The 72,089-nt window shown below is 36.3% G+C and overlaps 1 protein-coding gene and 1 long non-coding RNA gene across 17 annotated transcripts; both read right to left on the bottom strand.

The window, feature by feature from the left end:
• Positions 1-43,662: 43,662 nt before the first annotated feature.
• Positions 43,663-47,282, bottom strand: LOC131626064 (uncharacterized). Of its 16 annotated transcripts, none has more exons than XR_009291032.1 (8): positions 46,971-47,277; positions 46,111-46,178; positions 45,841-46,030; positions 45,377-45,508; positions 45,127-45,158; positions 44,856-44,951; positions 44,710-44,754; positions 43,666-44,595 (listed from the first exon to the last, which is right to left on the bottom strand). It is a non-coding gene; the product is annotated as an uncharacterized LOC131626064 (long non-coding RNA). The 16 variants fall into 16 exon arrangements; XR_009291033.1 differs by having other exon boundaries at positions 43,674-44,106; positions 46,971-47,276; XR_009291035.1 differs by having other exon boundaries at positions 43,666-44,754; positions 45,127-45,155; positions 46,971-47,276.
• Positions 47,283-51,737: 4,455 nt separating this feature from the next.
• Positions 51,738-59,987, bottom strand: LOC131626050 (uncharacterized). The gene is made up of 7 exons (XM_058896867.1): positions 59,903-59,987; positions 58,208-58,491; positions 57,832-58,114; positions 57,648-57,716; positions 57,530-57,554; positions 52,430-52,579; positions 51,738-51,852 (listed from the first exon to the last, which is right to left on the bottom strand). Exons 1-7 carry the CDS (start codon positions 59,985-59,987, stop codon positions 51,738-51,740), a joined length of 1,011 nt encoding a protein of 336 aa, XP_058752850.1.
• Between the last annotated feature and the right edge of the window lie 12,102 nt (positions 59,988-72,089).

Here is a 72,089-nt window from a genome sequence, read left to right as displayed (position 1 = left end):
TTCAACCTGAATGGAAGATAGATTATAAAAACAACTTTTTGGCAAGGAGAAGACGAGATTGAAGATTGGAGAAGACGAGATTAAAGGTTATGAACTTGTTGAAGAGATCTAAATCCAAGGTTATTACAGGAACAATCACACACTATACCCCTAGCATAATACTCATATTTGTCAAAAAGCCAATTTACTTTTCTGCTATTTTAATTATTGTTTAGTCACAATTTGCAAACACAACCCCAACATTAGTTTTTGTTTGATTAAACTACAATTTGAACTCAATATTACTACGCAGTCCTTGAGATCGACATTCGGGGAATTTCCCTATTATTACTACAAAGACAAAATAGTACACTTGCTATTTTACCTATCAAGTTTTTGGCTTCGTTGCCGGGGATTGCCATAATATAAGTGATTAATAAGTCAATTGAAATTTTGTTGCTCTGCAACTAAAATTCTTTTTTCTGCAATTTTTATTTTGATTTTATTTTTTTTAATCATTTGTGCTTCCAATGAATCATTGTCTAATCTTGTATGCGAGGTAAGGCCTCAGCAGAATTTCTTTTTGAAGCAGAACCAGAAAGATCGTTGCGAGCAAGACTTCGTGAAGTTAAGAAAAAAAGATTGGCATCAAAAGAAGATTCAACTATATTTTCAGAATCGGAGAAAGAAGAAATACAATCAATCCCAACCGAGAAGTCAGATTCAGAATCTGAAGCTATGGCAGAGGACCCACCACCTCCCCCAGAAAGACTTTTAGGTGATTATGGAAGGGCGAACGCACCACTTGGCCGAATGACAATCGTAAATCAACCGGTCAATGTGGCACACTTCCAACTACATCCCTTTACTATTCGCCAGTTGGAAAGCAAGCCCTTTTCAGGAAAAATCAACGAAGATGCAAATAAGCATCTACAGAGATTCCTCACCACAACAACATCATTGAAGATAGAAGGTCATTCCGAAGAAGCCAAGAGACTCGTGATGTTCCCTTTCACCTTATCCGAAGATGCGGAAGAGTGGTTTTACTCACTTCCAGCTGGAAGTATCACCACATGGCAACAGATGGAAACCGCCTTTCTTAACGAGTACTTCCCCGCATCAGTTTTCATTCGAAAAAGATATGATATTGTAAATTTCAAGCAGAAAGAAGGGGAATCGTTGGGAGATGCATATAAAAGGTTTAAGAGGTGTTTGGTTGCATGTCCTACTCATAATATGGACCCAACAGAGCAAATGTAGACTTTTGTGAATGGTTTACGAGTCAAGACAAAACAGCTCATAGACACTGCTGCCGGTGGCTCAACTAATTTCTCAACAGCCACTGGTATCAAAAGGATAATAGAAGCAATTACCGCTAATGAGCATATTGAGTTGTATGATCGCACAATGAACCAACCAAAAGGAAAAATTGATTTAAAGCTTGCAGATCAGGTTGTTAAAATGGAAGATCAGATTGCGGCTGAGGTAGAAAGAAGACTAAAGAAGATGAATATTGGAGAACAGAAAGTAGCACAGGTTGAGCCAATCACATCAGTTTTGTGTGAAATATGTGGTGGACCGCATTTTGCTATGCATTGTGTGGCAACGCAGGAACAGGTTGAACAGATTCATATGTTGAGGCAGAATAATCCATACGCCAACACATATAATCCAGGATGGAAAAATCATCCTAATTTTGCATGGAAGGACCAACAAGGAAACTCTCAAAAGCAAGGACCAACCCAATTTCAAGCTCCAGCTCAGTCACAACAATATAGACCTCCACAACAACAACCTCCATATCAGCAACAATTCCAACACCATCCACAACAGTTCCAAACTCAAGGTCAACAACAATTCCAACAACAGGTACCGAAGAAAGCAGATTGGGAGATCGCTATTGAAAAAATGGCAGCTCAAAATTCTCAATTCCAGGAAGAAACAAGGAGCAGTCTGAGGAACACAGACGCTTCAATCAAGAATTTCGAAATTCAAATGAGTCAGAAAGCACAACATCTCACTCTACAGGCACAAGGTACCCTTCCGAGCTCAATTGTGAAGAATCCTAAAAACCAAGAGAATATCAATGCAGTCACAACAAGAAGTCATAAAATACCAGAGTCTGAAGAAAAAAAGGAAATAGATGACAACTTGGTAATAGAGGTAGATCTAGAAATAAGAGAGAATATGAAAGAACCTGAAGTAACGGCATTACCGGGTAAGCCACTTGAAGAGAAAAATAAAAATGAGGCTAAACCGGTGATTAAATTACCATTCCCCTCTAGAATAGCCAAGAAGGATTCGAAAGCGAAGGATTTTGAGAAGTTTGCTGCAATGTTCAAAAAATTAGAGATTAACTTACCTTTCTTTGAAGCACTGGAGAATATACCTTTGTACAAGAAATTCATGAAAGAAGTGATTTCTAAAAAGAGACTAGTAGGAGTGGAGCCTGAAGTGGTAACTAAAAAGTGTGGTAGAGTCTCACCAGAAAGGAGGATCCCAATCAAGAAGAAAGACCTTGGAGCAGTGGCAATTACTTGCACTATCAATGACAGATCGTTCAAGAAGGTGTTAATTGATTCCGGTTCTAGTGTAAGTTTAATGCCATTGTCTATCTTCAAAAAGCTTGACATTGGAAAGATAAGCGAGAGTGAGACCAAATTGAAATTTTCCGATCACACCATTAAGCAGTCATATGGGATAGTTGAAGATGTATTGGTGGAGATCGGTGAGTTTATTTTTCCAGTTGATTTCCACATTATGGATATTCCCGAAGATGAAGAGACGCCTATCCTTCTTGGGCGGCCATTTTTGATTACTAGTCGATGCAGTCTGGATCTCGAGAAAGGGACACTAACAGTAAAATCATTTGATGAAGAACTAACAATGAAGGTCTTAGACGTCAAAAAGAAAGGTGCATGTGGAAATAATAAATCGTCGGTTGGTATGATTAGAAGTGAGGGAGAAAGAAAAAGTCCAAAACCCCTCCTAGAAAAAGTATCGAGCATAGTCTCTCACGTGGGCTCAGCTCAGGCATCTATCATAAGTTCTGCGTTCATTCAAGAAGTCAAAAAGAAGAAAAAAGAGGACAATCAAAGTGAGAAGATGAAAGTGGATAGTAACTTGAAGAGAAAAGCAACCCGGTTTGGAGAAGTGACAAGCAACCAGGTTTGGAGGAGGAAGTACCCTCCTTAATAAAGGGTAATGGACCGTCGAGCCATGCGACGTTAAACGAAGTGCTTCGTGGGAGGCAACCCACGGTTTTAATAATGCTGTTTACTTTTTGTTTTGTTTTTCAGAAAATAAAGAAAAGTGGGTATCTCTGGTGAAAGCTAGGAAGCGGCAGTTGGAGCCGCAGTACCCTCTGTGAGTTCACCCTCACTATCTCGAATTTAAACATTGAGGTCAATGTTTCGTTCAGGTGTGGGGGAGGTTCTATTTTATTTTATTGCTTTGCTTTGTGTTTTTGAATTCATAGTTTAGTTTGTTTGGTTTGTTTGTGTTACTTTTGTTTTACTTTTGCTTTTAAAAGTGTGTTTCGTTCAAGTTTGTATGGTGCAGTGCTGTCATGGTGTTACCAAGTGATTGATAGAAGTCGGAGGGGAGCGAACTAATAGCTAGTGGTTGAACAACACACCCCATACTTGATCTTCGCAGGCACCACGGAAGTTGACACAATCAAGAAGAGAAGGTAGGACGCAAAGCATCAACACTGAACCAAGAGAGTGGGATGGTATGTTGCAGTTGAAAGGAAACCACATGACACCAAGAGCACCTCGGAGCATGTAAGCTTAACCCACCCGGTGAGATTACAGAGCCAAATTCATAATATCACATGAGAGTTCAGTCAGGTATGACGTTATTCACTTTGATTTTGCGTATGTTCTCGTAACACAAGCACACTACGAAAACGCACACTGAGGCAAGTTTTTCTTTAGCCCCGAGCCTTTCTAGCCATCCTGTATGCATCATATCCATAGTCAACCCCCTTTGAGCTGTAATGTTTGTTTTGTTCATTGTTGTTATTCATGTTACCACCCACATATTCACCATTCATGTTATCGCTCGACATTAATGTTTTCCGCTTGAAAGACACGAAAGAATCTAAGTGTGGGGTAGTGAACCATTGAGAAAGGGGCAAGTGAAAAAAAAAGAGAGAAAGAAAAAAAAAGAGAGAGATGAATGTGGAACTTGTGAAAATCCAAAGAGAAAATTTGAAAAACAAAACAAAGGAAAAGTCCGTAACACTTGCCCGAAAGACTACATGAATGACTCTCAAAAGCTAAAAACAAGAGTCGAAGGTCTTAACCCCATCCTTATGATTCAAACCACTAAAAGTAGAAATGTGAACCCAACATGAATGTCGAGCACCAAAACCTTTTGTTATCCCGTTCCTTGTTTACCCCACCGAACCCAAGCCAAGTTACAGCCTGAAGACCTCATGAAGTGTGTGTAATCTGTGTGTGTAGTGATTCGAGAATGTATTCAAAGTTAAAAGTAATATGCATACCTTGGTACTATGAGTGTAAACACTTTAACCTGGAGAGATTTTGTGAGAATGTGAAAAAGCTTGCAGGTGAAAAAGTGCTCGGAAGTGATAAGGCGGTCGATAGATTGACGAAGGATGCCATAGACTCGATTGCTAAGTGAAGGTGTTTTGCGAATAACCTGATTGTGTTGTGGAGAAAAGAATCTCGTCGATGATCTTTGTTTCGTCTCGATACATCACTTGAGGACAAGCAATGAGATAAGTGTGGGGTTGTGATCGGTCACCATTTCTAGTAAGTTTTCGCACTTTTTTCCGACAAGAATTCATGGTTTTGGTAACACTAAGTGGCATTTGCATGTGTTTTAAAGTAAGTTTTCATATTTTCGTTTATGTGATATTGTTGCATATTAATGCTTTATGAGTGTTACAAAAAGTGTCGTTTTATGCGCTGGTTGTTAGTGTTGTTGGCCAGGTTGATGCATGTGAAAATAGGAACTTGTGGCGCGCACGAGTGGATGAAAAGAAGCCGGAAAAGCTGAATTCAGAGGTCAACACGGGCCCCCGTGTGGAGCAACACGGTCCGTGCTGAAATGTGGCTGGAAACGCAATTTTGGGTTCAAAACAGAGGTTCTACACGGGCAACCGTGTTCACAGACACGGTCCGTGTGGAAAGGTGCCTGGAAAGATGATTTTTGGCCAAGGAGCAGAAGAACAACACGGGCGCCCGTGTGCAGCAACACGGCCCGTGTTGATGAGCGCGTGCTGATTTTATTTTTATGTGTTCCTCACTCAAAGGGGATCATTAAGGGTATTTTTGGTATTTGGTTTCAACTTGAATGGAAGATAGATTATAAAAACAACTTTTTGGCAAGGAGAAGACGAGATTGAAGATTGGAGAAAACAAGGGTTTGGGAGAGAAGAAGTTCTTCATGAACGGAAGCGATTGAAGATCAACTTTCATCTCAATTCTTGTAATGTATCTATTTTATATTTTGTTTTCTTTGAACAATATGAGTAACTAAACCTTAATGCTAGGGGTGTCCCTGATTTGATTTTGTAATGATTTTGAATTCCTGAGTTCATCAATAGATTTGTTTTCTTATTCAATTTAATTGTACAAGGTTTTTATGCTTTCTTTGTCGAATCAACAAGATTGATTTACGGTTAACAACCAGCTGGACAGCGGTTGTTAAGGTTTTTGTACGATTAGACTATAGTAGATATCACCTAGGACTAGGGATACCCTATAGTTACCGGTTAACTCTTGATAACATAAAGGCTTGATTTCATCATAATTCTCTAAGGACTTAGGATTTAGGATGAATGTTCAAAGGTTTTCCCACTAAGGACTTAGGGGAAAATAATCTAAAGGGCGGTAATTAAAGGTTATGAACTTGTTGAAGAGATCTAAATCCAAGGTTATTACAGGAACAATCACACACTATACCCCTAGCATAATACTCATATTTGTCAAAAAGCCAATTTACTTTTCTGCTATTTTAATTATTGTTTAGTCACAATTTGCAAACACAACCCCAACATTAGTTTTTGTTTGATTAAACTACAATTTGAACTCAATATTATTACGCAGTCCTTGAGATCGACATTCGGGGAATTTCCCTATTATTACTACGAAGGCAAAATAGTACACTTGCTATTTTAAAACACATTGCATTTTTTTTAAAATTCACCCTTTTATATACCCACCTTCACTTTCATTTCATCTTTTTACTTTCTCTCTCTGCATTCGTTCCTCTCTCTCATTCATTGCATAAACCCTAGTTCGTAACTGAATCCCAGTATATCTCCATGAATCCTTCTTCAAGTTCCTCAAGTCAAGAAGAAATGTCTTCTGCTCATATTGTTTTTCGCAAGCATGGTTATGCTCCTTTGAAGACCTGTTCCATTCCTTCATCTGAAATGGAAGTTTTATGTGAATCTTCAGTAGATTTTGAAAATCTAAGATTACATGGTTTCAACATTGATGCTAAGACAATGGCACAAGGCTGGTCAAACTATCTTGATAGAATTGTTGGACCAATTTATCCTGCATTAGTGAAAGATTTCTGGGCTCATGCAACGGTTACCCCAACTGCAATCATCTCCTTCGTGTTAGGGCATGAAGTTGTTATAACTGAGAAGTTGATAAGGAAGTTGTACAATCTGGATGATGAAGAAGGAGGCACAGGTCCTCTTCCTGGAAGAGTTTGTTGGTTCACAGTTGAGAGACAAATATATAATATTACTGGTATTTCATCTCATCAAACTGGTTTGTTGAAGCCGTTCTACCAAGTTTGGGCTGAGATTATTCTAGGATCTCTCCATCATAGACGGAGATCATTTTCCTCAACATACATTAGTCCGGATCAGAAATTTGCTCTTTTCTGCATTGGAAGAGGAATTGAAGTTAACATCTCCAATATTCTTTTTCAGAATTTGAAGACTTATATTGAAGAGTCAAGAGATGAAGAACGCAAGAAGTATCCTAACATCACAAGAAATGCTATTCCTTTCGCCAGAATGATCTCAAACATTCTGATAGAAAGTGACTTGCTGGATTCCATGAGAACTATTGGAACGTCCAAGTTCTTTGGTGTCATTCAAGGGCATGTTATAAATGGTTCTGATCTACAAAGGTTGGAACTCATTGAGAAGGTAATTTCTGTTCCAGTAATATTTCCAGATATTCTGACCAGAAGGGTTCCGGTTGAAGGTTTCGCTTCCTTGTTTAAAGAAGAACTTAACAAGGCTGTTAAGCGGTATTTGGAAGCTTCTGTAAAAGCTCAATCTTCTGTTGATCTTGCTTGGATTCGAGGAAGAGTCCTTCCTTCTCTGGCTGAACTGCAGCAGAAGGAACAGAAGAAGAAAGAAGCAAGGCTGAAGAGAAAAGCTTTAGAAGAAGAAGCTAAGCAAGCTAAGAAGCAGAAGATTATTTTTGATCCTATCAAAGTAAACTCCAAGGAATATCAAGAAAAGCGCATCAGGGATTCTTTCCGTGCTGAAAGAACTGGCAATTTCTCCAGGCAAGTATACTCACCTCCTTCTTCTGAATCTCAAACTTCTATCCAACCTCCTCCTTCTGAACCTCAAAATCCCCTTATCATCCCAGATGTTATCCAACCACCTCCTTCTCCTGCTATTCTTAATCCACTACCTCTAAATGTCTGTCCCCCAACACCTTCTGATATTCCCTTTTTATCTACCCTCACCACAGAATCCCCACATTCTGATAATCCATCCTCATCAATCCTTCCCACAGATATCCCATCTTCATCAACCACAGAACCTACACCTTCTCTATCCCATCCCATACCTTCCAGAGAATCCAACCCATACTGCCTTCTTTACCCTGACTACAGATTCACCTTCAACCCTCCTGAACCTGAACCTCATATTTACCTTGACCTGTTCAAACATGACTTTGTCTGTAGGCTGGATATCTTGTGAGATGCCTTCTTTAACGACCTTGATGATGTTTCTACTCAAAATCTTTGGAGAAGCTTTCGACAGGATTTTCAGGTTGAAGCCATGGAAGTCTAGAGGAGACTTGTGGCTGCTGCACCTGGTTCTGCTGGATTTTGTCTAGAAGTTGATGATGGTGTATACTATCATCCCATCAGAAACATGAGAGTTCTTGAGGATAAGATGTATGTTGATGAATTAGACGACAACTCTTGCAGGGATATTGTGGTTTGGAGACCTAAGTATCCCGTTCTGACTGGAGACTTCAAGTGGTTGTTTGACTTTCTGAGGGAGAATCCTTCTGAGAAGTTGTTTATCCTCTAGAAGTTGAAGGTCCTACTGCTCCTAGGAATCTTGCTGCCATTCTTCAAGCCCTTAAGAATGGAGATTCTGATCTTCCTGCTCCTGAGTATGAAGAAGATGCTTCTAGGGAAGAAGCTGATGCTGAAGATCATCCTGCTGGAAATATTCCTGTTGAGGAAAATCATGATGATGATCTCACCATGGATGCTGCTGTTGAGAATGCTGTCCCTCTGAATAGAAGTTGTGAAGCTTCTTCTGGAGAACCCTCTCTTCTGGTGAAGACCTTAGAGGCTATTCAAAAGAATCAAGCTGAACTAGCTTCTCGCATGGACAAGCAAGAAGATACCAACAATGAGTTTCGCTCATTTATGGAGAAGCAAGCTGAGAGCAATGCTGGGATTTAAGACCTTCTGGCGAAGATAGTTTCCAAACTAGGCCAGTCGTAGTCTGTTGTGTCTTAGTTATCTCTTTCTTTTTGCATCTGCTTTGTGCATCTATCTTCTCATCCCTTGTATCTTTTGATTATTTCCAATGAATGAAATCCTTTATCCTTCTCTCATATTGTTTGTTTTTTTTCATTTGAATCTTTTGTGTTTTTTGATGTTATGACAAAAAGAGGGAGAAAATGTGATAAATGATCTGATTTATATTATCAGTTGCTGGGAGTAAGTCTCCACATTTCTAACAAAATTTGCAAGTTCCATGTCTTTGAGTGTCTTGCAGGATTGAAGACCTTCTGAAAAGCTCAACATGAGAAGCAAGGACATGAGGAAAAGCAATTCTATATAGAAACAAGCTCATGAAAATTGAAGCAATCTGAGTGCTGTGAAGCTTCAAGATCAGAAGCAAGAAGGAAGAATGTTCTGAAATTGAAGCAAGCTGAGTGCTGTGAAGCTTCAAGATCAGAAGCAAGAAGGAAGAATGTTTTGATATTCTCGTGGCAGAATGTGCTCTAACACATGAAACATTCTTAACATGCTCTGATACATTCTTTTTATGCTCTGATACATACTATATGTTCTAATACATATCTTATATTCTGATTCATTCATGCTTTGACTTTTGTCGTTTAGTTTGTTCTGCAACATTTCAGGATGTAGAGATGCTCTGATGATGCTCTGGTACATTCAACAATGTTCTGATACAATCTAGCATGCAATGATTCAAGAAGAAATTCAAAGCTCTAAAGCTGTCCTTTGGAAGCAAGAAGCAGAAGCTATGAATGTTCTGAAGATCTAAGCATATGTGATCGTCTCAAATGAAATGGAAAATATTCAGGGAAGTCCTTTATTTATAAATTTCTTCCAGCATTTATTTCAGGGGGAGATTATTTATCTCAGGGGGAGATTGTTAATCTCAGGGGGAGACATATTCACACACTATGTTTATATGCTTATGCTATAACTGTGTAATTGTCTTTAGCCGTCTGATATTCTGATTGCAAATTCATATCATTTATATATGTTTTTGTCATCATCAAAAAGGGGGAGATTGTTAGAATAAGATTTGTTCTGATCAATATTCTTAGTTTTGATGATAACAATGTATATGAATTTTGTATGAGATAATGTGGTACTCTAATCCTATGCAATTTCCATTTCAGGAATCACATAAAGAGTATGCACAAAATCAGCGCAAGAAGCACTGACTCAGAAGGTTCAGCATGCAACATCAGAACATGCTCTGGAAAGACATCAGAAGATGGTCAAGCAGAATCAGAACATGGTCTATGGAAGCATCAGAAGAACTTGAGATCAGAAGCAGAAGCACTGAAGTTATCACGGTATCACGCTAAGAAGCACTTCAAGGTCAGAAGACAAGAAGATGCTCCACACCAAGCTGTTTGACTCTGATGATATTCAAACGTTGTTTACACAAACATCAGATCAGAAGCAAGTACAAGATGGCAGGCTACGCTGACTGACAAAAGGAACGTTAGAAGCTATTAAAGGCAACGTCAGTAGACACAGCAAAAGCAAGGCTCGAGGTAGTTGACAAAAGAGTGAAACATTAAATGCAATGTTGTACGGATCATGCAAAGCATTAAATGCTCCCAACGGTCATCTTCTTAAGTGCCTATATATAGGAGTTCTTAAGAGAAGCTGAATACAACACTTTTGCGCAAACTTACAGAAACGCTGTCAAATTCAAAAGCTCTCAAACTTCATCTTCAACCTCACTAGTCACTACATTGCTGTTGTAATATCTTAGTGAGATTAAGCTTAAACTTAAGAGAAAAATCACAGTTGTGATAATAGCTTATTAAGAAGCATTGTAACTCTTATAAGAATTTATTTACATTAAGTTGTAAGAACTAGGGAAGATCAAGTTGTGATCGGATTCTCTAGAAAGTCTTAGAGGGTATCTAAGCAGTGTGTTCCTAGAGTGATCAGGTTGTGATTAGAATACTCTAGAAGACTTAGAGGTTATCTAAGTGGAAAACCATTGTAATCTTGTGTGATTAGTGGATTAAATCCTCAGGTGAGGTAAATCACTCCAAGGGGGTGGACTGGAGTAGTTTAGTTAACAACGAACCAGGATAAAAATCATTGTGCAAATTGTTTTTATCTTACAAGTTTTAAAGCTACACTTATTCAAACCCCCCTTTCTAAGTGTTTTTCTATCCTTCAATATGTTGTATGTGTTACCTTTAACAATTTTATGCAATGTTAACTTTTGTAGAACATATTCTCACCTCTGTTGTTTGTTGTGGTGTCTGTGCTCCTTTGGAGCACATATGATCTGGTTAATGAGTAAATACTTTAGGTAGAAGGCGACGTTGATACCTCTTTAGTTGCTTATATTGTTCGGGTCTTTAGTGGAGTCGCTCTGAAATGTAATGTTGGGGACATATTGTTCTATTTTTTTGTTGCCTATTTTATTTCATTTTGGTATTGTTGAACCATTTTTGTGATTCTGTGTTTGATGAGACTTATATCGAAACGTTATTGTTTTCCATTGCGTAATTGAAGTTATTTTTGGTTGGTTGCTTTTATGGTTGGTAAACCAAGTGTGACACTAATTGTTTGAATTATGTATTAAATTATTCTTCTTTATGTCGAGTCGAGAATTAGGGTGTTACATAGTGGTATCAGAGCCTGATTAGTCCATCCGGCCAGGTTTTTGCAATATTGTCTATTCCCTAGTAGGCGACACGTGTATGAACATTATCAGTGCAATGTTTCTTCTAATGGCTATTTACTGATGTGCAGAGACATGGCTAGAGGAAGAAACGACCAAGCTATTACTGATGCTTTAGAAGCAATGGCTCAGGCGTTGCAGGCTCCACATGATTAGAAGGAATGAGTTGTTGATGAATTTCGTGGATTATGGAAGTTTTAGAGAAACTATCTGCCTACCTTTAAGAGAAGATATGATCTAGAAGGTGCTCAGGCACGACTTAGAGAGATCGAGAAGATTTTTCGAGTGATGGCTTACACTGATGACCAAAAAGTGTTATTTAGTACTCATATGCTGCCAGAGGAGGCTAAAGACCGGTGGGATGATGGGCGTTAGAGAATGGAAGATGAGGGTACTGAGGTTATTTGGGCTATGTTAAGAACTAAATTTTTAAATAAGTATTTCCCAGCGGACATGCGCACTAAGTAAGAGATCGAGTTCCCAAGGAAATATGACACTTACTGAGTATTTTGCTAAGTTCAAAGAGCTAGTGAAGTTTTTTTCACACTATAATAGTGCGGAGGTTGAAGGTCGAAGTGTATCACGTTCGAAAGATGCTAACGCTCCGAGATCAAGAAAGGTATTAGGTATCAGGAAATTCACCAATTTTCTGTAATGGTGAATAAGTGTAGGATTTATGATGAAGATAACAGGGCCCAATATTCTCACCACAAGAGTATTATTGAGAAGAAAGGGAAATATCATAATCGTGGGAAGCCTTATGGTAATCTAGTAGATTATGGGAAGTAGAAGGCTGATAAAAAATCCGCAAGTGGGAAAGAGCAAAGTGAGGGAAGCGTACTTGCTACTATGATATGTTTCAGATGTGATAGTGTAGGTTATTGTGCTGCTGAGTGCAAAAGTGCGAGCCTGAAGTGATTCAAATGTGGCAAGTAGGGACACCGTTCTATTGAGTGCATGAGCCTTGTTCCTACGTGTTATAACTGTGGCGAGCCGGGTCACATTAGCACCCAATGTCAGAAACCAAAGAAGAATCCAACTATTATTGCTCAGACTAATGGTAGATTGTTTGTCTTGAGTGGTGCAAATGTCTCAAAATTATATAACTTAATTTGAGGTGCGTGTTTTATTCACGGTGTTGCCCTGGTTGCTATGATTGATACTGGTGCTACTTATTCATTTATTTCTCTTGAGTGTGTTGACAAGTTGAAACTTGAAGTGTCCTCTGTGAATGGGGAAATGGTCATTGATACCCTAGCTAATGGTTCAGTGACTACTTCGCAAGTGTGTTTGAATTGTCCTTTGATAATTTTTGGTAAGGACTTTGGGATGGACTTAGTCTGTCTACTGTTGAGTCATCTTTATGTAATTTTAGGGATAAATTGGATATAGTACAACTAGACATCAACTATTTTGACAAGACTGTGTTGTTTCTCGAACCTGGAGAGAATGCATATTCGAGATTCTTGTCTGCCGGCCAGGTTTAGATATCTTTAAGGGAGAATGATCATATATTGCTGATGTTTGCTTCTTTGAGAATGGAGAATGAAGTGACGGTTAGTGATATGTCAGCGGTGTGTGAATTTCCTGAAGTTTTTCCTTAAGATATTTATGACTTGCCCCAAGAACGTTATATAAGGCTTTTTGAGGATTTCCTTGCCTTTGACTCAGTTGACTCAAAAGGGTCAAGCTTATGTGTGGGATGCTCAGTGTGAGGAAAGCTTTTAAGAGGTGAAGAAGAGGTTGACGACAACTCCTGTTTTGGTTCAACCAAATGCTAGTGAATCTTTTGTGGTGTTTTGTGATGCTTCGAAGATGGGTTTGTGTGGTGTGCTTATGCAACATAATATGTGGTAGCTTATGCGTCAAGACATCATAAGGTTCATGAAAAGAATTATGCTACCCATGACTTAGAGTTGACAACTATTGTGTTTGTGCTTAAGATTTTGAGGCATTGTCTGTACGGTGTGAGGTTTGAAGTGTTCAACGATCATAAAAATTTGAAGTACCTGTTTGATCAGAAAGAATTAAACATGAGGCAAATAAGGTGGCTTGATTTATTTAAATACTATGACTTTGAGTTGAGTTACCATCCGGGAAAAGCTAATACGGTGCATATGCTTTGAGTAGGAAGTCCTTGCATATGTCGACATTAATGGTTAGAGTTATGGACTTGATTGAGTAGTTCCGAGATCTTAGTTTGGTATGCGAGATGACGCCGCAGAGTGTGAAGTTGGGTATGTTGAAGTTGATTAGCATTGTTCTAGAAGAGATCAAAGAGGGCTAGGAATAAGATTTGGGATTGATTGATCGGTTAGTGCTGATCAATCAAGGTAAAGAGGTGGATTTCATGATTGATGAAAGTGATTTTATGAGGTTCAGGGACAGGGTCTGTGTACCAGATTTTCCAAATCTTAAGAAGAAGATTCTTGAGGAAGGTTATAAAAGTGGTTTGAGTATTCATCCAGGTGCTACGAAAATGTATCAAGATCTCAAGAAGATGTTTTGGTGGCTAGGTATGAAGAAGGAGGTAACTAGGGTAGTTACTTGTTGTTGATTGAGTTCACCTAAAACAATAGTTTTCATTCTACTATTTTAATGACACCATATGAGGCTTTGTATGGAAGGAGGTGTATGAATCCTTTGTGCTGGTATGAATCTGGAAAAAGTACTATGCTTGGACATGAGATTGTTTAGTAGGCCACTGAGACGATAAGGAGGTTCAAGAGAAGATGAAGGCTTCACAGAGTTGGCAAAAGAGTTATCATGAAAAACGAAGGAAAAAATTTGAATTCCAAGAGGGGAATTATGTGTTTTTGAGAGTGACTCCGGTAACTGGTGTTGGTTAAGCGTTAAAGTCTCGAAAGCTTACGCCCTGCTTCATTGGCCCATATTAGATCCTCCAGAGAGTAGGAGAGATGGCATACAGAGTTGGCATAACCAACGTCTCTTTCAAATCTTCATAATTTCTTTCATGTCTCGCAGATTCAGAAGTACATTCTTGATCCATCTCATGTGATCCAGTTGTATGATGTGCAAGTTCGAGAGAACTTTACTGTTTTGACATCATCTTTGCGGATTGGAGATCACAAAATCAATAACTTGAGAGGCAAGGAGATTGCTTCGGTGAAGGTAGTATGAGGAGGACGTGCTGGTAGAAGTGTGACGTTGGAGATTGAGAGTCGGATGAGAGAGTTTTATCTGGAGATTTTTCCTTCAAGTAATTTTCGAGGGAAAATTTTTTGTAAGTTGACTTTCTCGAAGCGCAACAAGTCCCTTCCCATAATACAAAAATACCTCATTAAACTAAAAGACTTTATCAAAGCACTACAACTAAAATTATGTGAGAGAAAGTTGAAAAATATTTTAGAGTGAGAGTGAGTAGTGAGATACGATGCTCATGTTTCTGGATGTGAAATTATAAAGGGAAGATCCTCTATTTATAGGCTATAGGGTGACACAAAAAAAGGAATTTTCTTGGGCCAAATTTAATGTGTCAATCGATTGGCACCTTGCTCCATCAATTGGAAGACCTTAGAATAAACATTTAGACTGTTTAAAAAGGAAATAAAGGATATAAAGTCATTGTCCTTCATTTATCCCAAATTTTTAAGGACATTTTGAAATAACCCAACCGATTGAGTATAAGTGTCAATTGATTGAATAGTACAATTTTTGTCAAAAACATTCAGACAGTTTATGATTCAATTGCCACGATTCCAAAGCATTTTTTTTGTATTTTATTAAGAAATAGAGGCTTAAAAAATTTATGTGTTTGTGTGATTTAGCCGTATCACTTTAAAAAATAAACTCTTGTATTTTTATAACACACTGTTCACTCAGACGCATCGGGGTGAGCTTTCGCACTTCCTCTCTTTCACACTTTGAAGTTTCAAAACTTGTTAAGCAACACAATCATATAGACGCTTTCCTGAATTCTTCTTGGAGATGATTATTTAGATTTATTTAAGTTAAGGACCATCATTGGAGGATGTTTGTAGTGATCATCAAACTCATACTTGTCTGCTTGCATCTTTAACCATTTGTTATGCTTGAATCCTCATATGTTGTAAATATTTTTTCCACATAGGTTGCATCAACAAATGCTCATTTTAGTAGCCATAATCAAAATCACATTGACAAGATCTTATTTGATCACTTATTTAGTTAAATTGCAAAACATGGTTCCATACCTGAAATTTCTCTGGTACAGGGTCACTACATGTCCATATTGATGTTCCAATATCATAACATGACATAAAGACAGATGTTATGACATCTAATCCTGATACAGAATAATAGCATTCACTTGAGAATTTACGAGTGGATTTGAGAATCTTCCAAGTATCGTTGGTCACACCACCTGTGATGATCAGTCTGAACAATTCTCATGAGATCGATTGATTACACCTTCAAAGATACAATCTTGACAACCTTCAAGATTATGCTGTCCCGTGAATTCCAAAATGCTATCATTCTAGATTTTCAGAGACATACACTACCAGAAAATTATCTCCCTAAAGCTCACCCAATAAACACACAGGGTGCTTGCTCTGATGCTAATTGGTTTTTCTCTGGTACATGGTCACTACATGTTGATACTTATGTTCCAACATAAGAACATGACATCACGACATATGTTATGACATTTGATCCTGATATAAAATAATAGCATTCACCTAAGACTTTTGCACACAAATAAATCACAGAATGACAACCATCATAAATCACAAGTTTATAATAATGTCTCAACTCAAACAACAATGTCAGGACAAATGTCTTTACATCATCTAGTGACAAAACACAAATTTATCAAACTGAAAGATATGCAGAAAACTATTGCAGAATGATAAATAACACAGAGGAATTGTTAACCCAGTTCAGTGCAACAACACTTAGTTTAGGGGCTACCAAGTCAGGAAGGAAATCCACCATCAGCAGTATTAATTAAAAGCTAAAAACTTCCAGTTTACAACTTCTTGCCTAATCACAACCCAATGCTACTTCTTCCTAGAAGTTAACATCTAGACCTAGGAAGTCTACATCCCACTTCCAATCACCACCGTGATAAAAGACAGTTACAATCCAACAACTGTACAAACAACTTGTTACAATCAAAACAACAAGGATCAAAACAAGTCACAATCTTAGTTACAAAACTTGTCACAAACTTGTGACAATGAAATACTACATTTCCAGTTTAATATACTTAGTCTTGCTTCACAACTTCAACTATGAACCGAACTTGATCTTGCTTAAAGCTTTGATAAAAAACAACACTAAACTCTATTCTTAAAAGCTTAAAGAGTATGGAAAATACTTAACTCATTACCTAAAGGCTTGTGAGTGAGAACATAACATATACCACAAGTATCAGAAGATACAATGGAGACTTGAACACACACACACACACACACACACACACACACATACACTCACGAGAGAGACTCTCAAAACTGCATACCTAAGACTTCTCTTAATTTAACAATTGTGTTTTTATTTTAAATTAGGTTAGGGTTCTATTTAAATAGTCTTTAGCAGTCCATGGGCTTCGAAACTTCTACCCAAATATTACTTGATGCATACGTTGATAATTGCAATAAGTCTGTAGAAAATTCTCTTCTAATCTTGGAACAAATCTTCAAGGTTCCTAAATTGTCCAATCAACCAATTTTAGAAACCTTAATGCTAACTTGATTTAATTCTGTATTTCCAGATTGAATCTTCTTGACCTGTGAATATTATTGAGATATATCTTAAGGAAATATCACAAAATCAAATCAAATAAGCCAAGATTTAAAACAACATGAACTGATGTTCTGGTTCTGAATGTTATGACCTTTGTTAGAACATCTGTCTTCAATGTAGGCATAAATTCAACTGTTTCAGTATAATCAAGATGTTACGACATCTTGCTCAGCATCTGTCAAGAACCACGTTTTAGAAAAATTGTTGCCAACCCCAAAACCATGAAACTAACTATACCCCTTTAGCTGTATTTATCGATCATTGACAATGTAATAAGTTCGATCCTAGTCCAAGAAGAATAAGAAGGATAAAGGCCTATGCGTTATCAAAAGATATAATGACTTGCTTTGAAGATTGTTTTCATAAAAAGGAATTTGCGTCCTTATTTCCATGGACACTCCATCAAAGTGACATTTCACTATCCCATCCTTTAAGTGCTAAAGAAGTCAGATCTGGTCGGGAGCATGGTGTGGTAGTCAAGCTCTCAGAGTATGAAATATATTTTGTATTAAGAAGAAGAATCAAATTCAACCCCCATCTGACTTTTAGTCAAGTTTAGCTCACTAATAGAAAAGGAGGCCTCACATATGGATTTTGTTAGTAGACAGATCCTCCAATTTGAAGGGAAGTGGAGCATGAATATTGTTAGAAGGACCATGAAAAATATTAATCGAACAGTCATTATATTATGGTTTTAAGGCCAATAACAACCAGGAAGATTATGAAGAACTAATTGTATGAATAGATTTAGCAAAAGAAATAGGGGCGACCAATCTATGTGTAAGAAACGGCTCCTAGCTAGACACCAATCAAAATAAGGGCGACTACCCAAAAAAGGAATACCAAATGTTAAAATACTTGAAAAAGGCTCGAGAGATGGCTAAAATCTTTATGTTTATTTGAATAGATCCACGTACCCACGAGAAGAGAATGTTAGGACCGATATATTGTCAAGTCTTTCCAGCACCAAAAAACCATGCCTCAACAAAATAGTAATGCAAGAAACCTTATCCAAACTTAGTAGAGAGGGCGAGGCCATATAAATGGTGAATCTTGGTAACTATGAAGGATGAATGTTGCCCATAATTAGATATATGACAAGCGAACAAATAACCAATGATGAACCAAAATCAAGGAAGATCAAAAGCCTCTCTGCCAAGTACATCATGGTTGCTAACAAACTACATAAGATGGGGAGATTTACACCTATGTTGAGAGATTATCAAAGGATGAAGTAAGTAAGGTCTTGGTAGAAATTCACGAGGGCATGTGTGTAGGCCACATAATGGGAGAGCTTTAGCAAGCAAAGTGTTAAGGGTTAAATATGATTGGCCTAACTATAAGTATGGAATGCACCTAAGAGGGGGTGAATTAGGTACTTTAAAATTTTATGGTTTTTAGAAAAAAGTGTGGTCATTTTTTTGGTTTAAGGTTCAGTGAAGAAAGCGGTAAATGCAAAAAAAATAAAGAACACAGAGGGATTATACTAGTTCCTCTCACTGTCTGAGAGTACGTCTAGTACCTTTGTAACATGTAAGAGATTTCAATAGTTGTTAGAACTTTGTACAAGCCTAATCCTAGACTGCTAGACACAAGCTTCTAACCAATCACTAAGGCAAAACACATCATGATTTAACCAAGTAGAAAAGAGAACAATCCTCTCCTTTTTCACTCTCTTTGTAATATCTCATATTATTTTAAGCATTATTATATGGATATATATAGTGCTAAGAAGGAAATTATGGGATAACCTCTAATTTAAGGAATAGTTGTTGAGATGTAAAGAGAATTGTTGGAAACAAACTAAATGGCAAAAGAGTAAATCTCACCTAGTTGAAGGACATTTTGGCCATTTAACTATGATGCATGTGACTAAGGGCATGTTTGGTGGGTTGGTGTTATCCAAATCAGAATTTTATGAAGAAAAAGAACTAAAAGCATGGAAGAGGAAGAGGAACTCATATTCACTTTGGCATTTTCGTATTCCATGGACAGCCTTCACTAAAAGTGCCATAACTTTCTGCTCACAACTCCGATTCAAGTAATTCTCGAAGCTATGGATTCTACACGAAATTCTCTTCAGTTTGCATATAAATTTCGCACTCATAGCTGGTTTATTGATGGAGATAAACAAGTTTGAAGATTGATGACTGATGCTGAAAATGAGTACAAGAGGGTTACGGGTTTGATCATGTTAGAGGTGAAGTTTTGGCATCAATGGAAGTCCAATGGCAGAAAGAGCATCCTCTCAACCTCTATTAATCCAAGGCGAGTCCTTAGTTAGATACCTTGGGGAATTTGTATGCAAGGGTTTATGTTGGGAATTGGGGTTAGAGTGATAATCCATAATTGCATGTGATCAACTTGTTTAATAGATGAGTACATGTTGCATGTTGATGATTCTGAATATATGTATTAAATAAAATTCGTTGGGACTGTATTGAGGATGCAGGGAATCAATTATAGGGAATTTGGGACTGGTTTAGGACTCTTAGAATGCAGAAAAATTGATTCTGCTATAGGGTATTCGGCTACAGGTCTTTGGGTAGCCGATTACGCTGTTAAAAATGCAATTTTGGGCTGTTTTTAGTGCCAGTAATCAGTTACTGAGTTTGGGTAATCGGTTACCCTGAGCGAAATGGAAAAAAAATAGGAAACTTCAGAAGTTCGTAACTTTTGCGTCGTAAGTCCGTTTCGCGCAAACTTTATATCCTTGGAAAGCTAGCGACGTGTACTTTCTAATAAAATTGGTCCCCAAACCAGAATGTTTGATTTAATAATAGTGGAACTCCACTTAGTGAACCACTGAATTAGTATAAGAACTTATGTCTTACCAATTGATTAATAATTCTTATGTTATGCATGGCATAGATTATCTATTGCTTATTATGAATGTGATATCCATAATTGAGATTGTTATGCTATTATGTTTTATACATGAAAATCTATGGACACCGTCGTTTTGGTTAAACGATCAAGATTGCTTGTATTGTATGGATTAACGCTTGTTATGTTGTGTATGCTTGAATCGAAGTAGACCAGGTACTAGGTTACGATTCGGACCGTGGGTCCTTGAGTCGTCCGTGGGACTGCCTTGATCGTGGATCACAGAGGCACACACCTGAACTATCGTTGCAGTGTGCTTGTGAGTGCCGTACGGGGCTTTTAACTCACTTGCTGTTAACACACTCGCGTGCTCGGTATGGTGGCGTTATGCGGCTAAGTAAGCCTACGCATAATAGGTAAACCATCTCTAGTGATGCCATGTAGGCTACATTATTAGGTTCCTACCCGGATGGGCTCATGCGTCGAGACGGTGTGTTGCACTTGCTGTTAACACCACGTGCGTACTGGTGATTAATAGGACGGTGTCACCTCTTAGGCAAGGTCATCTCGCAGCCATGTAGGCTTGTGCAAACCCATTTAATCACTCCAGCAGGGTGCTTGTGCAAGTCTCTTGACAAATAGGCACGGGTGAACCCATCGAGGGTGCGTTTGTAACCTAGTAGTGGTATTAACGTACTTCTGGATTCCCCATACACGGGTATGGGTTTTGGCATACATGTTTGTTGTAGTATTTGTATACTTGTGATATGATGACTCCTACGGTGGATGATTCATGTGTTTGCTCCGTACTTGTACCGGATGTGAGGATAAACCCCGAATCAATGGTGGATTCGGTTTTGATGCATGTACCCTGTAGATCCGAGTGGACCCATAGGATAGGAGGACTCACTGAGATTTAGTAATCTCACCCCAATCAACTTATATATTTTTCAGGTGCAGTTTAGTAGTGGTTGGTCAATAGTAGGTTTGGACTGAAGACTTGAAAGTGGTGATGGCTCGGAGACCTTGTTAGATCTCATTTTCCGCTGTGCAGATCCATCGAAGACACATGTTTTGTTATACTTTAGTAGAATTTCATGTTGTATTCAATATGGATCTTTCTATATCTATAGCTTTTGTATGTACTCAATATCAATTTTAACGTTTCATGCATAATATACTAGTCAGTTATGTATGGGGTGTTACAGTTGGTATCAGAGCAGGTCGATTCTCGGCCGAGCCATGAGACATCACTAGCAATTCCTTTCCTCCTCACATGTGTTTGTTGCTAGCCTGATTTTACTGATATCTCATTCAGTTGTTGAGCTTGATCAACTCATCGACTGAGTGTGAGACAGTAGAATTACGGCAGAGCCGCCACGAGGACTCGTAAACCTGTAAGTGTCGTGAAACCAAGTAGCAAGGATTAGTTGGGTGGTGAATTGTATATGGAAGCTGGATTTATTGGACAACGTAAGTAGAAGGGATGTTGGAGTTGTCAGACTTAAGAGGAGCATTTGACGCAATGAAGTAATACCCGAACTGCCAAGGTGTGGATCGAGACAACTAGAACCCCCAGGATTTTGATTGGGCGGAGTGAAACCTTCTCTAAGTCTTAATAATAGTAGGGGAAATCCACACAGGATTAAGAAAGAGCCTTGTAAGTGAGATTCTCCGAAGGTGTTGAGCTGGGGATTAGTAGGATTCAGTACCGAGGATGCTGCCGGTGTTAGGTGTGACTGATGAGCCGATAGGACAGAATGACCTTTGGAAGTGCGGACAGAGGAGTCAGACCTTTCTGATTATGCTGGTACGAACAATAATTGGATGGGCGGAATATTAGATCCTGATTCAACTTGAAGTACCCTAAGCGAGAGTAGTTACCTAGTAAATGTTGGTGGAATGTACGAGTGTGGTAACTTATGATTGGGCGAGGCTTGAATACCTGGTCGATAGAAAAGGATGTGTATTTCTGTTCTTATTATTTTATATTTAAGTTCTAGAACTACGCTAGATGGAATATGAAATGATGTAGAAGCGTGAAATGCAGTAACCTAAGTTCTTGTTAGTTGTTGTTCGTCTGACCCCGAGTGAAGCCATAGAACTACGCTTGGCGTTGGGTGTTCAGGCGAGTAAGAACTAAGATCTATCTGGACTGAATTATCCTTGGAATCTCATGCATGCATGGGACGAGTGGGTATGCGCACTTCATGGTAATCCGAAGTTGAACTTCAAATCTTCGTGTTTGGCGTTTTGGCTTTCTGAGTAAGTAAACCTTGGTGTGTAGCACTCTCAAGTTCTAGCATCCTGAGGAGTGTGATTCGAAGGACTTGAGGAACGATGAGCCTATTGAAGGCCTGTTCAGACACTTGTCGGTTGTGACTTTAGGATACGCGTGAAGATCGTTATACGCCACGGAGGTAGATTACCTGGATAAATGGCCTCGGATTTGGTCCACCATGTTGGTACTACCAGACGGGTATGATGCCACAGTATCGCTATCGTGCAAAAGATGCGTGAGTCATCCTTTTTCCGACATGTGTGGGACAAAGGTGATCTGAAGCTCAAGGTAGAATTCTGATTTGGCACTCGTGAGACACAGATCCAGACTCTCATAAGGTATGTGGGATAAGGATCCATACGTCGCGCTCGATAGTAGAGGAATAACTAGACAGGCGATAGTGGGATGGATCAAGATCCGATACTATACTTATGGAGACTCTGAATGATCGTGACCGCGTGAGTTAGTATCAGATTGTACCTTGGGGACGTTATCGTTTTGTGAAGTGTTAAGTTGGCAATTTTGCATGAGTGTCTAGAGTGAGACTCATGTGCGGTCATGATATCCTGGTCATCATAGCGAGTGGCTATCATGTACCATTAGTGACCAGTGATGGAATATGCGAATTATATCTTGGACTAGTTTGATGTGTGACGTATCTGGTAGAGTGTCTGTAGATACTCTGAGTGAAGAAATGTCAATCTTGGTAAAGCATAGACATTTTGGTTTGAGAACTGTGGAGGAGTCTATAAGAGAGATGTTCGAAATATAAAGTGCAATTTCTTGCATTGTGGCTACACTCCGACTGTTGGAAGCACTGCAATGAAGGATGCAGCCGCCGAGGAAGTCAGTTTAGTGTCTGATTCAGAGGTGGAACAGACATTAGATGACTGTGTGAATGGAGTTTGGCTATGGGAGGATTGTTATATCAGTAAGTCACACGAGTTATTAGAGGTGATACTACGCTAAGAGAATGAAGGTGTATGGTTGGGTAGAAGTTATGTAAAACTGCTAGAGTTATCATGAGCTGCAGTATGTTTTTGAAGGGTTTATTATACCAGCTAAGCAACCAGACTTATTGGAAGGGAAGAACATAGAAGTTGTACGCTGTGGAAATCAGTGACAAGGACGAAACTCTAAGTCAGTGAGTATTTGTGTTTCAATGTCCTGAGATCGAAACGTGTGCCTAAGTTGTGGTAGATGAACTAATATGGAATGGTAGAGTAAGTAGAAACTTGATTCTGGAGAGTACGCAACTTCGAGGAGTAGTAGTCGACGATGGATGTATATGGAGTTCTGGCACGTGTTGTAATTGGACGACTGTAGATAAGGAATTATTGTGTATTAATGGGAACTAAGTGAATTATAGATATAACGTGACTCAGAGGATTTTAAGGTGTGTGTGAATTGTTGGAATCAGAGTAGCGCAACGGATCGAGGAAGAATCAGATAAGTCTGAGGTAGGAATGAATGGACTATTTGTAGGATTTTATGTTGTGATGAAAGTATCTTCCTAAAGGAAATTGTCGGAGAAGCGTTTCGTTCATTCCAGTCTCTCAAGGATAACCATAACTCGAGAGGTGTTGTCAATGGGCCAGCTTGGGAATACATTTTGTGGATGGCATGCGGTCCGATGTTCGTAGGTTATCAGTTTAGCTTGTAAGTCACAAGGGTTGGACTGAGTATCGTGACTACCGAAATACTGGAGGTTAGTGAGGACATTCAGCTGGCGCAAGTTCTTTGTGGTTATGCCTTGCGTACTATGATTGTACAGGAAGACTGGGACAATGGTTACAGGTCAGTTGTTGAATTTCGCCTCTTATCAGTAGAATCTTGTGCGAAGTTGTCGAATGTCAAGACTATAGTTGCAAGATGATTACACCTTCGCGGTTTACGGTGACAGTTGTTATGTCTAGACTGGAGTAAGGGTTAAAGAAAGGAGATTCAGTTGTATAAGTAAAGGTAAACTTGGGACAACCATACTAAGGCTTTGGGAACCGGAAGTTAAGACCAAGGAATTTGGCTAAAACATAATGACATTGTATGGACTCGAGTGAAGAATAATTTAAAGTGTTGTCGCAGAAGTTACGTTGTGGCAGTAATTCTCGAATGGGAAGTAATTCAAGGAGCAGAGTGAATCAGTAATGTATGTTGAATAAGGGTGAACATACTAGAGATTGAAACGAAGGATATCCGACATAAGTGGATTACTAAGGTTTCTAGAGCTATGGAAATCTGGTATAGAGCGGTGAAGGTCTAGGACCTTGGAGGGATCTTTCCCAAGTATGTCAATATGGGGTATCTGAATAGATGTGTTGTGTAAGGACTAAGACTTTCGATCAGGAACAGTGGAACACCATTTTTGGTGGATTATGTTCCTTCGAATGGAACGACACTCAGACAGAGTAATGAAGCTATTTTAAGGAGGAATGTAAGGAACATTCCACCCCTTGGTTGGAATAGACTTGGATAGTTGTTTTCCGTGGCGATTCGAAAGAATTCGAGGACAAATTCAATTTAAGGGGGGAAGAATGTAATATCTCATATTATTTTAAGCATGATTATATGGATATATATAGTGCTAAGAAGGAAATTATGGGATAACCTCTAATTTAAGGAATAGTTGTTGAGATGGAAAGAGAATTGTTGGAAACAAACTAAATGACAAAAGAGTAAATGTCACCTAGTTGAAGGACATTTTGGCCATTTAACTATGATGCATGTGACTAAGGGCATGTTTAGTGGGTTGGTGTTATCCAAATCAGAATTTTATGAAGAAAAAGAACTAAAAGCATGGAAGAGGAAGAGGAACTCATATTCACTTTGGCATTTTCGTATTCCATGGACAGCCTTCACTAAAAGTGTCATAACTTTCTGCTCACAACTCCGATTCAAGTAATTCTCGAAGCTTTGGATTCTACACGAAATTCTCTTCAGTTTGCATATAAATTTCGCACTCATAGCTTGTTTATTGATGGAGATAAATAAGTTTGAAGATTGATGACTGATGCTGAAAATGAGTACAAGAGGGTTATGGGTTTGATCATGTTAGAGGTAAAGTTTTGGCATCAATGGAAGTCCAATGGCAGAAAGAGCATCCTCTCAACCTCTATTAATCCAAGGTGAGTCCTTAGTTAGATACCTTGGGGAATTTTTATGCAAGGGTTTATGTTGGGAATTGGGGTTAGAGTGATAATCCATAATTGCATGTGATCAACTTGTTTAATTGATGAATACATGTTGCATGTTGATGATTCTGAATATATGTATGAAATAAAATTCGTTGGGACTGTATTGAGGATGCAGGGAATCAATTATAGGGCATTTGGGACTGGTTTAGGACTCTTAGAATGCAGAAAAATTGATTCTGCTACAGGGTATTCGGTTACGGGTCTTTGGGTAACCGATTACGCTGTTAAAAATGCAATTTTGGGCTGTTTTTAGTGCCAGTAATCAGTTACTGAGTTTGGGTAATCGGTTACCCTGAGCGAAATGGAAAAAAAATAGGAAACTTCAGAAGTTCGTAACTTTTGCGTCGTAAGTCCGTTTCGCGCAAACTTTATATCGTTGGAAAGCTAGCGACGTGTACTTTCTAATAAAATTGGCCCCCAAACCAGAATGTTTGATTTAATAATAGTGGAACTCCACTTAGTGAACCACTGAATTAGTATAAGAACTTATGTCTTAACAATTGATTAATAATTCTTATGTTATGCATGGCATAGATTATCTATTGCTTATTATGAATGTGATATCCATAATTGAGATTGTTATGCTATTATGTTTTATACATGAAAATCTATGGACACCGTCGTTTTGGTTAAACGATCAAGATTGCTTGTATTGTATGGATTAACGCTTGTTATGTTGTGTATGCTTGAATCGAAGTAGACCAGGTACTAGGTTACGATTCGGACCGTGGGTCTTTGAGTCGTCCGTGGGACTGCCTTGATCGTGGATTACAGAGGCACACACCTGAACTACCGTTGCAGTGTGCTTGTGAGTGCCGTACAGGGCTTTTACTCACTTGCTGTTAACACACTCGCGTGCTCGATATGTTGGCGTTATGCGGCTAAGTAAGCCTACGCATAATAGGTAAACCATCTCTAGTGATGCCATGTAGGCTACATCATTAGGCTCCTACCCGGATGGGCTCATGCGTCGAGACGGCATGTTGCACTTGCTGTTAACACCACGTGCGTACAGGTGATTAATGGGACGGTGTCGCCTCTTAGGCAAGGTCATCTCGCAGCCATGTAGGCTTGTGCGAACCCATTTAATCACTCTAGTAGGGTGCTTGTGCAAGTCTCTTGACAAATAGGCATGGGTGAACCCACCGAGGGTGTGTTTGTAACCTAGTAGTGGTATTAACGTACTTTTGGATTCCCCATACACGGGTATGGGTTTTGGCATACATGTTTGTTGTAGTATTTGTATACTTGTGATATGATGACTCCTACGGTGGACGATTCATGTGTTTGCTCCGTACTTGTACCGGATGTGAGGATAAACCCCGGATCAATGGTGGATTTGGTTTTGATGCATGTACCCTGTAGATCCAAGTGGACCCATAGGATAGGAGGACTCATTGAGATTTAGTAATCTCACCCCAATCAACTTATATATTTTTCAGGTGCAGTTTAGTAGTGGTTGGTCAGTAGCAGGTTTGGACTGAAGACTTGGAAGTGGTGATGACTCGGAGACCTTATTAGATCTCATTTTCCGCTGTGCAGATCCATCGAAGACACATGTTTTGTTATACTTTAGTAGAATTTCATGTTATATTCAATATGGATCTTTCTATATCTATAGCTTTTGTATGTACTCAATATCAATTTTAACGTTTCATGCATAATATACTAGTCAGTTATGTATGGGGTGTTACACTCTTGCTTCTAACAATCCTGGACAACAAGTTATCTACACCAATCAAGTAGAAAAAGAAAACAATCCTTTCTTTTCCACGATCTTATTTTCAACAATCCTGGACAACAAGGTGCACACACAATTCTGGATTTTTAAAGGAAGTTTGAATATGCAAGATGTTTATCAATTACAAGAATTATTCTTCCCTTTCAAGTAGCAAATTCACAATATGATACACAAGTGCTCTGAATAATGGTAAAACTTTATATGATGCAATAAAAATTGAATGGAGAAAGTTTCATACAAAGGTTTTATGATATAGAACACTTGTTTAAAAATTTGAGAGAGAATGAGTTTGAATTGAATTGAAAGAGGTGAATTTTTGAAATATGAAACGTATGGTATTTATACATGCATCATACCTTTATGAAAGAGTATAATATGACGTATCAACAAAATGTTTGATGGATGAAGTTTAAAATACGTTTGAATCATATGTTTCACCCAAAAGTGCCACTGCTTCGGCGGTGACTAGTTAACACATCATCGTAATCGGGTACAGCAAAAGCAAAGCATGAAAATTAAATTTTTTAAATGTGTAACCGGTTACACCTTTAAATTTTTCAAAAACAAGGCAATTTTACAAATCGGTCGAATTGTGCCATAATTGACCAAAAACAAAATGTTTGAAACAATTTTCTAAAAAACAAAATTTTCGTTCATGTAACCGGTTATCCAATTTGTGTAACCGGTTACACTTGCTATAATTTGAAAAAATAATTATAAAAATAATTTGTACGCAATTGCCATGATGTTTAGAAACAACTTATGCATTTGTATGAAATTAACAACATATTTTTGAGTACATATAGTATATCATAGAATGGATTACAAGTTTTACCTAGAAGATGATGATCAAGCTCCAAAGAGGTCAAAGGTCATCTTTGACAATATTGCTCGAGATACAAGTATTGATTCCATAGTTTTAGCTCATGATGATTTTTCTCATCCTTTGATATATGCACATGTTCTTGAGAGATTAAAGTTGTCTTCGTCAAAATATAATGTTGGAGAAGCTTTACTTCATACTAACATGTTGAGGGACAAAATTGAATTTTTGGACTAATGTGATAACTTCCAAAGAATATCTATTTTTATTTACACCCCAATCAAGATACTACATTCAGTCACGTCACCTTGGTTGTTATATCAATGGGTAATGGATATCTTTTGACCTTTCCTGTTAGCCCCATGTCAACTTAAATTTCTACTTGTGGGGGTGAAAAACTTCACAAAGTGGATATAGGTAGAAACAATAGCAAAAATAACAAAAGAGTGGATTCCATGTTTTTATTATAGGAATATAATCTATAGATTCGGGTTACCAAAGACTATCGTATAAGAAAATGGCACACAATTTGTCAGCTCTTTTGTGGTTGACTTTTGTCAACATTTTTAAATTGAGATGAAGTTCATTTCGTTAGATAACCTCCGGGAAAATGGTCAGGCATAATCAAACAACAAAATCATACTCACCAGGATGAAAAAGAAGCTTGATGAGGTGAAGGGGCTATAGCAGAAGATATACATGTGGTATTCTATTTTCTATTCTAATCAAAATAAAGGGAGCTATAAATTGCTACGTGTAATATCCTATCTATTAGATTACATAATCGTGGAGAGCTTCATTGAGTATTACATGTATTATGGTTGTATGACATGAACCCGCACTCATAAACCAAAGAAACACCCTTATAATGGTCCATGGCTCAGATGTGATGCTCTTAGTTGAAATCAACACTCTCAGACGGGGATGAGAACACTTTGATAATGAATGAAACAAGGATGAGGTGAGAAGTTCTTATGACCTGATAGAAGAAATATGAGAAATGGCCTAAATTTAGGAGTTCATAGCAAAATAGAAAGCAACAAGGAGATATAATACCAAGGTGAAATCCATAACAATGAAAGAGGGCGACTTGATGTTAAAGCAGGAAGTTGCACCGACCAAGATTGGCAAGCTATTCCCTAAATGGAAGGGCCCTACTAAGTACAAAATAAGCTATCCCGAGGAGCTTATAAATTAGAAAGCCTAGAATGAGAAGAGGTTCCCATAACTTGGAACATTGTAAACTTAAGACAATATTATATTTGAACAATGCCTTTGAGGCAAGATGATATGTAACATTACATCTATGGTCAATAAAGAAACCTATTCACCTTAGGATGATACTCACAGATACCCATCTGCTCTGGTTTATGCATTTTGTATCATAAAATGAGAAGAATATACCTTGCCTAGATGTTATGTTAAAGCCTTAGTAAAGAATCTTAAATCCTTAGATAAAGAGCCGACTATTTGATTATTGGCCTGAAAAATGTTAGGGTAAACATTGACGTTCCATAGAATATTGGCCTAAAAATGGCAAATGGAATTCCAACCTTAAAGACAACAAAAACCTAAATATAGAAATTGAAATACTCATTCGTCATCCTCGAGGCTGCCACATGCAAACCTTTTTGCCTACCATATATGACTCCAATATCACGTCAGCCTCATTTCAAGTATGAGAGAATTGCTGACCTACTTGATAGGCTTGCACCCATTCATCTTTAAGACATATGGATTCAATATTCATGACCTATTCGCAAAAGCATCTATGATAAGAAGTGGAGAGCACCATGAAGGATCTATTTGAACCCAATGAAGAAGACACTAAGTCAATGTCTATATCACTAGGAAATCTGAAATTTGAGCTATCAATATATAAACTATCATAATTACCAAAAATCTCCATTGAACAAACTTCCAATCTACCTTCCCTGTACTCCGTTTTGAGCTCCTCAAACATTGTGTCCACAATGCTCACCTCTAAGAATAATTTCGGAGTTTTGTGATCCTCCAAAATGAATAGCACTCTCGAATAAAAAGCATGAGTAGAAGTAAGAGAAAAATAATTACAAAAACAATAAGACGTTATCTGGTGTTAAGAGTAGGTGAAGAAATTGTATGAAGGAAATGGAAGGTGGTGCAAAGAAAAGTGAAACTTGAATTGATAAAATAAGGGAAATGAGCATCATGAGCCTACTTAAAGATATAAGTGGAAGAGAAAAAATTGCAACATTAAAAGCTACTATCCAAATAATGCATAGAATGGGAGTAATCCATGATGATTCTAGGATTTCTAAATCATCTAATAATCATTACAACTGATTCAAAGTTGTTATACCTACGATAAATAAAAAAGTTAGAAATTAAGTTTGGGTAAACAACACACAACAGCTGATCGCAACCATAGTTCATCAATCCATGAAATTAGAAGAAACTCACCAGCGAGGAATGTCAATATCTAAGTATTTCTCCCTTATGCAACTCATGATTGAGAGATTTCGTAAATGTATGACCTCTTAACCGATCTTAGAAAAGAATTTCTCCCCTACAAGATTCATGCCCGGGGACCGTGTAAATGACTGACTTTTTAATTGGTTTCTAAAAAGAATTTTGCCTTATGCGACTCATGCTTGGGGGAGTGTATAAATGTTTGAACTCTTAATTTGTCTTAGAAAATTATTTCTCCAGACTCATGCTTGGAGAATTGTGTAAATATTCGACTTCTTAATCGGTGTCAGAAAAGCATTTCTCTCCTACTTGACTCATGCTTGGGGAATGAGTAAATTTTTTATCTTTTAATCGATCTCAAAAAAGCATTCGCCATTATGCAACTCATGTTTAGAGGATTGTGTACTATTAAACCTATTTTGTGCAGATGAATTTGGTAGTATAGTGAAGAGCACACACCTTAGAAGTGAGTCGGTATGTAGGATGAAGTCGGAAAAGCCTGCCTAAAATTAACAAGAGCCCTATCCAAGACTAGTGAATGTCTGACTCAAGATAACAAAGTCGGTTTAAATGAAATAAAGACTAGGTAGACCCATCTGATCCAAAACTAAGGGGATAGTAGAATAAAAAAAATTAAATGCATATAGAGTGCATTGAAGATAAATTAATCAATATTATGGATCGTGATGAGGAAGGAACCATGGGTTTAATATTCATTAAGAAACCACACTTAATCAGACTTTACTTAATCTTTCGAGGAATTCTACACATGTTTCAACCAATAAAAAACCGAGTGTTTGAAAGAGTATTGAAAAGAGAGTGTTCCTAGCACATCTAACTTTAATGGCTTTTAGTGAATGTTAAATGCTTAGAATATCAAATTATCTTACTAAGACTTTACTCGTCCCAGCTGATAAAGTAACACCTGTGTATTTTTTCTATACACTATTTTTTTTCACCACCGATTTAGTTCAGTTTGAGGGTCAGTTTTGATATCAAGTGGTTCTATTCTCCTCCAAATCACAGTTGCGTGAGATTGAACCGTAGTTCTCTCTACCAAATCGAGCGCCAATCACCTCAAAACGAAACGATCGGTCTATACACTATTTTTTAAAACAAGTACCTTATATTACCAAACAAAGGAAGAACCAGATAGAAAGCTATGAAGGAAATGATTCATAATCAAAATTTCCCCATAATGTACTAGTATCTCACTAGTTTATTTCAATAATGGAGTATTTGTTGGGATACTATGTAGAGGAGAAAAAGAATAACTTTAGACAAATAATTAACTTCCATTATATGAAAATAGGTTACGTAATCTTTCACTTCCGACCAAAAAGAAACAAGAAAGAGAATGTCGCATTTGAACATGACAAAATATGATTCTTACTTTCTTTTCCTTTACATGTACAAATATCCTATTAACCAATAACTATATAATTAGCCATGTCTATTAAATCAATTACCCAATTTATTAAGAATCCCAATGAAGATAAGTACTACCAACTTTTATTTAAGCTTCCAAAGTTATAAACTCGAGATGTATCTATTAAAGTAATGTGAATAGTGTGTTGCACTTGACAAAATTAAAAACCATGCCAACACATATAACACTATGCTAAGTAGTACTTTATGTTACATGGATATATCATATTAAAAACGAGTTTTTATTTCCCATTATCATAGATTTAATATGGACAAGACGAAAATATGGTCCATGATGCACTAGTAAAGATGAAACCTTAGATTCATCTATCCCCGTAGAGATAAGATACATCCTCTACAAGTAATTTTTTTTCTTTTCTTTTCATGTCACTTTCCATTCACGCTCTTGATCATGTTTATGTTCACACTTAAATTTGACTCTTTTATCTCAATTGTGCCACCATCATTTTCATTTATATATATCCTCTCATTAGCATAATTGGATTTACTAATTTTGACCAATTTAAAAGAGACGGAATACATTTCAACGATTTCGTAAATATTTGATTATATTTCATCTGAAATATGATTGTCGATGACAGTTTGAAAGTGTTGCACTTGAAACTTACAACACAAGTTGAATGTCACAATTTAACAGTTAAATTTGTTAGTTGATTTTAGTCATTACCAACCATTTAAAAATTTGACTTTAATTCCCTCTAAAATTTCTCATGGCCCAATGATAGAAAAACACAAATAGTTATATGTTCATGTTTGGACCAACACCAATTTTATGGAGTTCAAAGAAGAAGGGAATTATGTGAAGGATAGAAAAACACTTAGAAAGGGGGGGTTTGAATAAGTGTAGTCTAAAAACTTGAATGATAAAAACAATTTGCACAGTTATTTTTATCCTGGTTCGTTGTTAACTAAACTACTCCAGTCCACCCCCACAGAGTGATTTACCTCACTTGAGGATTTAATCCACTAATCGCAACAGATAACAATGATTTTCCACTTAGCCCACGACTAAGTCTTCTAGAGTATCCTGATCACAACCTGATCACTCTAGGAACAAATGCTTAGACACAAGCTAAGACTTTCTTAGAGTATCCTGACCACCACGTGATCACTCTAATTACAACTGCTTAGACACAAGCTAAGACTTCCTAGAGTATCCTGATCAACACTTGATCACTCTAGTTACTTACAAATTAATGTAATCAAATAAGAGTTTTACAATGCTTTTGAAAAGCTATAATCACAACAGTGATATTTCTCTTAAAGTTTAAGCTTAATCTCACTATTATATTACAACAGCAATGTAGTGAGCTTTGATGAAGATGAAGTTTCTGAGCTTTGAGTTGAACAGCGTTTCAGCAAGTTTTTCAGAATAAGTTCGTTCAGAATTGGTAACCTTGCTTTTCATCAGAACTTCATATTTATAGGCACCTGAGAAGATGGCCGTTGGGAGCATTTAATGCTTTGCGTATTCCGTACAGCATTGCATTTAATGTTTCACGCTTTTGTCAACTACCTCGAGCCTTGTTCACGTTGTGTCTACCGACGTTGCCTTTAATAGCTTCCAACGTTCCTTTTGTCAGTTAGCGTAGCCTGCCACCTGTACTTTCTTCTGATCTGATGTTTGTGTATACAACGTTTGAATATCATCAGAGTCAAACAGCTTGGTGCATAGCATCTTCTTGTCTTCTGACCTTGAAGTGCTTCTGAGCGTGATACCATGAGAACTTTAGTGCTTCTGCTTCTGAACTCAAGTTCTTCTGATGCTTCCATAGACCCATGTTCTGATTCTGCCTTGACCATCTTCTGATGTCTTGCCATACCATGTTCTGATGTTGCATGCTGAACCTTCTGAGTCAAAGCTTCTAAGCGCTGATTTGTGCATACTCTTTATATATATTTCCTGAAAGGGAAATTGCAATGTATTAGAGTACCACATTATCTCATACAAAATTCATATCCTTGTTATCATCAAAACTAAGAATATTGATCAGAACAAATCTTGTTCTAACAATCTCCCCCTTTTTGATGATGACAAAAACATATATAAATGATATGAATTTGCGATCAAGCACTGTGAGTTCACATATGCTTGATCTTCAGAACATTCATGACTTCTGATTTCTGCTTCCATAGGACAGCTTCAGAACATTGAATTTCTTTAGATCCTCAGAACATTCACAGCTTCCGATTCCTGCTTCCATCGGACAGCTTCAGAACTTGAATTTCTTTGATCTTCAGAACATTCACAGCTTCTGACTTCTGCTTCCATCGGACAGCTTCAGAACTTGAATTTCTTTGATCTTTAGAACATTCACAGCTTCTGATTCTTGCTTCCATCGGACAGCTTCAGAACTTGAATTTCTTTGATCTTCAGAACATTCGCAGCTTCTGATTCTTGCTTCCATTGGGGCAGCTTCAGAGCTTGAATTTCTTCTTACATCACTTCATGCTAGATTGTATCAGAACATTGTTGAATATACCAGAGCTTCATCAGAGCATCTCTACGTCCTGAAATGTTACAGAACAAAACTAAACGACAAAAGTCAGCATGAATGAGCCAGAACATAGAATATGTTTCAGAACACATAATATGTATCAGAGCCATATAAAATGTATCAGAACATATAAAATGTATCAGAGCAGATAGACATAATGTTTCAGAGCATATTCTATCATCAGAATATCTGAACATTCTTCCTTCTTGCTTCTGATCCTGAAGCTTCATAGCACTCAGCTTGCTTCAAGAATCCAAGAGCTTGATTCATCTTGTTGCTTCTTATGTTGATCTTCAATTCCTGCAACAACACAACTTAAAGCATAGAACTTTGCAAGTTCTGTTAGTAATGTGGGGCCTTTTTACCCGGTAACTGATAATATTAATCAGATCATTTATCATATATATTTTCTCCCCCTTTTTGTCATAACATCAAAAAGAATATAAAAGATTCAGATGTAGAAAACGACAAAGGAAAGAAACAGAATGAAACTTTTCATTGATTAAGCAAACAAAATTACAAAAGAGGTATGCAGAATAAGCAGATGCAACAAGGAAAGAAAACTACAAAGACCAAAGACTAAGACCCTAGCTTAGACAAAATCTGCGCCAGAATGTCATGAACCCCGTCAGTGCTTGCAGATTGCCTTGCCATGAAGGAGCGAAACTCAGCGCTGGCTGCTTCTTGCGCGTCCAAACGAGAAGCCAGCATAGCTTGATTCTGATGCAAATCTTCCAAGGTCTCCATCAAAGCTGAGGGTACACCAGAAGAAGAAGCACCAGAACTTCTGCCAACAGGGACAACAATCTCAGCAGGACGATCTTCTGGTAGGTCTTCAGCTTCTGTACCTTCCATCTCAACATCTGAGTCTGACTCAGGAGCAGCCTCAGCATATTCTGGTTCAGGCAATGGTGGAAGTCTGTGAAGAGGGAGGTGATTGAGGGATACCATCAAGGGGTTGATACACACGTCTAGAGTAGTTTCCAGACATCATAGCTTCAAAGGGATTCACCTTGAGAGGGTTATAGGTGATCCTTACTCTTTTTGGTTTGTTTTCTGGTTCATCAGTTGCCTTTCTCTTTTGTTTACAATCAGTTTCTTGATTTGCAGAACTTGACGAAGGATTCATGATGAAGTTGCAGATAGTGAAAACTGCTAGGGTTTATGATATGAATGCAAAAAGAGAGAGAGCGAAAAAGAAACTGAATGCAAGAGAGAGAAATATAAGAGGGAAAAGAAACGTTTGAAGAGTATTAAAAGAAAAAAAATAAAAGGAAATGATGGATAGCATTTAATGTTACGTGACGTGAGGAGAGATAATAATGACAAAAGAAGTGATTAGCACAGTTACCTAAGTAGGCGTCCCCTCAACTGCACGCATGCTTGTCCAGAAATAGTGAACACGTGTTTACCATCTGGATAGCCATTTACAGGTGTTTTACTTTTAAAGAGATTCTGAGTCAACTTAGACAATGAAACGTTAGTAATAACAGAATCACTACTTCTAATTGATTACAATCAGAACTTCTTATAAAAGACTAATCCAATCTCATTTCAGAAGATACTCATACATAAGATCTTCTCATCTTCTCACTCTGGGCATAAATCCATACTGATATTCTTCAGAATGAATTTAAACCTATCTTCAGCAAGGGGTTTTGTAAAGATATCAGCCCATTGATGGTCTGTATCCACAAAGTTTAAAGATATAACACCCTTCTGAACATAGTCCCTTATGAAATGATGTTTAATCTCAATATGTTTAGCTTTTGAATGTAAGATAGGATTCTTAGATAAACATATAGCAGAAGTATTATCACAGAAAATAGGAATGTTACTCTCATATATCTGATAATCTTCTAGCCGACTTCTCATCCAGAGCATTTGTGTGCTACAACCAGCAGCAGCAACATATTCTGCTTCTGTTGTTGAGAGGGCAATTGTAGCTTGCTTCTTGCTGTACCATGAGATCAGATGACTTCCAAGAAATTGACAACTTCCAGAAGTGCTCTTTCTTTCTATTCTATCTCCAGCATAGTCAGCATCACAGAATCCTACTAAGTTGTATTCTTTGGATCTTCTGTAAACTAAACCAACATTAGTAGTACCTTTCAGATACCTCAGAATTCTGTTAACCGCAGTTAAATGAGATTCTCTCGGATCTGATTGGAATCTAGCACATAAACAAACACTGAAAAGAATGTCAGGTCTAGAAGCAGTTAGGTATAGAAGAGATCCAATCATACCTCTGTACAACTTCTGATCTACCTTCTTACTTACCTCATCCTTACCTAGGACACATGTTGGATGCATAGGAGTTTTGGCTTCTTTACTTTCAGAAAGATTAAACTTCTTCAGAAGTTCTTTCACATACTTCGTTTGATGAACATAGGTTCCATCAGAAGTTTGGTTGATTTGAATCCCAAGGAAATACTTGAGTTCTCCCATCATGCTCATTTCAAATTCAGCCTGCATAGACTCAGCAAATTCATTTCCAAGTGTAGCATTAGATGTTCCAAAGATGATATCATCAACATATATTTGACAAATTAAAATATCCTTTTTAAAGGTTTTACAAAAGAGAGTAGTGTCCACTTTTCCTCTAGTGAAACCATTTTCCAGAAGGAAAGAACTTAAACGTTCATACCAAGCTCTAGGATCTTGCTTCAATCCGTATAATGATTTCTTTAATTTAAAAACATGATTTGGAGACTTGGAGTCTTCAAAATCAGGAGGTTGATGGACATAAACTTCTTCATCTATATAACCATTTAAGAAGGCACTCTTGACATCCATCTGATAAAGAGTGATGTTATGTTGAGTGGCAAAAGAAATTAATAGACGAATAGATTCTAACCTGGCCACTGGTGCAAAGGTTTCTGTGTAGTCAATCCCTTCTTGCTGACTATAACCTTGAGCAACCAGTCTGGCTTTGTTTCTTACCACTTCTCCCTTCTCGCTTAGCTTGTTTCTGAATACCCACTTAGTGCCGATGATGTTAAATCCTTTTGGTCTAGGAACCAAGTCCCATACATCATTCCTTGTAAACTGATTGAGTTCTTCTTGCATGGCAATTATCCAGTCTGGATCTTCTAGAGCTTGATCAACAGAAGTTGGCTCGATCAAAGAAACAAGACCTAATTGATAGTCTGCATTGTTCTTAAGGAATGCCCTTGTTCTGATGGGATCATCTTTCTTCCCAAGGATCACATCTTCTGAATAAGCTGAAGCAAGTCTAGGTGATCTTCTGATTGTTGGCTCTTCGGAAATCCTGAGATTCTCTAAGGATGCAGCAACTTCATCTTCTGATCCATTGCTTCTGAGATTGCCAGCTTCTGCAGCTTTGCTTCTTTGTTCTACTGCTTCTGATATATCAATATCAAAATCTGCAAAATTCTCAAACTGCTTTGGTTTTTCAAGACCAAGCTTATCATCAAACCTGATATTGATTGATTCTTCTACATTCAATGTTTCAGTATTGTATACTCTGTAGCCTTTAGAGCGTTCAGAATATCCAAGAAGGAAACACTTTTGTGCTTTAGAATCAAACTTACCAAGATGATCTTTAGTATTCAAAATAAAACATACACATCCAAAAGGATGGAAATATGAAATGTTGGGCTTTCTGTTCTTCCACAATTCATAAGGAGTCTTATTTAGAATAGGTCTGATAGAGATTCTATTCTGAATATAACACGCAGTGTTTATTGCTTTTGCCCAGAAATGCTTAGCCATATTGGTTTCATTGATCATGGTTCTGGCCATTTCTTGTAGAGTCCTATTCTTTCGCTCTACAACTCCATTTTGTTGTGGAGTTCTAGGACAAGAGAAATCATGGACAATACCATTTTCTTTGAAGAACTCCTCAAAGAATTTGTTCTCAAATTCACCACCATGATCACTTCTAACCTTTATGATTTTGCACTCTTTCTCAGATTGGATCTGAGTGCAGAATTCAAAGAACACTGAATGAGACTCATCCTTGTGTTTCAAGAACTTTACCCATGTCCAGCGGCTATAATCATCAACGATGACTAATCCATATTTCTTCCCTCTGACAGATGCTGTTTTGACTGGGCCAAACAGATCAATGTGCAAGAGTTCTAACGGCCTTGAGGAAGAAACAACATTCTTAGACTTGAATGCAGGTCTGGAGATTTTGCCCTTCTGACATGTTTCACAAAGAGCATCTGATTTGAATTTCAGATTAGGGAGTCCTCTGACCAGATTTAGTTTGTTAATCTGAGAAATCTTTCTCAAACTAGCATGTCCTAATCTTCTGTGCCAGAACCATTGCTCTTCAGAAACAGACATAAGGCAAGTCACCTTCTGCTTCTCAAGATCTGAAAGATCAATCTTATAAATGTTGTTCTTTCTCTTGCGTGTAAATAGGATTGAGCCATCCTTCTGACTTACAGCCTTGCAAGACTTTTGATTGAAGATTATATCATAACCATTGTCACTTAATTGACTTATGGACAATAAGTTATGCGTCAATCCTTCTACAAGAAGTACTTTAGTTATGGAAGGAGAGTTACCAAGACTTATGGTTCCAGAGCCAATGATTTTGCCCTTCTGATCTCCTCCAAACTTGACTTCTCCACCTGGTTTAAGCACCAGGTCTTGGAATGTAGACCTTCTTCCCGTCATGTGTCACAAGCACCCAGAGTCCAGGTACCATGACATTTTGCTTTTTGTCCTCTTTGCCGCCAAGGATATCTGCAACAGAAATTATCTTCTCCTTAGGTACCCACAATTTCTTGGGTCCTTTCTTGTTAGTTCTCCTCAAGTTCTGATTGAACTTGGGTTTAGAAAAATATTTAACAGGAGGAACAACATGATATTCTTTAGGTTTGTCAGCATGATATTTCTTAGGATGTGTCACATGCTTCTTGGTGTGAACAGTGTTAAACTTCTGTGCATGTGAAGTGAGCCTAATATCATGAGCATGGCCATATTTGAACTGATCATACAATGGCTTGTATGTGATCTTCAGATCATCAACAGGTTCAAATTTATGTGAGGTATCACCCTCATAGCCAAAACCAAACCTTCTGTTTCCAGAAACACCATATATCATAGAAGCAAGATGACTTCTGCCAATACTTCTAGATAAGAACTTTCTGAAGCTCGAGTCATATTCTTTCAGAATATGATTCATGCTAGGAATGGTTTTTTCTGTTTTAGAAGGAGATCCACTATTTTTGGATAGATTTAAAACTTTTTCCTTCAGTTCAGAATTTTCCAGTTCCAGCTTCTTTGTTTCAAATTCAAACTGCTTCTTCAGCTTTTTGTATTTGATACTAAGATGAGCCTTGAGTTCCAGAAGTTCTGTTAAACTGGAAACTAACTCTTCTCTAGATAGCTCAGAAAATACCTCTTCAGAATCTGATTCTGATGTAGATTGTGATCCATCATCTTCTGTAGCCATCAGCGTGAAATTGGCTTGTTCTCCTTCAGAGTCTGATTCTGATTCAGAATCGTCCCATGTTGCCATAAGACCTTTCTTCTTATGAAACTTCTTCTTGGGATTCTCCTTCTGAAGTTTTGGACACTCGTTCTTGTAATGTCCAGGCTCATTGCACTCATAGCAGACAACCTTCTTCTTGTCAGATCTTCTGTCACCAGAAGATTCTCCACGTTCAAATCTCTTTTAACTTCTGAAGCCTCTGAACTTCCTTTGCTTGCTCTTCCAGAGTTGGTTTACCCTTCTGGAGATCATGGACAGTTCATCTTCTTCTTCAGATTTTGATTCTTCAGGATCTTCTTCTCTAGCCTGAAAAGCGTTAGTGCATTTTTTAACATTAGATTTTAATGCAATAGACTTACCTTTCTTCTGAGGCTCGTTTGCATCCAGTTCTATTTCATGGCTTCTCAAGGCACTGATAAGCTCTTCCAAAGAAACTTCATTCAGATTCTTGGCAATCTTGAATGCAGTCACCATTGGACCCCATCTTCTGGGTAAGCTTCTGATGATCTTCTTTACATGATCAGCCTTGGTGTAGCCTTTATCCAGAACTCTTAATCCAGCAGTTAGCGTTTGAAATCTTGAGAACATCTTCTCAATGTTTTCATCATCCTCCATCTTGAAGGCTTCATATCTCTGGATTAGAGCAAGAGCTTTAGTCTCTTTGACTTGAGCATTTCCCTCATGGGTCATTTTCAATGACTCATATATATCATAGGCAGTTTCCCTGTTAGATATCTTCTCATACTCAGCATGAGAGATAGCATTCAGCAAAACAGTCCTACATTTATGATGATTCTTGAAAAGCTTCTTCTGATCATCATCCATTTCTTGCCTCGTAAGCTTTACGCCACTAGCTTTCACTGGATGTTTGTAACCATCCATCAGAAGATCCCATAGTTCACCATCTAGACCAAGAAAGTAACTTTCCAGTTTATCTTTCCAGTATTCAAAGTTTTCACCATCAAATACTGGTGGTCTAGTATAACCATTGTTACCATTGTATTGCTCAGCAGAGCCAGATGTAGATGCAGGTGGATCTGTTGGAATTTCACCGGCCATATTTTACTGAAGCGTTTTTCTCTTCCTGAATCTTTTCTAAACACGGTTAAGTGCTTGCACCTTAGAACCGGCGCTCTGATGCCAATTGAAGGATAGAAAAACACTTAGAAAGGGGGGGTTTGAATAAGTGTAGTCTAAAAACTTGAATGATAAAAACAATTTGCACAGTTATTTTTATCCTGGTTCGTTGTTAACTAAACTACTCCAGTACACCCCCACGGAGTGATTTACCTCACCTGAGGATTTAATCCACTAATCACAACAGATTACAATGGTTTTCCACTTAGCCCACGACTAAGTCTTCTAGAGTATCCTGATCACAACCTGATCACTCTAGGAACAAATGCTTAGACACAAGCTAAGACTTTCTTAGAGTATCCTGACCACCACGTGATCACTCTAATTACAACTGCTTAGACACAAGCTAAGACTTCCTAGAGTATCCTGATCAACACTTGATCACTCTAGTTACTTACAAATTAATGTAATCAAATAAGAGTTTTACAATGCTTCTGAAAAGCTATAATCACAACAGTGATATTTCTCTTAAAGTTTAAGCTTAATCTCACTATTATATTACAACAGCAATGTAGTGAGCTTTGAAGAAGATGAAGTTTCTGAGCTTTGAGTTGAACAGCGTTTCAGCAAGTTTTTCAGAATAAGTTCGTTCAGAATTGGTAACCTTGCTTTTCATCAGAACTTCATATTTATAGGCACTTGAGAAGATGACCGTTGGGAGCATTTAATGCTTTGCGTATTCCGTACAGCATTGCATTTAATGTTTCACGCTTTTGTCAACTACCTCGAGCCTTGTTCACGTTGTGTCTACTGACGTTGCCTTTAATAGCTTCCAACGTTCCTTTTGTCAGTCAGCGTAGCCTGCCACCTGTACTTTCTTCTGATCTGATGTTTGTGTATACAACGTTTGAATATCATCAGAGTCAAACAGCTTGGTGCATAGCATCTTCTTGTCTTCTGACCTTGAAGTGCTTCTGAGCGTGATACCATGAGAACTTCAGTGCTTCTGCTTCTGAACTCAAGTTCTTCTGATGCTTCCATAGACCCATGTTCTGATTCTGCCTTGACCATCTTCTGATGTCTTGCCAGACCATGTTCTGATGTTGCATGCTGAACCTTCTGAGTCAAAGCTTTTGAGCGCTGATTTGTGCATACTCTTTATATATATTTCCTGAAAGGGAAATTGCAATGTATTAGAGTACCACATTATCTCATACAAAATTCATATCCTTGTTATCATCAAAACTAAAAATATTGATCAGAACAAATTTTGTTCTAACATTATGGATTTTTTTTTATATGAGGCAAAATATGTTGCAGTCTCTTATGTTACATGTTAAACACTTTGGTTGGGGATGCTACTTGAAGAGTTCAATGTGAATAATCATGTGCAAATCAAGTTACTAATGGACAATCAATCAACAATTAATTTGGAAAACCATCAAATAAACCATGGTAGAAGCGGACACATAGATAGAATGTACCATTTTCAAAGGGACAAAATTTATAAAGAGAGATTGAAAATTGAATATTGCAAAACTAAGTGACAATTGACATTCATGCTGAAAAAACCCTTAAAACATACTATATTTAAAGATCTTAAACGATTAATGAAAATAAGGAGCTTACATAATCTAAATTGTGAAGAATTAAATATGATTGTTGGTGCCATTTTGAAAGTGTTGCACTTGTAATTTGCAACACAAATTAATTGTCACAATTTTATAATTAAGTTTGTTAGTTAATTTTAGGCTTTACCAATCACTTAAAAGTCTATTTTAGCAAGCATTTTTAGTAAGTATTAACTACAAAATAGTTAAATGCACCATAAGGTGCATGTGTCTAAAACACATCTTCATAAAAATAAGTTGATGTGGTTTAGCAAACTTGTGTGGAGTTTGTTAAAATACATCTAGTTATTATTATATGAAAGTGAGTTTTAACAAGCTTTAAGTAAAAAAATAGTTCCGAAGATGCATGTTGCTAAAATACCTTAACAAACTTATATATATATATATATATATATATATATATATATATATATATATAATTTCAAACACAACCTATAGGTGGTGTGGCCAAGGGTGGATGGTGGCTATAGGGTTTTTGATAATTGAAGAAACGACTCTTTTGTCTCCATATTGTCACTATATAATATGGAGAGGTCCATGCATATCCATATAGTTTGCACTATCACAAAACTTTAATAATGCAAAGAACACCACGACATGACAATCCACACTAGCTAGCTAGACGCTCCTCCTTGAGACAAGCTCATATATCTACCCCATAACCCTTCTTTTCTCCATCTTTATGTATCAATGTATATATCCAAATAAATTAATAAAAGCATGTAGAAAATAATTAAAATTTTATATGTGAACCTTTGAAAGGGTCTACCACAACAAGAAAATCTTAAATTAGCTAGGGCAAATACACTAGCTAATTCGTAGCTAATCTCTATCAAACAAAAATAGTTGGAGATTTGTTGGGGATTAACTACAATATATGCCCTAGCATGGATTGAGTGGCTAATTATCTTGGCAAAAAATTTCTAGCAAAATTCAAACTAATATTAAATTATTCCTAGCTAAACCACAACAAAACAGTAGCAAAATTTCGAAGTTGAACTTTTACTCCCCAACTAAACAGCTACAGTATGACTACGAAAATATCATAACAAATCTCAAGCTAAATATTTAGAACAATTTTACAACTACTTTTTATTTTCTTTTTTAAAATAAATCTTAATTAGACTAATTCATATTTTTATAATTATTTAAATTAATTAATTTATTTTTAAATATAATATAATTTTTACTTTATTACTAAAATAAAAATACACTAGTCATTAAATAACCAAAAAAATTAATTTTTTAATATATTTAACAACACTGAAACATTAAACATCACAATAATATTCTAAAATCAATTTTTTAATATATTTAACAATACTAAAACATGATACATTACAATAATATTCTATTTTATTTCCAATTCAGAAATCACAACTCAGGTTCTATATTAACTCCGATTTCCAAAATAGGTGCTTTTTGCATAGATCGAATCAATGAAAGAATTGGCTCCAACATTGGCAACATACCCAATAAACACATTAGTCAAACCGCCTTGCCTCCGTCTTCTCAACATTTTCTTGTGGAGAAGAAAATTCTTTACCTTTCGCAATAAATCAAAGTCATGGAGTGAGGACATGAAAAATAGACATTGATATGTCAATTACCATTAAGTTACAGGAAAAGAAACAAACATCTATTATATGTCAATTATCTCAGCATTTGATAATCCAATCAAATATTATTTAATATATGGCCATTCTTACAATATCTACACAAGCAATATTCTTTTTTTGTAAGGCATGTATACATAAGCAATATAATTAATATTTAATACAAATTGGTATACTGATTATCTTGTTGATTACACTAACATTACAAAATATCATTGGTTAAAAAATACCCTATACTAAAAATAAATAATCACATGTGTATATTACTTTGTTTAACAGTGAGATATACTTGCAGATGGTTATGATAAAATAAGCTTTTTTTAAGTAATAAAATAGAAAGATAAAAAAGGACCTAGAATTGCTTATTAGATAACGAGTACCACAACATGTTGTTCCAAAAGATAGTTGAAAGTATATGCCTTCACATTTGTAAAAACCAAACATCATGACAGAGTCATAAAAATGTTTTGCATTGGACAATGAAGATAAGTTAAGTGCATAATAAATTAGGGTGAAATCCAATAGATTCAAACCTTTTGGATCATTGTTGGCTAAAGCTTAAACTACTAAAGTCAAGTCTGCAATCAAAGATTAATAAACATTAGATTCATAGTGTAAGGAATATTGATCCAAAATTAACTTATCTGTTCAACTTCAATATATATTAAATTACTCTCACCTCATCCTTTTGATCTTATGACAGCTATAACAAATGTGTTATTTACCAATAATAAGAGTATCAAGATCTCCACCTTCTTCTAGATCCTGACAGCACCTTAATCATATAAAAAGTAAAATCAAATGTGTAATTTACTAAAATAAGAATCTAAAGATACCTGATCAAACCTCTTTAGGCATAGCATGTTGTACACAAAGATAAATAGAGAAAAATAGAAACAGAGAATGACAATAGAGAAAATACACCATATATTAATTTGAATCTCGCATACCTAGCTGATTCAGCTTCACCTCCTTGAAACTGCTAAAGAAATTAAATTGAAAAAAATTAATAGCATTAAAATGTAACTACATCATTGTTACAATAGAGAAAAGACAATGTATATGTTAATCTGAATCTCGCACACCTAGCTGGTTCAGCTTAACCTCCTTGAAACAGTTAAAGAAAATTGAAAAAAAAAATTAATAGCATTAAAACGTAACTACATCATTGTTTACTTAATCATAAGAAAAAACACAAACCATGTAATAAGAAGAACCATGTTGGAGTAACTCGAGGGTGACACACCATTCATCGGTGAGAACTCGTTGGCTGGAGGAGTCAAATAGAACGACACCATCTCCACAATTTGCATGAACATCGAAGGGTCCCACCTTAATTTAGAACATATTGTTGTTAATTATCACCCTACACTTTGTATTCTATAATTCACTCATGAAAATTGCCAACACCAAGTTATTTACAAGCTTTAATCTAAGAATCTCTCATTAAAGAAGTTGAGGTTGTTTGAGTTACAACTCCTGGAATAGCAACTTTAGTAAAAATAACAGTCTCCACATATGCATGCACAAGAGCAAATGCAGTAACTTATTAAGTTTTTTACTTTGATTTACCACTAGTTGTATACACTAAAATGAAAGAGAAAACATAATGCATTAAGAAATTTGACTTCTTTAAAATAGTGTATTAGTCGATTCTTTAATACCTCTCTGTATTTTGTGTTTCCATGATTGCCAACACCAAGTTCTTAGAGGCTTTAATCCAAGAATCTCTTAATAAAGAAGCTGGTGTTGGTCGAGTTACAAAGCCAACTGTTCATATATCTTGGTATCACATCACGGTCGAGTTGTTGTAAATAATTAAGTAGAGGAATGTTACGCATAGTAATCTGTCACCTGCAATTGTCACCGTGATTCAAAATCCAAATTATAGACAACAAAAACCCTAATTCACATTCTTGTTCTAAAGAATTTACCTCGCCGGCTTAAAGTTTCATTTGGACATGCTCAAAATGAGTTAAAAAAGACATCTTCATATGGAAACCTGGAAGAATTAATATTACAAACATGAACAGAGATATCAAATTGAAACATAACCAAAGCATTATGCATTATCATCAAAATAAAAAAAGCAAAAACTAATATCAAAACAGCATCAAATTAAGACAAATATTCCAAAAGCAAGTGAATCTTAGTGTTTGTTCCAAAGAGAAAGCTATTTAGGACTTCAGATATGGTGATTAAGTCTTCAAATCCATTGGAACTTTGTACATGTCAATGAGAAAAGTAAAAAATTGTAAACAACACAACATTCTAAATCCATTTATAGCATTTTCATTCATCTCACTGAGGCAACAAACTCTCGTTTGCTGTCAACTAATTTTGTCATTTTATATAATGTATTTGATGAGTCTAATGTGTACTCCCTCCCTTCCTAATTTGTAGTTTCACTTGTTGTATTAATCAAATTAATCAAATTAACGTATAGTCGAAATAACAAAAATAGTTGATATACTGATATGGAAGACAATGGAAATACTCAGTTTTTCTGATGCGTAGAGATAATCGATATGAGTAGTCTGGCCTTGTGAATTTAGCAATGTGAACAAAGATTTGATCGCATACCCACTCAAACGTTACAGAAATCTTTGATTGAAGAACAATATAATTAACATCAATTAAAGTTAAACCCTAATTAAATTCCAACACTATCATATCGAAGAAATAGATGCATTGCTGAAAATAGCTGTCGAGCCATGTCGATAAACAGGATTAAGCAAAAAATATTGATAAACATGAATCAACCAAAAAACACAGCGAAGATAGGAGACTTTACGCAGATCGGTGGGTGACGCAGATTGAAAAGCGCAATCGAAGAAAACAAACCATACAGATCGGTAACAAGAGTCAGATCTAGGTCGTGATCGGTGGCGATATTGAGATTGATCTCGAGATCGAGATTGCGATCGGCGAGATTGAGATTGAAATCGGCGAGATCGAGATTGCGATCGGCGAGATTGAGTTAGAAATCGACGAGATCGAGATTGAGTTTGAAATCGACGAGATCGAGATTGAGTTCGAAATCTGAGCGTATGTGAAAGAGAACGTGTTAGGTTTTTTTTTTTCCTTAATTATTATTATTTGGTGAGACAAAGCGTTATTAATTTTTTTTGGTTAATTGTTTTTACTACAAAAACTATATAAATGATTTTTTATTTTTTAATTTTATATTTGCATTCATAAATGTTTTTTTCTCCTAAATCAAAGAAACGCTGAAATTAGAATAAATCAACATTTTATTACATTTGTAAAAAAATATAAGTTTTTGCTATAGAAATTTTATTAGTAGCTAAAACACATTTAATTTGTCTCAGATTAACTTGAATATTTATTTGTAGCAATATTTTGGTAGCTAATATGATATTTTCTTGTAGTGTACAATAAACACTGGTCTGCATTGTCTACAGAGTACAAAACATATGTTAAATCAATTGTGTTTTGTGGGATTTATTTCTTTTGAAAATGACTAAAGCTAACGGGTATGATGATGATCAATATCATATGTGTGCATGCGAAGCTTGGTAATTATGAGGTCTAATTGTTAATTTAATTAGGAAGAATCAAAGTAATCATTTGGTTTGGACTGTAAACATGATATTCATATTCATTATTGGGAAAGCTAACACCACCTTTTGATTTTTGAATAAACACCACTTATGCCCCAGCAACAACAAGAACAATAAGCAAAAAACTAAAAAGCGCTTAGGAAAGATAACAAAACTCATTTAAGCCAACCATTAAGGAAAAGGTAACACAATTAAGACTAATATCAAATCATGTGCAATTAAGACTCATCGAAGCTAATTATGATGGGTAATATTGTCTAGTATAATAGTAATTATCTTACTACTGTTCGTTGGTGACGTGAGCCACTTTTAGTGATGAGAGAATAAAGGAAATAAGAATTATATTATTCACTTGAATTGTATAAATAATAATACACACTATGACTATTTATATACAACTCTGATTGAGTTTGAGCTTACACAACTTGAATTATACTCCCTCCATTCCAAAATAAGTGTCACATTTAGAAAAATTATTTGTTCCAAAATACTTATCACTTTACTTTACCAATGCAATTTTAATCTTTATCTTCCAATTATACTCTATAATTAATATTCTTAATTTATTATTTTCTCACTTTACATTAATGCTAATTTGAATACACCAATAGTTGATAAAGATAATTAAGTAAAATTACTATTCTCTCTCTTTTTTATTGCATTTTTTAATCTAGGTGAAATTGTCAACTATGTCACTTATTTTGGGACGGCTGAAGTATTTGATATTATTAGATTAGATATTATATCTAATATCTCGATAATATCTCAACATAACCCCTTATAATCCAAGTTGTCGAACATACTCTAAAAATAGTCAATCTGAAATATTCCTAATTTCTTTTTCAAATATAGGAATCTGTCAATCTTCAATCCTTTAGTGAAAATGTCGACCAATTGTGCTTCACTCAAGCAATGCCTAACTTCAAGTTCACCTCGATTTACCTTTTCCCTCAGGAAGTGAAATCTAGCTTCAATATGCTTACTCCTTCCATGTAGAACTGGATTATTCGCCAGATTTATGCTGACTTGTTGTCGATTTGCAACACAAGAGGTTTCTTTACTTCGACCTCCATTTCTTCAAGTACTGATCTAATCCCAATTGCTGGACATGTAGCATAGGATCCTACTATATATTCTGCTTCACACGATGATAATGCCACCACAGGTTGTTTCTTCGAACACCATGAAATTAAGGCACCAAATACTTAAAATAAATATCTAGTTGTGCTTCTCCGATCTTCCTTATCTCCACATCAATCAACATCTGAAAAACAAGTAACTGTTGCTTCTTTGTCTTCAAAGTTTCGTCGAAATAGAATTTCATACTCTATTGATCCTTTTAAGTATCTTAAAATTCTTCTTGCAGCCTTCATGTGTGACACTTTTGGTTCACTCATGTATCTGCTCACTGATCGGACTACGAAACCTATATCAGGTCGACTGTTGCACATATATGCTCATGTACCAAAATTGTGAGATTAGTAAGCAGATACACCTCATAGATCCCACAATTTGCTTGAACAAACTTACATCGACTTTGTCTTCATCTCCATTCTTCTCCAACTTCAAATTCGGTTCGACAAGTGAGGATGCAGGATTCGAATAATCCATTTTGAATCTCTTTAGTATCTCTTTAATATACTTCCTTTGATGTAGCACCATACCTTGCTTCAACATTTGAAATTCCATGCCTGGGAAATAATACAATTTTCCTAGATCCAACATTTTAAACTCCTTCATCACCACCTCTTTGAACTTCAACAAGTTTTCCAAGCTATTTCTAGTTACCAGCAAGTCATCGACATATAAGCAGTCATCGACATATAAGCAGTCATCGACATATAAGCAGATGATTTTTATGTCTTGTGCTACAACCTAAACTTAGACACCATACTCAGATTTGCATTTAACAAATCCTAATTCGACTAAGTATGAGTCAATCTTCTTATTCCATGCCCTAGGTGCCTACTTGAGGCCATAAAGCTCTTTGTGCAACTTATATACTTTACTCGCTTCCTTTTGAATCACAAACCATGGAGTTTGAGTGACATAGACCTCTTCGTCTAAAAGACCATTCAGAAATGTTGATTTCACATCTAAATGAAATATCGATCAGCCTCGACTGTATGCAAATGCTACAACTAGTCGAACAATCTCCAATCTTGCTGGAGCAAATACTTTAGAGTAGTCGAGTCCTGATCTTTGAAGAAAACCTCGAGCTACTAATCTTGCTTTATGTCTTGCTATTAAACCATCAGCATTGTGTTTCAACTTGAACACCCATTTTACTTCGATAGCTTTTGTATGTGCTGGAAATTCGACTAACTCCCATGTGTTGTTTATTTCGATTTCCTGTAACTCTTAGACAATAGCTAACTTCCACTGTTGAGTTTTTAAAGCCTCGTTATAGTTGATTGGTTCAACACCTGCAAGTAAAGCAAAATACTAATTCTCCATCTGGTGTGACTTCATCATCACCAGCCATTTCATGGTCTTGAAGTCTTGCTGGAAGAATTTGAGTTCTTTGAGGTCTTTGGCTTGTATCAGCTACACCCTTTTCGACTTCAACTATGACGTGAATATTGGCAACCGCTTCGACTTCGACTAGAGTTTCGAAAATTTCATCAACTCCGACATCAGCAGTTTCTTCATCGAAGTTAGAGCTCACCAATGGCTTGTTAACTGAATTACTCGAATTCCAATCCCAAGTAGAATTTTCATCAACCATAATATCTCGACTCAACACAATCTTTGTATTAACTAGATTGAACAACCTGTATGCACTAGTCTTGTGATATCTTACCAGAATCATAGGTTGACTCTTGTCATCAAGCTTCCTTCTTCTTGTATCAAGAACATGAATGTAACACATAAAGACAAACACCTTCAAATGAATCATTGATGGTCGTTTTCCACTCCACACTTCTTCAGGAACCTTATTCTTCAATTTCTTGGTAGGGCACTTGTTCAGGATATAAACTGCAGCTGAAACAACTTTACCCCATAAAGACGTTGGCAAATTCTTCTGCTTTAGCATGCATCTCGCCATATGCAGTATGGTTCTATCTCTTCTTTATGAAATTCCATTATGTTGAGGCATATAAGGAGCAGTTACCTCATGATCGATACTATGTTCTGGACAGAAATCTTCAAACATATTGGATGTGTATTCACCACCTCAATCTGTTCACAGAACTTTGATCTTCTTCTCACTTTGGTTTTCGACAAATATCTTGAATCTCTTAAATAATTCAAATACTTCTTCCTTTCTCTTGAACACATAGATCCACAACTTTCGACTAAACTCATCAACAAACTAAACAAAATATTTATTTCCACCAATGGTATGTTCTTCGAATGGACCACATACATCTGAGTATACCACTTCGAGTATGCAGGATGATCTCATTGGCATAGTCGAAGCGAAATGATTTTTGGATTGCTTTCCAACCTAACAACCTTCACAAAATTTGTAAAGCATCTCAAGACTTATAATACCAGTAATCATATCTTGATTAATGAGTTGATTGAGTAATCGAAAATTCAAATGTCCAAAACTCAAATGCCACAGCCAACTATCCTTGTGTTGGACAACCGTTTTTAGACATTGTACTTCAATCGAACTAATCTTGGTCTTAAATGTCTTGTTCTTCAACAAAGGAGATTTCAAGACCAAATTGTTCCGTGTGGAACAATTTTAAGGCTCCATATTTCATGACAACTGAGAAAACTTTTTCGATCAGTTGTCCAACACTTAGCAGGTTGCACTTCATTCCAGGTAGATAGATCACATCTTTGATCATATCTTTCCCTCCATTACTCATTTTAAAGACTATGTTGCCAGTACCTTATTCTTGCAACAAACTGTTATCATCAAGTTTTACCTTGCTCTTCTTTGACTCGTAGAAATTTGCCAACCATACCTTTTAACCAGTCATGTGATTCGAGCAGCCTGAGTCGAGAAACCAAATTTTGGATTAGAGATGGTTATCTGTAACTGCAGCCATAACCACCATACCTTCAAAATCATCTGAATCTTGGCGTGAAAAGTTCGCTCCTTCGTCCTTGACTTTTGTCAATCCATTGTCTTTCCTGTACAAATAATGTTTGAAAAAGTTACCCCACTTCTCACAGTTATAGCACTGCACACCTTTCTTATCTTCTTTGTCTTTTCGATAGTTTCTACCTCATTTTTTCAAGGATTTAGAAGTTCTATCTTCAACCTGTTTCTTGTGAGAGTTCGACCAAGGCTTCTTGCCTTGGGTCTTATTGACTTTGCCTTTGAATTTGTTGGAACCACCATTATTTTTCCATGAATAAGCCCGTAAAGCTTGTATCGAATCTTGCACTAATTTCCTTTCGACAATCCTAATCTCATGTGCCTCCAACAAACCAGCCAAATCTTCCAATTTTAGGGTTTCAAGTTTATTGGATTCTTGAATAGCTACGATAACGTGATCAAAGTGAGAGGTTAACGTACGCATTACCTTTTCAGCTATGATCTTATTAGTTAGGGTTTCACCACAATCCTTCATAAGATGGACAAGTTTATGCACCTTCGACACATACTCTGCAACCTTTTTCGTCTTCTCCCATCGACAATAATTCATATTGTCGACGCAAGGTATGCAACTTGATAACCTTGACTTTATCACCTCTTTCATAATACTTGACAAGAATATCCCATGCCTCATTCGCCGATTTAGTATGAGAGATTCTATCGAAGTTAGCCATATCGACCGCTGTCTGAATGCAATACGCAACATAGCATTCCTTCTTGGCTTCGGCATGGGCAATTTTCTGTGCGTCGGATGATTTGCTGTCAACACATGAACTTCATTAGTAACCACTTCTGGAGTTTCATGAAAGCCAAACAAAGATTGCATCTGTTTTCTTCATCGAATCCAATTCTTGCCATTAAGCATTGGAAGAGAATTCGAAATTCCATTAGTACCATTCATCTTTGCATCGATTGATTTACGTTCCCTAGAAACACGACCACTGGCGTGAAATTCTTAAAAACACAATCAAGAACAATAACCGGAAGCTCTGGATACCAATTTGTTAGTGCGTGAGACACTTTTAGTGAGGAGAGGATAGAGAGAATAAAGGAAATAAGGATTATATTATTCACTTGAATTGTACAAATAATGATACAGACTATGACTATGTATATACAACCCTGATTGGGCTTGAGCTTACACAACTTGGATTATATTTGATATTATATCTAATATCCCAATAATATCTCAACAACTATGAATATGCGTTGTACCTTAAAAATTTAGATGAAAAAAGAGGAAATGGAATGATGCTTTTCAAAAATACATAAGGGATCCAAAGAAATAAGGTGCATACGCTCACCCAATAGATGGCCACCAAAACGGGAAAGTTTTCACGTCTGGAAGCCAGGTGTGAAGACGATAAATTGATTTATTTTCCCAAGAAACGCCATTATAAGGTGCATTAAATACTAGCCATGCCGCTTCCATTTCAACACTCAATTTGATCAAAGTGATTGACGTTTAAATGTCTAGAAACATCATCTTAAACGGAAACGTCTCTCCATACCTTTTAAACCCATGCCACGCAAACACCTTTCAATGAGGGATTCACCTTCTAATTCAAACGCCCTCAACTAAGGGACTCGCCCTTAGCTGAATGACTCGCCCCTAATAGAGGAACGCCTCCACCAAACGGGAGATTTTTCTTAGTCGAGGGAACCGTTAATAGGAAGAGGGGCACACTTTGAAGAGAGGAGGGTGGTTTTAAACACTTCACCCTTAAAGAAAAATCCTTGTGCTTGAGGGACTATGAAATATTATATTTATAAAAATCTTAGACTAGGGCGCCCTCACCCCCAACTTTGTCACTCAGGTTGAATCTAAGGGACTCGCCCTAGGGCCTCCGTAAACGCGAGAGTCAAGGAAGAGAGAGTTTCCTTTGACCCCTAGAAGATAGGTGGTCAATAATCCCTCCTAATAAGAGGGGAGTGGTTAAGACCATAAAATATGGTAAAATATATAGGCTCAAAGGTGAACTCCATAAATATCTCACCCCTCAAAGGGAAAAAGGACAACACTCTAAGTCAAACACATTCTCCATAAATCAAAAAGCACCATGCTTATTATAACCATAACACATGACTAACTTAACTTCTTGTCTGCAACCATGTTGCATCAGCCACCAACATGGCCTCCCACCTTATGTGAGTTGGTCGTTAAAAAGCCTTAAATACGACCATACAAGGCTTCTCGCCGCCCGTGAGAAAGCTTTCACCACCAAAATATGTTATACACCTACTAAGGCAGTTGAGTCTCCTTGCCTCCGCAGGGGGGACATGCACACCTTTTATTTTGACATGTAAAATAGGTTACTCTAATTTGTAGGTCTTCAAAGATTCTTTGTTTGCATAAATCAATCAAGATGATCTTGATGGTAAGGTTGTGAAATGTGTCTTCAATGGTTATCTAGATGGTGAGAAGGGTTACGAGCTGTGGGGAGTTGAATATCGAGGATCAAAGCTCAACATAAGAAAATGTACTACTTTCATTGTGTTTGGAAATAGAGGAAGAGTACAAACATGGAGATGAAGGTATTCAAAAATATGGTGGATAAGACATAGTTTTGGGTGGGGGTTTCTAGTAATAAGACTAAGAATGAGTAAGAAGTTAAGGATCCTAATCCTAATCCTAATCCTAATTATAATGAGGGAAATTTTATGGTGATCTCTAATTATCATTTAACTCATGATAAAGTAATGAAAGAAATTGTACCGTGTCAAGGATAGCGTTATGATGGCATTGGTTGTTATCTTTTGAATTTGAATGAAAGGTTGAAAGAATAAAAAATATTAATATTTAGGGAGGTATTCACAAGCTAATGGAATCGAAGATGATTGAAAAACCATACTTATGGGTTTTTTAGACTACCTAAACATGAAAAGGTGGTTGAGTGAGGGTTTATGCAAGTGGTAAGATCAAGTTTTAAGCGTGACTTGGACTTGATCAAGGCTATTGAAGATCAAATTTTAAGTGTGACTTGGACTAATCAAGGTTGTTGAATAATGATTTAAATTTAGAGAAAGCATCAAGATTACCATCGGTTTTGAGTCAAATTGGAGATTTGTGGAAGTGTGTCTCAATCACTCAAGTGATGAGGGGAGAAATTTTTTTTGGCACAATTTACTTTAGTAAAATTTAAGTGCTTTGTCAAAGATTGACTTTGTCAATATTCAATAGATTGACTAGTGAATTGTTAACGTGTTAACTTTCATCGGTCAATGAGTTGTCTAGTTAGTGGTCAAGAATTTGACTCGATCAACGGTCAATAGTTTCAAGAAAAATATAAAGGTTCTAAATGACCAAGCTTATGAAAATAATTACATTTATAAATAGGATGATTGGTCTTCTTCTTAGAAAGGAAAATACAAATAAACGATTTATTATGTTGTTAACTAGGGATGGAAATAGTACACATACCTAACGGGTACCCTAAAAAATATCAACAACGGATAGGATAAAAACACACAAAATATCTATGGGTACGTGTAATTACTGAAATTCTAGCACTTGCAACACAGAAGTTTCAACATACACAATGTTAGGACATATGTTATAACATCACCTGCTGAGTGCTGACAAAAAACAAATTATGCAGAAAAATAAATTGTAGAAAGATAAACAACACAATCAATTATTAACCTAGTTCGGTGCAACGTCACCTACTATGTGGGTTACCAAGCCAGGAAAAAATCCATTATAATGGTATTAATTTAAAGCCTAAACAGCCCCAGTTTACAACTTATCACCTAATCACTAGTGTTATGCAATTTCTACTTGGGAACCTCCTACATATGATAACCCCCTCTCACTTCCCACAATCACCTCCGTGACTAAAGATGGTTACAATCCCAACAACTATACTAAAAACAATCACAATCCCAGTGACTAGAAGAACCATAAAGAAAGATTACACTTTTTAATAAATAATACATGGTCTTGCTTAAAAACTCCAACCAAGAACAATACTCAACTCTTTTGCTTAAAAGCTTCAAGAGTGAGAACAATAGCTTGATATATAATCAAGTAACAATCAACCAACTTCAATGTATCAAAATATACATGAGTGATATACAAACAAAAACAACAAAATCTAAACCCTTATTTGCATCCATGGTTTCCCTTTTGTGAATGCTTGCTATACTAAATTTAGCAAGTCCCCTTTAATAGATTCTTGCAGTATGGGCTTGGACTTCTGAAACGAAACCAATCTTCTTCTCTTGAATCAGTTGCATGATCTTTACACAAAATAGGAACAAATTAAATTAAATCAAATCTTAATTTCCTAAAAATGTCTCAAATATCCTTTTTATCGAACCAAATCAAATCTACATTTTTCCTAAAAACTCCTTGATTGGATGCCCCTGTATGAGTGCCTGAATCTTCCATAAACTCATATTTTTCAATCAAATCTTCAAGGATTAAAATCCAATCTGAATTGTCATGATGTTCTGGTATAACTTGTCACAACATCTGGCGGAACATCTATCAAAACTCATGACAGCAGAACCTGTCATGAAAATCGGTCAAGACGTTACAACATCTTGCTCAACATCAGATAAGAACTATGTTTTAGCATAGTTAATGCCAACCATAAAACCAGGATCTAACAATCCCCCCTTTTGGAAAATTTTGGCTAAAACAACCAAAGCACTATTAAGTCATGGAGATAGGAATATAACCACAAACAAAGGTGACAGATGTTCAGACATATGTTTTGACATCACATAACCACAACTCTTCAGAGCTTGTACAATGAGACAGGTTCATTATTCCCTTTTCATACAGAACCAATTCTCCCCCTCAAAGGGAAAGCCCAAAAAATGAACTATCCAAGTTCATACATCATAGACACATGCAATCGAAGATAATAAAAGCCTCACTTCAGGAAAGATATGAGAACAGCAGGTAAGACATCATGCACACAAACCCTCCATATCCAGTAGTAGCAACATTACAACACAATAAATAAGCATGACAGACTATCATGATCCCCCTAAATAGTTACATCCAGCAAGAAACCACAATAGCCATTCTTCCCTTAGTAGTAGCACAGTCCTATCAGCATGCTAGTCAACATGTCAAGACATGTGTCATAACAGCAGGATAAACATAACACACTAACACTTTACTCCCCCTTTTTAGCCAAAAATTGAAAAAGAGTAAATGTAAATACAAATGGAAGCACACACATTGCACAAAAGTAATAAACATAAATGGAAGCACACAACTCTTGATCATCCTCAGGTGGTCTTCCACCTCTTACCCCTGTCAAAGTTCCTTCTGCACTCCTTGTTGTTGTCTTGATGTAACCTTCTGTTCCATCCCTTGAATATAGCAATTGCTTAGGCTTTCCAAGCACCATAAAATAGAGGAAAGATGCAATAGAAGTTGTACTCCTCCATAGTTGTAATTTCTATAACTCCTCAATAATGTAGATTCACAGCTCACCCCTAAGCTTCTCAAACTAATTTGCATCCAAAGATTTGGGAAAAATATTAGCCAATTGCTTTTCAATGGATATGTGCTCCAGAATAATCACCTTATCTTCAACAAGATCTCTGATAAAGTGATGACGAATGTCAATGTGCTTGGTCTTGCTATGTTGAATAGTATTTTTAGAAATATTGATAGCACTCAGATTGTCACAGTACAATGTCATGACATCTTGTTTGATATTATATTCCTTTAACATTTATTTCACCCACATTAGCTGTGAACCACTACTTCCATCTGTAATGTACTCATCTTCAACAGTGGACAAAGAAACATAGTTCTCCTTACTAAACTAGGAAATTAAATTATTTCCCAAAAAGAAACACCCACCAGAGGTGCTTTTTCTATCATAAACACTACCATCCCAATCTGCATCACAATACCCTATCAGCATGGAACCTGAACCATGAGAATATAACATACCATAGTCACTAGTGCCATTAATGTACTTAAAAATACTTTTCACTTGTTTGATGTGACTTATTTTTGGCTCAGCTTGATATCTTGCACACACCCATAACAAATGTGATATCTGGTCTGCTAGATGTAAGGTAAAACAAACTACCAATCATACTTTTGTATGAACTTTGATCAACAACAATACCTTCTTCATCCTTTGATAATTTTAAGTGAGTATGAGCAGGTGTCCGCTTGTGACTTGCATTTTCCATACCAAACTTCTTCATAATGTTTTTCGGATACTTACTTTGAGAGATGAAGATAGAGTCATTCATTTGTTTTACTTGAAGTCCAAGAAAGTATGTTAATTCACCGACAAGACTCATTTCAACTTCTGACTGCATTTGTTTGATAAAGTGTTTCAAATTCTCTTTATAATTCAAGAGTTGACGGCTAAACCCAATTCTAGTATGTCTTCTTCCTCCTCTTACCTCTTGAAGAATATCATCCAGCACATCAGATCCATTATTCAACATTCTAACACCCTGGATTACATTATCAAGTTGCGATGTTAATATGGTTACTTTATTTTGGAGTTCAGAATTATCAGCAAGGTATTCTTCCTTCTCAGCCTTAAGCTTAGCTATGATCATTCTTTGTTTCACTCTTATTTGATAAACTTCCTCACTTTTGTTGCATAGCTCTCTGTAATAGGTAGTCAATTCATCATGAGATATTTCTTCACTTCTAAAATCTTCCTTAGAATTCCATCTACCTGTTAAGGCAATCACGGTCTTAGCATATTCTTCCTCAGCAAATTCATCATTTGACCAAGAAACAGTCAGTCCTTCAGGTTATTTATTGAGATGGATAGGACATTTTGTTCTAGTGTGTCCAAATTCTTCACATTCAAGGAACTGAATTCCTCTACTTTGATCAGACATCTCTTTGAGTTTATATTGTAACTATGGTTATTGCTGATGTCATAAGAGATGTTTTTGCCATTTGATATTTCCTTTCTTTCTAGTCTATATAACATTCTTTTGAATTGACTTCCAAGTAACACAACGGTGTCTGATCTTTCCTCCGAATCCATAGTACCAGAAAATTATTCTTCCTGGAGCTCACCCGATAAATAGAATAGGGTGCTTGCTCTGATGCTAATTGAAATTCTTGCACTTTCAACACAAATATCAAGATAGATGTCTCATCACACACAATGTCAGCAAAGATGTTATAACATCACCTGCTGACAGAAAATAGATTGTGCAGAAAAATAATTTACAGAAAAATAAACAACATAATTAATTGTTAACCCAGTTTGATTCAACGTCACCTACTCCGGGGGCTACCAAGCCAGGAATGAAATCTACTATAATAGTATTAGTCTAAAGCCTAAACAGTCCTAGTTTACAACTTATCACCTAATCACTACTTATAGGAAATTTCTACCAAGGAACCTCCTAGATATGAGAACCCCTTCTCACTTCCCACAGTCACCGCAATGATTAAAGACAGTTACAATCCCAACAGTTGTACCAAAAACCAATCACAATCCCATTGATTGGAAGAACCAAAAATAAAGATTACACTTTCCAATAAACAATACTTGGTCGTGCTTAAAAGTTTCAACCAGGAACAATACTCAACTCGTTTCCTTAAAAGCTTCAAGAGTGAGAATAATAACTTGATATACAATCAAGTAACAATCAGTCAACCTCAATGCATCAAAATATACATGAGTTACATACAAACAAAAACACTAAAAAGACTCCTAAAACATAAACCCTTATTTGCACCCACGGTTTCCCTTTTGTGAATGCTTGCTACATTAGGTTTAGCAAGTATCCTTTTATAGATACTTGCAGTATGAGCTTAAACTTCTCAAACGGATCCAATCTTGTTCTCTTCAATCATCTGCAAGAACTTTACACAAAATAGGAACAAATTAAATCAAATCAAATCTTAGTTTCCTAAAAAAGTCTCAAAGATACTTTTTATGAAACCAAATCAAATTTGCATTTGTCCTAAAAACTCATTGATTGGCGCCGGATGTATGAGTGTATGAATCTTCCCAAAACTCATATTTTTCAATCAAATTTTCAAGGATTAAAATCCAGTATGAAGTGTCATGATGTTCTGGTATAGCATGTCATAACATCTGTCAAAACTCATGACAACATAACCTGTCATGACAGTTGGTGAAGATGTTACAATATCTTGCTCAACATCAGATAAGAACCATGATTTAGCAAAATTTATGCTAACCATATAATCATGTATCTAAAAATTACCCACTAAAATAAGCGGGTATGGGTGCGGGTACGAGTATTTTAGTACCCACCCCATCCCATACCCATACCATATATATTTATATATTTTTGTTTATATTATTATATAAAATTGTATACCTATAACTTTAAAAGAAACATACACACTATTAAACTATTACGCATTTTGATATAAGTGCTCAATTTTTTCATAACTCAACAATAAAAATTTAAAATTTTTGTTCATGTTGTTAAAAAATATAAAATGATATGATATTTTTTCATTTATCAATTTGTTTTTACTAGAACTGCGGCTAACGAGTATGGGTAGGGTACTTAGGTATCCATAGGGTACGGGTATGGATAGAAAAGTTGGTTCCCACTCGGGCACGGGCTCAGGTACATGGATTTTTCCAAGCGGATATGGGGATGGGTACTACAGTACCCTTCCCAAACCTTACCCATTGTCATCCATATTGGTAACCAAATCCACTTTTACTATATGAAGTCCTTTGATTATATAAGATTAAATCTAGATTTCCTTTGCCCTTAGTAAATTTACCTAGGGTTTAATGCAAACTACTGACTTAATTTTTCAAAGAATCATAGATTTCTCATTTATTATATATTAACAATTTCCTTCTAAAAACGACTAATTCATTTTCAAGCATTTCATTACTATTTTAAAGAAATTTAATATGATCTTTAAGCTTGACACTTAATTGAAACATTTTTCTGTAGGAAAGAGTAGTTACCTTATCATTGCTTTCTTTGTAGGTAGCTTTGAAGCACACATGTTCCTTTTCATCTTTTGTTAATCTTCTCGAAGATGATTCATGGCATTCTCTTTATGAGGCTTTGAATAAATCTTTACATGAATCCTTGGTTGATGAATTTGAAGTTTCTGTTTGATTTTTCATATGTTGTTTCATGTGATGCCACCAAGTTTTTGTATGTTGGAATGAACTCTTGCTATAAAGATTCTCCAAAAAAAATTTTCGATGATGATATTTCAAAAATTCTTCTTAATGATAATTCTTTAAAAATTATTTCAGATGATGATTCCTCATAGGATCTTTCATATACAGTGACAGTTCTTTCAAATGGTACTTCTAGTGTTGGTCTTTCAACATTTTCTTCATGTAAATTTGAAAATAAAGATGAAGAAGATTATCCATTTTTTCTTGAGCTCTTATTTTCATATTTTAGTAACTAGATCAACTCTTCAAGTTCCAGGATGATTTCCTCCTTGTTGGATTTTTCCTGAAATTCATCACAAACATTTCTACCTTTGGAATCAAGTGCTGAGTCAGGTTTCTGACATCAGTTCTTGAATCTAAGATATTTTTTTAGAAACAAAGCTTTTGAAATGACTCCCAAGGATTTAAATGTTTTAGAATCATACTTGAAGGTTACTTTTACTTGGTGTCTCATTTTCATGAATATGTATGTTCTTCCTCTCTTGACCTTCATAGATCATTTCAAGAATGTCTCATACTTTCTTGACAGTACTACAGTTTAAAACATAAAGGTACTTATGGATCTATGTGCTTACATGTATCAAGTTTATGATCATGCTTCCAACCATCCTAATTGTTATGATGACGACAATATTAATGATTATTGAATTTGGTGGTAATAACCTTCTAACTCTCTGACGATGGTGATTAAATTGAAGACATCCCAAGCCTCATAAATTAGGAGACTCAAATTTCCATTGAAATGCTTATATGATTAATGTATCTAGAAAAGGAACTTGAAAGCCTCATATTTGTGAAAGAGAGTAAGGGTGCAAGCTCGTCTGGTCGTGTCTGTCTGAGTGACCAAAGTCTTTTGAAAGTAGGAGAGTAACTCCTAATATACTAAGACAACTCAAACACACACACACACACACACACACACACACACACACACACACTTAAATATCATTTGAAACCTATTTTTACATATCAAAACACTTTAAAAAATTTAATTCCTAGGTAGTTGATTAGGAGACTGTAAACTTCATTAGAAGAAATTTTTCAACAACCTAATCGATTAGATCCTAAGGTGAATCGATCAGAAAAAGAGAAATCGATTATATAATTAATTATGATAGTGTCTTAATGATTGGTGATAGTTTTCTATCCAAATTTTTCAAAATGGGATCAAATAATTGATTATTAGTGGTATCTTGTCGATTAGGCTTTGAACCTAATTTATTAGATGAGTTAATTGGCCATGGATCATTTCCTTTTTGAGACAAGTCTTCTCCTATATAAAGGAGGCTCTCATCCTCTTCATTTCACACTAGATTTCGTGTTTTATCTAATTATTATAATTTTATCTCTTTCTCTAAATATTTTCTTTCACCAAAGTTGCCTTAGTTTCTTACGAGTGAAAACTACTTAACTGCTTATGAGAAGAACTTATAGTGGTGTCGTGCCATTCTTATTACTCTCAAGAGTGCAATATTCTTGAGATTTCGAGTTTCGTTCTTGAGATTAACAAATCTTAAAATATTTTTTTAGTTCTATAACTTAGCCTATAAATTTTTTGTTTGGTTATCGAGATTAGCCTCGAAAATCTCTAATAGGTTTGTTAGCTCAGCCTGTGTAAAAGCTTACTCTTGGTTTGGGATAAGCCATTATAAAATCTCGTGATTCACTTGTATCAAAGGTTCGTGGGTATAACCTGTAAAAAGCTCAATATTATAGCCGAATATCAAGAAAATCTCTTGGGGATACGAGTAGACCAACGTTCGGTCAAACTTGAATAAATCAGTGGTGCTATCTCTCTTACCCTTATCTTTTATTTTCTTCCATTTATTTTACGATCTTTACTTTCTGCTGCTTTTCATTCTAATTTTAATACTGGCTCAATTTTTCGGTTAAATAACAAAAACTTAAATTTAATCATGAATTTTAAATACCACAATTCACCCTCCCCTTGTGCTTAAAGTCACTTGTCCAACCGTACTCTCTAGTTCTTAACGCACTAATCATCAAGTACTTGACTTTAAAACTTAATTTCACTTTTATCTTATATTTGGTAGTCCATATATTACTTGGTTTATTTAGTACTACTACTAACAAAGTGAGTAGGAACAAATTGACAATTTAAAACAGAATTCCATAATTCAAAATCAATAGCTTCAAAAAAATATCGTTTTCTCTATTTCTATATATCAAACTTTTCACCATCAAATGGTGAATATGTATTCATGAAAAGTATATTGTTAAAATAAGAAGTGTTTGGAGTCATCATGCCACCTCCTAAGACGATTAGTCCTATAACAGGAGTTAGGCTCTGATGCCACTTATTGACCAATTGACTCCAAACACACAAGGAGAAGTGGACCGTGTTAATTTGCAAAAATGTTTACATTAATTTTATAAAAAAATAATTATTAGGCTATAAAATATTTAAAACGAGGAATATCATAGAGATGAAGATAAGGAAATGCAGTGAAAAGAAATAAAGAATAGGAAAATAAAGAGACAATGGAATAAACAGTTGGACTAGAGATTTATACATGTTCTGCCTAACCAGTAGACCTACTCCTATCTCTAAGAATTTCCTCTGGAGAGTTCCACTAAACAGAGATATGAGCTTTTCACAAGTTATGCCCAAGAACATTCTTACAAACAAACAAAAGATTTTACACTGGCTAATTCCCAACCACACGAGATATTTTATATGGCCTAATCTCAAAACCATATAAGAGATTTTATATGGGATAATCTCCAAACCAAATAGAGATTTTGACTGGTTGAGTTCAAGAACAAAACATTGATTTTAACAGGCTAATCTCAAGAATCAAACAAGAGTTTTTCATAGCCTAAGCTCACAAACTAAACAAATATTTTAACTAGATAATCTCAATGACCAAACAATAACTTCTCTCAAAGATATTACATAAGAAATAACACCCTCTTGAGTAAAGTAAAAGATAAGAACAACATCAGTATAACGAAAATCTCACAAATATTTTTCACTCTTTCTGCACTAAGGCAACTTCAATGAAAATTATAAAATGAAGAATAAGATAGTTGAAATTCTGGTATCAGATATGTGATGTCGAATAAGATGTCACGACACAAATATATGTTAATGGAACAAACTAACAGCAATAATGATAACGAAAAAAACGTGCAGAAAGGTAAAGAACATAATGATATGTTTACCCAGTTCGAAACAACTTTCCTACTCTGGGGGCTACCAAGCCAGAGACGAAACCAATATTCGATAGTATCAATTAGAAGTTAAACAACCTCGTTTACTCTTCTCACTTAATCACTATCCTTCCTATGACTTCTACCTAAGACTCACATAGGTATGAGGCCCTCCTCAAATCTCCTCAGTCAAAAACCCGTGACAAATAACACATACAATAAAATAGAAGACACTCTTCCAAGACACACAATCCTCAATGCTTAAAAGCTTATGAGAACGACACTACTCTCCTTGCTTAACAGCTTCAGAGATTACATAGCATTCAACACCTACAGGTTTGTAAATATACACATATGGAACTTACAGCACAACTAACAAATAAGGATTCCTATAACCCTAAAACACAAATATCAGTTCCACCTAAAACTAGGTTACAACCCTTTTATTTATAAGTTTAACATCGACTGGACTAGGCTTCTAAACGCAACAAGGAGGCTGCCAAATAACTGCTACTTGTTCTCCAAGAAAATAGGTTTTCAATCCAAACTTTCCTATATTGTCTCCAATAATAGAAAGTGTGGAAATCTTTTGATTGAATCAATCTTGGGCAACACATCAGCTAATTGATTATTCCCGAATATTCTGTAGTTGAAACACGAGATTCTTGTAGCAATAAAAACGCCTGATTCACTTAACAGATCAGCTTCTGCAGAAATGATGTCATACCATACATGTTGTGACATCTTGTTTGACATGTTGAAGTCTGAACGCTAGGTCATCCAGCATTTCTTCCAACATGTTCTTGCTCAGTATGTTTTACCAAAATGCATGCCAATCTCAGAGAAACTACAATAGTAAAAAGTAAGAAACAATCATTTCTAATTCAAATTTTGGTTTTAAATAGAATTAGGATAAGCTATCTATTTAGAGGGAAAAAATTGGCTCATAAAGGAAATGATCCATAAGTATTTTTAGCGTCTTAATCGATAAACCCTAGTTTTTAATCGATTAGACATCCCTAATATGAAAAGCTTTTAAATACGCCTTCGTTAATAGATTAAAGTCTTCTCTAATCAATTGGAGGAATTGCAAATGATTTAATCAATTAACCCTAATATGGTAATCGGTAGGGGTGTATATGGGTTGGGTTGGACTGAGTTTGGCCTTGAAGGATAGAAAAACACTTAGAAAGGGGGGGTTTGAATAAGTGTGACTTTAAAAACTCTTAAGATAAAAACAATTGCACAATGATTTTTATCCTGGTTCGTTGTTAATGAAACTACTCCAGTCCACCCCTTAGAGTGACTTACCTCAACAGAGGATTTAATCCACTAATCCATCTTGATTACAATGGTTTTCCACTTAGATACCCTCTAAGTCTTCTAGAGTATTGTGATCACACCTTGATCACTCTAGGAAATACACCACTTAGAAACTTCTAAGTCTTCTAGAGTCTACTGATCATAACTTGATCACTCTAGGAACCTTTTACAAATCAATGTAAAATAAATGTTTGCAAGAGTATTCAAATGCTTCTTAAAAAGCTATAATCACAACTGTGATATTTCTCTTAAGGTATAAGCTTAAATCTCACTAAGATATTACAAGTGTAGTGAGGTTGAAGATGAAGTTTGAGAGCTTTTGAATTTGACAGCGTTTTAGCAAGTTTGCAAGAGTTGTTCGTCAATTCGTAACCTTGCTTCTGATCAGAACTTCAATATTTATAGGCGTTTTGAGAAGATGACCGTTGGGAGCATTTAATGCATTGCATGATCCGTACAGCTTTGCATTTAATGTTTCACTCTTTTGTCAACTACCTTGAGCCTTGCTTTTCCTGCTTTAACTGACTTTGCCTTTAATAGCTTCTAACGTTCCTTTTGTCAATCAGCATAGCCTGTCATCTTGTACTTGCTTCTGATCTGATGTTTGTAGATACAACGTTTGAATATCAGAGTCGTTCAGCTTGGTGCAGAGCATCTTCTTGTCTTCTGACTTTGAAGTGCTTCTAGCGTGATACCATAAGAACTTCAGTGCTTCTGCTTCTGAACTCAAGTTCTTCTGATGCTTCATAAACCATGTTCTGATTCTGCTTGACCATCTTCTGATGTCTTGTGAGAGCATGTTCTGATGTTGCATACTTGAACCTTCTGAGTCAGTGCTTCTTGCGCTGAATTGTGCATACTCTTTATATATTTCCTGAAATGGAAAATGCATAGGATTAGAGTACCACATTGTCTTATACAAAATTCATATATAATGTTATCATCAAAACTAAGAATATTGATCAGAACAATTCTTGTTCTAACAGGCCTAACCCGTTCAAACTTCAATGGGTTGGGTTCGCTGTCCAACCCGCAATTTCATTATCAAAACCAACCCGAACCGACCCATTCATTTATGGGTTGAGTTCATGGGTTGTGTTTAAAATTGAAAAAAATTCAATTTAAAAATATTGTAACATAATTCAATACATTTATACTCATTTCTAACACACAAAATGGATGAAGCACATCATATAATATCTAATATTATTAATCAACATGACATAACACTGGATAATAGTATAAAATCCCACAAGATACATTATTTTAATAAAATACGTAAGTTGGAAATGAAACAAAAGAAAATAAGAACGAACATTTAGTCTTAGAATTACGTAAACTCATTGATCTAGTAGTATTATTGGTGGAGAATAAAGCTTTTTTGAAAAAATTATGGTTAGTATTGAGATAATAATTTTACATTTCTATTTAAAGTAATAATAAAAAATAATAAATTACTATTGCCACATCAATGAGTTGGGTCTGCGGGTTACAAAACTCAAACCCGATACCCGAACCAAAACTATATGGGTTGTTGCAGTTTGGATATACCCGTAAATGAACAGGTTCGGGTAATTTATGAGTTGATTTGGTTTGGGTTAGTGGGTTCGTGGGTCGTCCCACACCCATGAACACCCCTAGTAATCTATTAACCAGCGTAAGAAGTCCTCCTAATAGATTAAATAAATCAGTAATCAATTTAGGAAGCGTATAAAAATATTTTCAGGTCTTTTATTAAATAAAATAAGTTTTAAAACATATTTAAGTGCATGTATGAGCTTACTTAATATCTTAAGAGTTAATTTTATACATTTACACTAAAATTATCATTTGACACACGCTAAGCGTTAGACAAGGCGAGGTTTCACACTTTCTCTCTTTAATAACTTTGAAGCTTCAAGTTTCTTTGCTTTATTCAATATTGAGTTAACACTTTGTTTGAAACTTGACTCTTCTAATTGATGAGACTTGAGATAATTTCTTTGATCAAAAGCCCTCATCACAGGTTCATAAAAGAATTAACCAAAGGTCGTTTGACTTTAAGTGTTGTCATCATTAATGTTGTGAATTCAATGCGAAGAACAAAGTATAAAACAAGGGAAGAATAAAGAACAAGGAAGAAGAAGAACACAAGAATTGGTTATAACTTCTATTCTTTTACTTTCTCTTAGAAAACAAGATTACAAGTTTACAAGAATAACAAATAACCTCTCTCACCCTAAATTAGGATTTGCTGTATATAATGATGAGAGACTAGTATGCTATTTATAATAAAACATAACATACTAACTAATGGGCTCTTTCCACAAGGCCCATTACACAGACCAACTTAATAAACAAGCTAACTCAACAAATTAGGGTTTAAACACTAAAACCTAATTTAACATGCTAACAACCCTAGCATCTTCGACACCTGCATGCTCGAACCATCTTCGACTATATCATGCACACTTCGACACCAGCATGTGAGCAACCTTCGACTTCATGCTTAACCCTGTCAAACTGTCGAACCAATAAGCTACCCTTCGACCATACTAGAGTTCGATCCAATATTTCACAAATATCCACCTTGGATCTAAATCTTCAACATCAAGGGAACAAACTAGCTTTCTTCATGCAGTTTATCAACTGCATATAGTGGAAAACTTGCAATTTGGCAATGTCTTGGTGATCATATCAGCAGCATTGTCCTCAGTTGAAACCTTCAGCACTTGGACTTCTCCATGCTTGATTACTTCTCTGACGAAATGCAGCCTCACATCAATGTGCTTAGTGTTAGAACAAGATTTGTTCTTATTAATATTCTTAGTTTTGATGATAACAATGTATATGAATTTTGTATGAGATAATGTGGTACTCTAATACTATGCAATTTCCATTTCAGGAATTATATAAAGAGTATGCACAAAATCAGCGCAAGAAGCACTGACTCAGAAGGTTCATCATGCAACATCAGAACATGGTCTGGCAAGACATCAGAAGATGGTCAAGCAGAATCAAAACATGGGTTTATGGAAGCATCAGAAGGACTTGAGATCAGAAGCAGAAGCACTGAAGTTCTCATGGTATCACGCTCAGAAGCACTTCAAGGTCAGAAGACAAGAAGTTGCTCTGCACCAAGCTATTTGACTCTGATGATATTCAAACGTTGTTCACACAAACATCAGATCAGAAGCAAGTACTAGCTGGCAGGCTACGCTGACTGACAAAAGGAACGTTGAAAGCTATGAAAGGAAATGTCAGTAGACACAGCGAAAGCAAGGCTCGAGGTAGTTGACAAAAGAGTGAAACATTAAATGCAATGTTGTACGGAATACGCAAAGCATTAAATGCTCCCAACGGTCATCTTCTCAAACGCCTATAAATATGAAGTTCTAATGAGAAGCTATGTTACGAATTCTGAATACACAACACTTGCACAAATATACAGAAACGCTGTCAAATTCAAAAAAGCTCTCAAACTTCATTATCAAACTCACTACATTGTTGTTGTAATACTTTAGTGAGATTAAGCTTAAACTTAAGAGAATATCACAGTTGTGATAATAGCTTTATTAGAAGCATTGTAACTCTTAAAAGAATTTGTTTACATTAAGTTGTAAGAACTAGAGTGATCAGGTTGTTGATCAGTATACTCTAGAAAGTCTTAGAGGGTATCTAAGCAGTTTGTTCCTAGAGTGATCAGGTTGTGATCAGTATACTCTAGAAGACTTAGAAGTTGTCTAAGTGGAAAACCATTGTAATCTCGTGTGATTAGTGGATTAAATCCTCAGGTGAGGTAAATCACTCCAAGGGGGTGGACTGGAGTAGTTTAGTTAACAACGAACCAGGATAAAAATCATTGAGCAAATTATTTTTATCTTACAAGTTTTAAAGCTGCACTTATTCAACCCCCCCCCCCCCCCTTTCTAAGTGTTTTGCTATCCTTCAATTAGCATCAGAGCGCCGGTTCTAAGGTGCAAGCACTTAACCGTGTTTAGAAAAGATTCAGGAAGAGAAAAACGCTTCAGTACAAGATGTCTGGTGAAATTCCAACAAATACATCTACATCTGGCTCAGCTGAGCAATACAATGGAAATGGTAACAATGGTTATACTAGACCACCAGTATTTGATGGTGAAAACTTTGAATACTGGAAAGATAAACTTGAAAGTTACTTCCTTGGTCTAGATGGTGACTTATGGGATCTTCTGATGGATGTTACAAACATCCAGTGAAAGCTACTGACGTAAGGCTTACAAGACAAGAAATGAATGATGATCAAAAGAAGCTTTTCAAAAATCATCATAAATGTAGGACTGTTTTGCTGAATGCTATCTCTCATGCTGAGTATGAGAAGATATCTAACAGGGAAACTGCCTATGATATATATGAGTCATTGAAAATGACCCATGAAGGAAATGATCAAGTCAAGGAGACCAAAGCTCTTGCTCTAATCCAGAAATATGAAGCCTTCAAGATGGAGGACGATGAAAATATTGAGAAGATGTTTTCAAGATTTCAAATGCTAACTACTGGATTAAGAGTTCTGAACAAAGGCTACACCAAGGCTGATCATGTAAAGAAGATCATCAGAAGCTTGCCCAGAAGATGGGGTCCAATGGTGACTGCATTCAAGATTGCAAAGAATCTGAATGAGGTTTCTTTGGAAGAGCTAATCAGTGCCTTGAGAAGCCATGAGATAGAGGTGGATGCAAATGAGCCTCAGAAGAAAGGTAAGTCTATTGCATTAAAATCTAATTATAAAAAATGCACTAACGCTTTTCAGGCTGAAGAAGTAGATTCTGAAGAATCAGAAGAAGAAGATGAACTGTCCATGATCTCCAGAAGGGTAAACCATCTCTGGAAGAGCAAGCAAAGGAAGTTCAAGAGCTTTAGAAGTTCAAAGAAGCTTGAAAGAGGAGAAGCTTCTGGAGGCAGAAGATCTGACAAGAAGAAGGTCATCTGCTATGAGTGCAACGAGCCTGGACACTTCAAGAATGAATGTCCAAAACTTCAGAAGGAGAATCCCAAGAAGAAGTTTCATAAGAAGAAAGGTCTTATGGCAACATGGGATGATTCTGAATCAGAATCAGAATCAGACTCTGAAGGAGAGCAAGCAAATCTTGCACTGATGGCCACAGTGGATGATGGATCAGAATCTACATCAGAATCAGATTCTGAAGAGGTATTTTCTGAACTATCTAGAGAAGAGTTAGTTTCCAGTTTAACTGAACTTCTGGAACTCAAGGCTCATCTTAGTATCAAATACAAAAAGCTGAAAAAGCAATTTGAATTTGAAACTAAGAAGCTGGAAGTGGAAAATTCTGAACTGAAGGAAAAAGTTTTAAAATTATCCAAAGATATTGGATCTCCTTCTGAATCAGAAAAATCCATTCCTAGTCTCAATCATATTCTGAAAGAATATGACTCGAGCTTCAGAAAGTTCCAATCTAGAAGTATTGGCAGAAGTCATCTTGCTTCTATGATATATGGTGTTTCTGGAAACAAAAGGTTTTGTTTTGGCTATGAGGGTGATACCTCACATAAATTTGAACCCGTTGATGATTTGAAAATCACATACAGGCCATTGTATTATCAGTTCAAATATGGCCACTCACATGATATTAGGCTCACCTCACATGCACAGAGGTTTCACACTACACACACCAAGAAGCATGTGACACAACCTAAAAGATATCATGCTGCCAAACCTAAAGAATATCATGTTGTTCCTCCTGTTACTTATAATGCTAAACCCAAGTTCAATCAGAACTTGAGGAAAACTAATAAGAAAGGACCCAAGAAACTGTGGGTACCTAAGGAGAAGATAATTTCTGTTGCAGATATCCTTAGCAGCAAAGAAGACAAAGCACAAAATGTCATGGTACCTGGACTCTGGGTGCTCGCGACACATGACGGGAAGAAGGTCTATGTTCCAAGACCTGGTGCTTAAGTCTGGTGGAGAAGTCAAGTTTGGAGGAGATCAGAAGGGCAAGATTATTGGCTTTGGAACCATAAGTATTGGTAACTCTCCTTCCATAACTAATGTACTTCTTGTAGAAGGATTAGCGCATAACTCTCTTTCGACATTAGTACTGGGACACTGATCAATACTTAGCTTGAATTGAGGGTTTGTCGGAGTCACAACTGGCTTCGAATTTGACATACCAAAATTTTCGAGAATATTTTATAGATATTCCTCTTGAGATAAGCATAACTTCGACTTCTTTCTATCTCTTCGAATGTCAATTCCAAGAATCCTGAAAGCAGCTCCCAGATCCTTCATATCGAACTCCTTATTGAGTTCAGCCTTCACCCTCTTTACATCTTCGACATTGTTGCTTGCTATGAGAATATCATCCACATAAAGCAACAAAATAACAAATGAATTACCAGATCGAAATCTGAAGTAAACACAATGGTCGAACTGAATTTTAACGAAACTTATGCGTGCCATGGACTTGTCGAATCTCCTATTCCATTGTCGAGGAGATTGTTTCAGCCCATATAAATATCTCTTTAGCTTGCACACATAATCTTCCTTCATCTTTTCGACATACCTTTCAGGTTCTCTCATCAGGATGGTTTCATCTAGATCACCATACAAGAACGCAGTCTTCACATCCATTTGTTCCAGTTTAAGG

Source organism: Vicia villosa, unplaced genomic scaffold, assembly GCF_029867415.1.
Source record: "Vicia villosa cultivar HV-30 ecotype Madison, WI unplaced genomic scaffold, Vvil1.0 ctg.000256F_1_1, whole genome shotgun sequence".
NCBI classification, from domain to species: Eukaryota; Viridiplantae; Streptophyta; class Magnoliopsida; order Fabales; family Fabaceae; genus Vicia; species Vicia villosa.
This window is presented reverse-complemented; position numbering and strand designations above follow the sequence as displayed.

Excerpts from the sequence above, each read along its gene's own strand:
- LOC131626050 (XM_058896867.1), bottom strand. The coding sequence starts at position 59,987 with ATGGTTAGCATAAATTTTGCTAAATCATGGTTCTTATCTGATGTTGAG. Across the intron at positions 58,492-59,902 it reads TTCACCAACTGTCATGACAG|GTAGATGGAATTCTAAGGAA; the intron begins GTTATGTTGTCA and ends TTGCCTTAACAG. Across the intron at positions 58,115-58,207 it reads TGGATGATATTCTTCAAGAG|TCAGAAGTTGAAATGAGTCT; the intron begins GTAAGAGGAGGA and ends AAACAAATGCAG.